The sequence below is a fragment of the Pyrus communis genome, chromosome 1 (genome assembly GCF_963583255.1).
Source record: "Pyrus communis chromosome 1, drPyrComm1.1, whole genome shotgun sequence".
In the NCBI taxonomy this organism is placed as follows: Eukaryota; Viridiplantae; Streptophyta; class Magnoliopsida; order Rosales; family Rosaceae; genus Pyrus; species Pyrus communis.
The window spans coordinates 38,786,018-38,844,009 of NC_084803.1; the positions used below are offsets into that span (position 1 = coordinate 38,786,018).

Here is a 57,992-nt window from a genome sequence, read left to right on the forward strand (position 1 = left end):
TTAAAGACATGTACAGGTGTTGCGTTTGTGTGCCTCTGCACGCACAAAGGTATGTGGACTGCTACATATCTGGCTGCTACAGTTATAAGCAGCGGCCATTGAACACCTACAGAATCTACCAAGATGAGTATGCTATCTACTGACATGTGTTGACCCCGACATAATAATAAGATAAGCGAACCATGTTTACTAGATGTCAAGCTCAGCCATCAGAGTATTTACGGAGATGTCTAAAATGCATACCTACTATAGTTTCTGAGAGTGAATCTCCCTTAGGTTGTTTTTGGTTTGCAGAATGTCTGGGATAAGAAAGGAAGTCTCAGGGAAATTGTATATCTGGCGTTTTTGCAACCATAATTTAATATAGGAAATGGCACACTTTCTACAGCAGGAAATGAAAGATGTGGGTTATGATAATTCCTTCGAAATATATAGAAACAACCTTTTTTTGTTGCGTCACCTGTTTACGTTTTCACTGGTAATATTTCTTCTTACAAGCTATTCCGAGAAAATTTAAATCAATCCACAACAAACTGAAAACTAGAAGCATAACAGTTAAACTAACAATTTATTCTGAGGAAGTATTTTCATTGATACAAACGTAGCCAATGGTTGGCTGGGATGAGGTTGAGAATTCATGTTATTTGACCTAAATCTGGAATGAAAAATATTTCACTTTTCTTCAATTGCCAAATAGAAGTGTTGGCTAATTAGATGGTTGATTTTGTTTACAGAACCTGGAGAAAACAATTGATGATTGCAAAGGAGGCTAGAAGAGTGGATGCACTGTGTCTACGAATTTCTCTATCTTACAAAATTCTTTTAGGAACGGAAAAATACCGAAACCTGCAGAACACTGTAGAAACTGCCATGAAAAAACTGAACAAAGAAGTAGGGCCACTGGAACAGGTATGTGCAAAGATGGCACGTGGAATTGTTAACAGGCTCTCTTGTGGTGCTGAAGTTCAGAAGTTGTGCAATTCTGCAGTGGAGTCGTTTGACTCAATGTTTTCTGATCCTTGCCCTGTCCCTGCAGAAAAGGAAGAGCACGCAAGTAAGTTATTGTTTCTTTGTTTTCAATAATTTGAAGTCCGCATTCACATATGCAGCATCTCAAATAAAAACAGCTCCTGAAATTTCATTTTATATGGGTTACATCTGACCCTCTGAATACGGTAGGAAATGAAAACTATTGGCTGGTACCATCACTCTAGTTAGCCAAGTTATAACCAATTAATATATATGTATTTGTTTCACTGATGTTGCTTAATAACTCTATTGTATCAGCTTGCCGCATCCAGTTTGAAGACTCGTCCCCGACTTCTGTTGTCATTGTGCTAGAATATGAGGACCAACTTTTTAACAACTTTTTGGGGTGCAGGCTGTGGTATCGTAAGTTTGATGCGAAGGATTACCCCGACCAACCCTCTTTCATTGTTTTGCGGCCTGAGAAGAAATTTACCATCACCAATCTCCATCCCTCATCTGAATATTTCTGCAAGGTTTCTCTGTTTAGCAACTCAGGAATATTGGGTGTTTGGGAAGCTAAATGGGTCACACCTGCATCGTATGATAGCTCTGTTGTGTCAGAGAAAAAGCGAAGGGAAGAGAATGTAGTAGTTGTTCAAAACCATTCCCAAGCTGAATCAACCAATTCTAGTGACATCAAATTAGCTTCTGGAGACCATCCCGCGAATCTTCAATTATCAGATGGCGTTGACAAGAACAAGAGCAAAAGTCTCTACTCACTGCCTCCTTTAACTGAAACTGTTGCTTTGATCAAAGATGCAGTTTCTCCATTGACACCTTGTAAATCTAACGGAATGCGCAAAGTACCAGTTTTCAGATGTGCAAAGCGAGCAGAGGAAAGTGATTACGACTACTCTGTGAGAGCAATCAAATGGTTAGAGCACGAGGGCCACGTAGATGAAGATTTTAGAGTAAAATTTCTGACTTGGTTCAGTCTGAAAGCAAATGTGCAAGAACGAAGGGTGGTCAAAGTATTCGTGGATACCTTCATTGACGATCCATCAAGCTTGGCCGGCCAGCTCATTCACAGCTTCGTGGATAAGATTTGCTGCCAGCAAAAGGAAGACCAATTTCTCAGCGTGGGTCTTCCACAAGGTTGTGCCATTAAATTTTGAACAAGGGGATCGGTTTTACTCGAAAAGTTTAGTAGTAGGTAGGACATGGTTTAGAATGTAGGTCTTATTTTTTCCTTCTTTTTTTATCTTTTGGTTGAAGAAATGTAGGATTTTCAGGGAGACAGGAAACATAAATAAAAATTATACAAAAGCATGAAGGTCCTTGTCCAAGAAGAAACTTGTTCGGTTTGGGTCGACTTCAACTAGTGTTAAATTTTCAGCTTCAGAAGGATCATATGCAATGTCGCCGTATTTCACACAAAATGGAGCGTTCTCTGCAGCATCATTCTGGAAACGAAACCGAGCTTTCTCATCATCTGCATCTTTCGAATAAGCCCAATTCTCCTCCTTATGAACTTGGTTGTGAAGAATAACGCCCCCCTTGCCAACACTAATGAAGCCTGCACATTCATCAACAACATAAATCCAAAACAAGATTACGAGTCTATTGTTGCAGCACAAGGATGTTGCGCGATGAAGATCAAACGGATTGGAGTGCATCAAAGTGCAGCTCGGATTCAAGTGCACAAGTTCTAAGTTTGAAGCTTTAAAGATTATGTGCTATTTGTAATAGACGGCTAGAATTATAACATTTAAACAATGGAGAGGGTGTCATTTGTCCTAATTTTTGTTAGTGTTTTAAGTTGTCCCGTGTAGAGCATGCACGTGAGCTCCTACCCGAGCTGAGGGTAACCGAAATAGGCGCCTGCATAGGGCTCCCAATTGTTTTAAAATATATATAGATATATAAATTTTTACTATTTAAATTCAATAAAAAAAAAAAGAAAAAAAAATATAGTATTAGGCAATAATATAATTTTTCATAAAAAGAATTTTACTGTTTTCTTTTTTATCCTCACCCACATGTAAGTTGTAACTATAGTTTATTCTTTCAAATCTAATTAGAATTTAAAAATCAAAATGTCAATCTTTTTTCTTGATACAGCCCAATCGCTTTCTCTCTTGACTTATTTCTAGAGTTAAGAATCTAGAGAGAAACTTTACCGAAGGAAATAAATCGGGCAATATAAGTGTTGAAATATCTGAGACAAATAGATGGTTGTTTCTTGAATGCATGGGTTGCTTATAGAATTTTGTTAACCATATCAGTTACAGTTGCCTCTACAGAAAGATGTTTTTCAAAATTAAAGTTGATCAAATCTTATTTTCGATCAATTATGTCACATGAAAGATTGAATGGATAAACTTTTTCATCAATTGAAAAAGAATTGGTTGAAAACTAGATTATGTAAACTTAATTAGGATATTTGCGTCTAAAAACGCAAGACGTATAATATTTTAATAATGTTTGTATATCTTTTTTCTTTTGATATTAATTTTTAATGATGTTTGATATAGAAATAGACTGTTTCATGTATTTAGCAAATTCTTTTTTTATACATATTAATGTGCAAAAGATCGAGGGTCAAAGAACTCTAGGACCTCACTTCGAAGGCTCATCCAAATTCTCAGGGCCGGCCCTGTTTGGATCACCACAATATACGTGTGTGTGTGAATCCATTTGAGGATGTAATCGAATCCAAGGGAGAATTCAAGACAACAACGTACTCTCCAAGCCTTCACCACCATTGCTGGTCCGAGTGTTCTTCATTTTTCGAGAAAACCAATTTCATAAATTCATAAAAACTCACTAAAACAACATCTATGACCTAAATTATGAGTCTGCAGATTTACTAATTACCCGGCTTGCGACTTGGCTGAGAGATTTCGTCATTGGTGTGTTTGGGAGGTCGTAGTTCCAGTAAAGTTGAGGTGGTGGTAAAGGTAAGGAAGCAGCATGGCTTCCCACCAGTGCGAGCTGCATGCAACAATTGAGCATGGTCAAATTAAGTGATGAACTTAGTAATTAAATATATGAGATCAAACTAAAATCACGAGTCCGGCTTTCGTGGTGAAATATGAAGTAAACATACAAGGGAGTATCCTCTTACCAATCCTATCACAAAATAACTCAAATTAATTATGAAATGTGTGATTTTTTACGCTAGTGAATCATACGATAGTGGCTAGAGAGAGACTAAAATGAATTTATGAGTCTTCCCAGCTAGTTCCCTTTAAAAAAAAAAAAAATTATGGAATGTGTATTGAAATAATAGAAGTATTAGTTACCGTGGATTGTTTTAAATGGTATACATAGTTAATTAGGAAAATTAATGAAAAATGCTTGAAAACTTTGAATTTTAATGATAAGGACAAAATAAAGGGTAAAGTGAATAGTACCAGTATTGACTTTTTAGTGTAAAAATGTGGTTTTTCGTTAAAGTAAATAGTATCGTGAGCTTTTCGTTGAAACTCTCTAGTTAATTAGGAGTATTTTTAGGAAGAAAACAAATAATATACATCGTACAATAACACACTTTTGCAAACTAGCAAATAATTGTTCAATCGTAGATATCGTGCATGCACTTTCCTTTAAACCTTTGGTCGTTTTAAACTTCCAAAAAATAAAAAGACAGAAGCTATTTTCTTATAGTTTTGTAAGTTTTTGTCACTTAATTTAAAATTGGCTTCTTACATTTCTTGTTAAAATGAATGCAAAGTCTACACAATAGGGTTAATGAGAATCAAGTTAACTGTTTTTGTCTTCAAGTAAAGTTACAAATAAGGCAAGGACGGAGGTAGAAATCCTTTACAAATGCACAAAATAAGGACGGAAATACGTGAAACAAACACTTGATTAATTAAGTAGCCATTATAATCAATTTACCCTTTTTTTTATGAAAGAATGTATTAGTTCACCTTCAGTCATAAGGGAAAGTCTCTTCCTGATATAAGGTGACTTTGTCCGTAAAACAGGATGTAATTTTCATTTGATCTAAGATTATGCGATATTTTGGACGGACACTCCTTTAGTTAGAAGTCATATCTAATTTTTGTTACTTCTTTCTTAGAAAATGATGAGAGGTACCATTATGGCACACAAGAGGAAGAATTTGTCATGAAATTTATGTTAATTCTTGTGCCAATAATCTTTGACCTTGTTGTACGGGTTTAAAATTAGAAAAGGAATTTAGAAACGTCACTTGCCTGCTGGTCGAATTGTCGATCCTCCTCACAATCTTACCCTTCCCCATCGATGACCTACCAAATCTGGGTTAATTAATTAATTAATTCACTACAAAATTAAAATCATCTAGCTCCAATAAATGTATATGCGCAAAGATGAAGAAGAACAATACGCTAGCCATATTAGACTAGGCAGTACTACATTTCTGACTACATTAGGCAGTACTAGAGGCTCGTTTTAAAACGTTTTTAAAATAATTGAAAGCGTATTTCAAGAAATTATTTTTTGCGTTTCGAAAGCACTTCAAGTGCTTATTGCAAGAAAGAATACTTAAGCACTTCAAGTGCTTTCCTATGATTCATTACATTTAGTTAAAGATTGACTTCAAAAACATTTTCATCAAAAACGCTTTTAACATTTTAAAAAGTACTTCAAACCATAAGACTGTAAACCTACAGAAGACGAACTCTTTGTTGTTGAAATTCAGTTTCCAAATAAATTATTTCCAAGTCATAAGGGATTGATGCCGAGTTAAAAAGGAATAAACTACACAATATGAGATGAAGGGAATTAAGAATATCCTTCATGAGCGTTACACAACGCAAGAAGAATTTTGTACATGAATCATTCCAAGTCAAACGAGGGCGACTAAACAGAAAGTTGGAGCACAAGGATTTTCAGTATAATTCATGAGATGAATTGCAACACTTAAACAGAAAGAACGTTGGAGCACAAGGAGATCTTCCTCGGGTGAACATAAACAAGCAAAATTAAATCTCCTTCAAATGGAACTTCTGTAATTGCAATCCAATTCATCAAACTTTAGATTCTTTTACAAATCCATCGATCCAGATGGTGCCTATCTAGCACCAGTTTGATTTTCCGTCTTTCCCACAAGTGCATCAGTATAGCGGAGTTCTTCCTGGAAATCAGAATGAGGCTGTCAGTACTCTGTCAAGCTTGGCTGCAGAATGCAGTTGTTTGAACCTTCAGAACACTTCGCTTCTGTGCTCCGGTTTGCCATCTTTTTTTATGGGCGTGGTGCATAGTGAGAGGCTCTCACTGGAACTCAGGAGCAAAGGTATGTACTTGGCGTATCATTGACAGCTTCATTAAATGAGGCATTAAATGAGGCGACTAAGAACTCTGCTAAGCTTGGCTCCGGTGTGGACTTGTTTGAACCTCCTGAAATGCTTGTGCTGCTAGATCTTCCAGTTGAGGGTTCTGAAGAGCCAGGGGTATCCAAACATTTCAAGGGAGTATCTACCCCATTCCAGATTACAAGTTCAAGAAACTTCCATGGATCTTCAACCATGGACTCATCGTAAAACTGCTCCAGCCCCGATTGTCCGTCTATTGCATGACCATGAGAACCACGCCACCCACCTCTTTCTGAACTTGAACTAGAACTAGGGCTGCCTCTATGTACTGATTGTGGTCTTCGACTATGGCTGAACCGGTGCCCCCAGCCTTGCCCAATATTGGAACCACGGCTTCCTGGTGGCCTAAATCCAGGGCTAGTCGGTGGCCTAAATCCAGGACTTGCCGGTGCTCTAAATCCAGGGCTTCCAGGTGGTCCAAATCCAGGGCTTCCTGGTGGTCTAAATCCCGGGCTTCCTTGTGGTACATATCCAGCGCTTACTGGTGGCCTGAATTCAGCTCCATTCCAGACTTCAGGTCGATTCCCATTATGCATAGGAAAAGGTCTTTTCATTCCTACGGGGCTTCTTTGAGGACTAAAATTTTGATAGGAACCTTGTAATTGTTGCATTCTCAATAATTTCTTTGAAACTGATGAGCAGGAGAAACAGTCGTTTGAGGGTTCCTGGGTCCTTCTAAATCATGATTAAAAGAACCAAAATCAAGAAGAAAGAACGAGATTAAAAAAATAAAATAAATAAGCATCCTAGCATGCATAATCTAGTAATAGATAACATTTTGTTCATAAGCATACGACACTGCAATAAAAAGAAATTAAACCAAAAACGACCAAATCCTTTTTCCATCACTCGTCAATGAGAAAGTGCTGGTCTAGTGACACAAGGAAGCATAGTGTTACTGAGTTTCCAACTCCATACCATAAGCTTGCAAAAAGTATCCAAAAACAAATTTTGTGCCATAGAAACAATTTATTAATTCTTAAGCTGCTATCTTATTCACGAAAATTAAAGAATACAAGTTATGCAATACATTGCGACATGACTAGAGTGTATCAAATTCGAAAATAAAGTCAAACTAGAACTCTATCTACGAGTATACGACAACGTCAAAGCAATCTTTGTTAAGACAATTACACTACCTGAAAGAGGCGACGGAAGCCTTGCCCTGGGAAAATTTTGAATGTTTGAAATTATTTGGTGCAATCTGATTGCCGACTTTAATCCTTTTAGTGCCCGAAGAGAAGGCTGCCATGGGGTCTGAGCACAGGACCGTTTCTTTCACTTCTTGGATTCGTTCATTAACCTGAATACACAGATTGAGCAAAACCCATTTGAATAAAGTAACATTCATCAATGAAAACACTAATTTTTTCAAATTAACATAAATTCAACGTTCAATTAAACCTTAAATCGGAAAATCTTCAATGCAAAAGCCTTGAAATAAAGACAAAATAAATGGTAAAAATGAATGATATCATGATTAACTTTTTAGTGTAAAAATGTGGTTTTTCATTAAAATAAACAGTAACGGAAGCTTTTCGTTAAAGTTCTCAATAATTTTGTGATAAGTAATACCAACTAAAGTATGCGTTATGTTATGTTTTAAGAAACAAAATACTATAAGGAAAAGTAAATGCTATAAGTGATTTTTGGACGAGCCCGTGAGAAATAAGATTTCCAATTTTTATTGGGAATTGTTATTAATATTTCAAAAATCTCATTCTACACTCCAAACTTTTTATATTTGGAAAGAAAAATACACTTGTGAGGAGTGTAGAATGAGATTTTTGGAGTGCTAATAACACTCCCCTTTTCATTTTACAATTTTCAAATTATGTCACAATGTTTAAATTTGAAATTTAGGAACGGAGTAAATTTTAAAATTTTAGAATAAAATTTAGACTTTGTTGCAGTTATATTTGAAATAGGAATGTGATTGTATAAATCCTAGTGTATCAAGGGATATCTTTTATATTTCCTTTAGTAATTTAATTCCTATTAGAGTTGTAATCCTAAAAGGGTAAGGATTTTACCTATCCTACTACTATAAATAAAGGCATAATGTGATGATACAACATACACCTCACAATTAAATCTCTCTCTTCTCTCTCTCACTACCGCCGACCTCCCCCTCTCTATTCCCTTAGAATAGCTCAGTTAAATAAGCTTACAACACGTTATCAACACGCTCTTGTTAGACGCTGAGGAATTGAAGGATAGAAGGCTCTCTTCTACCAAATTCAAAGGCTTTTATTTGTTTTCTGCCAATCAGGTACGCTTAAAATAAAGGAAGATATTTGAAACGTCCATGAAACATGAAAACATTCTCCATGATGCATGAACCTCTTTATGTTTATATTTTACTTCCGATATATATATATATATATATATATATATATATATTATGTTTCATATATCTGTCAACTCGTGCTCTTATGCTTCACATGCATATTCCAAAGAAATTTTGGTCATTAGCCATCCTTACTGCCACTTACCTCATTAACCGACTCCCAAGTCGTGTGCTAGGGTTTAAATCTCCCTATGAAGTACTCAGGGTAGAAAAATTGATTTGACACACCTTAAGGTATTTGGATGTGTTTGCTTTGTTCACGTTCAAGCCTTGAACCATGACAAATTAGATGCCATGGCAACTAAGTGTGTGTTTGTGGGGTATTCTTCCACCCCAAAAATGATAAAAACGCTACAATCCAACCACTAAGAAGTGTGTTGTGTCAATGGATGTGAAATTTGAAGAAGATTGCCCTTATTTTACTCACAAGGGGAATACTGCAGGTTAGGGGGAGGAACTGTTTGAAATTTTTCCACTTCCTCCAGTCATTAATAATCCAATGTTGGAAGAAAGCTCACTTGCTGTGACACCAGATATTGAAGAAATACAAACTGACTCAATCTTTGATCATCGTATCCTTGCCAATAAGGGAGACGAGGAATCTCATTCTGATCATTCACAATCTCGTACAGAGTCTCAAGGGCTTAGAAGAAATCATCCTCGAACCAGAAAACCTCTAACTAGGTTGCAAGACTATGTTAGTTATGCCTTACGGTATCTTATCAGTAAAAGTATCAGCTTTGGTGAGTTCTTAACATCTCATGCTACATTTCTCTATGAAATTGATAAACACAGTGAACCTAGAAGCTTTCAAGAGGCATCTCTCTTCCCACAATGGAATCAAGCCATGGCAGATGAGCTTCATGCTCTAGAAGAAAATAAAACTTGGAGCTTGGTTCAACTACCACCAGGAAAAAAGGATGTTAGAAGTCGTTGGATTTACAAGATTAAATTCAAGGTTGATGGTTTTATTGAGAGAAACAAGGCCAAGCTTGTTGCTCGAGGGTTCACTCAAACATTTGGGGTAGATTACAAGGAAACATTTGCACATGTGGCTAAGATGAATTCAGTGAGGGTTCTACTCTCAACTGTAATCAAATGTGGGTGGACTCTTCATCAAATAGATGTGAAGAATGCTTTCCTTCGCGGAAAGTTACAAGAAGAAGTGTACATGCAACCTTCTCCAGGTTATGATGGTATTAAAGGCAACATGGTTTGTAAGCTACATAAGGCAATCTATGGATTGAAACAATCCCTAAGAGCTTGGTATGCCAAGCTCAGCTCAGTTCTAGAGAAGGCTAGATTCTTACGAAGTAATGCTGACTCCTTATTGTTTGTAAGAACTGGCACTAGTGGGAAATTGGTGGTGCTTATCTATGTGGGTGATCTCATCATCACATGAGATAGTGCCGTTGAAATTAAGGCACTAAAACTCTCACTACACCAAACCTTTGCTATAAAAGACCTGGGAAAGTTGAAATATTTTTTGGGCATCAAAATGGCAACCTTTTCAAAGGGATTGTTTCTACATCAACGAAAATATGTATTAGATCTTCTTCAGGAAGCAAAAATGCTTGATTGCAAACCTATCATCACTCCCGTGGACTTTAAACTAAAGCTCAACACAAATGGAGAAGCCATGCATGATGTGAGCTATTATCAACGATTGGTGGGCAAACTTATATATCTTACCATCACACATCCTGATATCACATATGCAGTGAGCTTGGCAAGCCAATTTATGCATTCTCCTATGGTTGTTCATCTTAACATGGTTAAGAGAGTTCTGCGTTATCTCAAGGGTTCGATAGGACAAAGAATCATCATGCATGACAACAATTCCACTGCCATCAGTGGCTGCACGGATGCAGATTGGGCAGGGAATGCACTTGATAGGAATTCTACCACGGGCTATTGCACGATTGTTGGTGGAAACCTTGTCAGTTGGAAGAGTAAGAAGCAACATGTCATTGCTTGCTTCAGCGTAGAGGCTGAATATCAAGCCATGACAGCCACTGCATGTGAACTTATATGGCTTAAAGGGCTTCTTTCAGACTTAGGGTTTACTAGTACTACTTTCATGTCTCTTATGTGTGATAATCAAGTAGCCATGCACATTGCTGCTAACCGTGCGTTCCATGAAAGAATGAAACACACTGAAGTGGACTGTCATTTTGTTAGAGCGCAAGTGCAAACTCAAGTCATCCGGACCATCTTCACGCAAAGCCATGATCAACCAGCAGATCTCTTTCCAAGGTTTTGGCATCTGCTCCATTCCATCGTTTTCTAGGCAAGCTTAGCTTGATTAACCTCCTCAATCCAGCTTGAGGGGGAGTGTTGTGATGCTACATTTACTGATGTTGCATATGACTGATACAGTATCAGTATGACTAATGCTGCATATGGAGTCCACTACCAAGGTAACCCCTAGGGTAAATCTCTAGGGTAAGGCTCATTGTAATTTTTAGGGTAAGGGTATGTAAATCACCTTTTCCATTTATTTAAGGGAAGAGATTGATTGTGGTAATGTCTTTGTGTAAGGTTTAGATTAAGTAGTTAATATGCCTTATTCTTTCTTGTCGGCTGCTTGTCGTAGCCATCATTTCCATCTATTTTCCCTCTATCTTCTCATATATACCTGGACTCACTCTTGTACAAATATACATGAAATATACATTAAAACTTTAAAACCAGAAATTCTACACTGAGGAAGCCTAAGATTGTAGATGACTTCATCCCGTTGATTATTCTTATCCTGGAAAGCAATGACCACATCGATACTGTAAATATCAGCTCACATATTCATGAAGCAACATATTGTGCCCTTGAACGGCTACATTCTGAAAAAATGGATGTGTTCTTGTGTGTCGATGTCCATACATCCACCAAAGTCACCTGACCAATTCTTTTGTTTTGATAATATGCACTGAGTTTGACATCAATCAACGTGTGAAAGAGTTTCTTCTTAGGGTTGTGAAGGTGATGTTGAGGGCAAGGTTGTACGAGAAAGTACGATTGCTTTGGGTGTAATTGAATTGGCTTAGATAAGCACCGTTGATGGTGAAGTCAGGGCATTTTTACTCTGAAGTTCTTTTGGTGGACTAAAACTCGAGCCTAATCATAACTGGTAAAGGCATGAGTAAAAGAGCAATCACAAAGACAACTAAACAGATTTGGGCGCACTCTGGCTGAGAGCTTTTAGTTGCAAACATGCCTAAGGAGCCTGGATTCTCGCAGTCTTAGCTTGTAGTTACAGTCATGGTGACTAAGGCACGACAAATTATAGATCTTCAGAGCATTACTCAGCATTCCAGATGCTTTTAATGATCTAGCTAAGGTGATAGATCACATATACCTGCTGCAAACGCACTTATAACGATAGATGTACCCTACGTACGTCACAATCCCACCTGGGAAGGACGAACCATCCCCGAAGGTGGGAATGCCGTACCTTCCAAGTAGCCTGATACATTGGCGGCTAGCCAATCATCTGTTCTGACCCTGAAGCATGGCAGACCCCTTGGTTCAAAGGATTCACAACCCCAGAAGAGGAAATCGACGCCAACTAGTGACCCTAGTTTGAATCCGACCATCGCTCACTCATCTGTTCTAACACATAAGGTTATTCTCAATTACGGTGATGTCTTAGACAAAACAAACTGACCTTCCAAGAATCGAGAGATTTCGGTCCACTACGCAGTATTGGATGAGGTTTGGAATCAGAATGAGATGATCGTTGATGATGCATTTGTGTACACAGTAACTACTGACATCATGCTTAACGATGACATTGAACCACGTTCTGTTGATGAATGTCGACGTAGAATGGATTTTGAGATAAAAGATCTTAGGAAAACTTGATATTGCCTCGGCCTGGAGATTGAGCATTGTTCGGATGGAGTCCTAGTACATCAATCGAACTACACCCAAAAGGTGTTCTAACATTTTAATGAGGATAAATCGAAGCCTTCGAGTGCACCTGTGATTGTTCGGACTCTAAATGCTAAACGAAATCTTTTCCGTCCAAATGAGGATAAAGAAGAGATTTTGGAACCCGAAGTTCCATACCTAAGTGCAATTGGGGCTTTATGGCTCAATGCACTAGACCTAACATCTCCTTTGCTTTTAATCTTTTGGCTAGATACAAATGCGCCCACACGAAGGCACTCGTATGTGATGCGCATACGCTAATCTTCACGTGATTGTAGTATTAGTGCGTAAATCATTATTACACCCAATCCTGTCATGTCAGAATACCTCTGCATGAACTCGTGTGGCAGCATATGTCAATGAGTGACACACCCCGAACGAGATCAGGGCATGTTGGCCGTCATGTGGAAGTGACGTAACCATGTGCACAGTGCGGAAGCCAATAAATAATAATAAAAGTAAGTAACATACATGTGCAAGCGTAAGTGTGAAAACAAAGTTCAGAGCACGAAAGACCTAGTGCAGTCCGGGAGATACAACACTAAATAAACACACCCAAAGGTGGTCCTACACTGGTGATAATCTGTCAGATAAGCCGGGAAAATCCTCTGGGGAGCCACCAAAAGCGCTAGCCAAACTAGAACCTGGAGGGGCGCAAAACAGAAAGCGTGAGTGGGCAAAAACAAAGCTTTTCAAAAACCATTTCATAAACAAAGTTCTAACCCCTCGTCGTAAAACCTGTATACTTCCCAGAAAAATAGAATATACATACATATATATATATATAAGTCATGCTCAGAAATATGCCATGTTAAATGCCTCGAAGTAAAATGCAAGTACTCAGGTAATGCCAACCAATGTCATGTAATCTGTCAGCCGGAGTCACCTAACGTGACCTGTACGGCTGAATCTAGAGCTCAAATCTCCAACTCACTAACTATACCTGCACACGAGTCGGAACCACCTAAAGTGGTCTGTACGACAGGATTTGGTGTATAATAAGTACGCTCAAGTGCTACGATCACGTGAAGACTGGGCGAATAATTGTGGGTCACCTACGAGTCACAACCACCTAAAGTGGTATGTACGACATGACTATGCACCTAACTTGGATCCAAGATGAGCGTGTGGTGCAGGAGGTGAACATCACGTGAAGGACTGTGCCCAACTCTGGGCGGGAGCACTAACACCGAGGGTACAGGTTATGAGCTCTCTATGCATCTCAAATCACTATTGAACATAAACATAACCCATAACTTACCTGGCACTTACCTGTGCGTCCGCAACACCAAACATTTATATATATATATATATATATATATATATATATATATACAACTAATAATGCATAATTAAACGGCAAACATAATGCATGGCATATAAATGTATAAACATTTTATTTCACTTTCTGGGAAAAACATAAGTATATAGGTATATACGGAAAACCAAAAGCCCACTCACTGGTATGTAGAAGGGTCGTAACCCCCTTGCCTCGAGTGACCGCGCTCGTCCTCGGGATAGGTCTCACCTATATGCGAAACAACTATAAATACGTTAATTTTAAAGCACATAACCAACATTACGAAATAACTTCTCATACAATGCTCAAATGGGGTGTATGAATACACCAACGTGATCTACTCAACCTCACGAACATCTCCATATTTTTAAAATAATTTTCCGACACCGCACACGCCCCTACTCGTCGGCCAAGGCACGGCCACACGCGTCGCCCACGCGCAGGCACGTGCCTGGCACACTGACGGCGTCAGTTAACGCCGTCAGGAATATTCTGTTAAAACTAACTGATTCTGTTAACGCCGTTAGGAATATTTCGTCCAAACTGACGGAATATTCCGTCATCTTCTCCGGCTAACCTCTGGCGCTGTCGCCGACGTCGAAAAATCGGGAAAATTTCAAAGCTTGATATCTCACTCGTTTTTCAACCAAATTTCACAAAATTGGTACCAAAATGAAGCTTACAACAAGAAGAACAAATCCATACCACTTTCAAGCACTAAAACCCATGGAATCTCGCCGGGAAAACACCACCAACTCCGGCCAAACCTGCAACTCACGATGCCGACATCCAAAACCTTCAAACGAACCGCCCCAAGCCTCCTAAGAACCTCACCAAGCTTCCTACAAGCTTGAAATTCCCAAAAACACAAGAATTAACGTGTGCATGAACAGTAACCAAAATCGGGGATCCCGAGTTCGATGTGAAAACGAAGGTATCCTTACCTGAAATGGGTATGGTTGAACTCCTAAGGACCTCACGAGCACAAATATGTAGTTTGTTTCCACGATCCATGAAGTTTCCAAGGGTTATGGTGTTGTCCGTACAAGAAGATAGGAATGGGAGAGAGAGAGGGGGTCTCGAGACAGGTAGGGTGAACAGAAGAGGGGGATGAGGATGATGATGGATGTGTGGCTGGGATGCAACCAACCAAGAACCCAAAACAACCGCACAAACAACAATTATCCCTTAGGGGCAAAACCGTCATTTCACCCATACGGTACGAAAAGTCCGGGACGGGCTGTCACAATGAGCACTCGATATAATATGTTTGTTTATGAGGGATTATGTGATTACCAGACATTAGATGTTTATTTCTGAAATATTATGACGTATTGAATTCTTGTGATATTGCAGGATACATTATGTATTTTCATACTATATGTAGTTTGTATATTTTGAAAACTATATTTGTTTTACGGCGAGGGGTTATTATGTTTTCAAAAAAGGTTTTTTTTACATAGCTTTATTTTTAGGCGCACTCACCTTTGTTTTTCGCCCCTCCAGGTTTTAGTGTCAGAACTTCTGTGTCGACAAGAATTCTTGGCAAATCTTGGTATTGGTGATTACCTTAGATGGTATAATTCTTATCCTACCTTTACTATACTTTACTTATACTCTGACATCACGTGCGAAATGGATTCATTCCCACTCACATGCGCACTCTTGCATTTAGGCACTTTAGGTTTAAATTTATTCACATTTTCCACATTACTACACTTTATAACTTCGTCATCCTCCTGGTGTCGGCCATCATAACTTGATTCGAAGTCTACGTGGATATTCTGGGTCAGAGTGTCACTAAGTAGCATCGTAAAATATTGCCCAATGCTAAATTTTTTTCAATTACGAATTTTCCTTTTTATGTTTGCATCGTATATATATTTTTTTATGTTTAATCGGAGAAGTTGCATTATGTAAGGTTTGGATGCGTGTTACTCATGACCCGCTAATAGGAAACCAAGGGAACGGATAAAGATATGTGACATTATGTGAATGGTCGATAATCTTACAAAAAAAAAAAAAATATGAAAGAATATTACCAATAAACAATGACACGGCATGACGAGAGTGGTTGAAAATTTCATCAAAAATCTAAAGCAATAATGAGCCGTGTATGATAAAACCAACGATGCATAAAAAACTAAAAAACAATAAGCAGAAATCAATTTTCAGGAAAGGAGTTGTACACGGATATAATAAAGCATTCACCTTTCGTCTTTTAAATATTAATTGCTCTTGTCCTTAGTTAACAGGTGAAGTTGTATAAAAAGAATTACTTTTCAGAATAAATAACATATAAATAAAGAGATTCTTTTGAAAATAATACTGATCATAAACTATTTGCCACACAGCTTGCAGTTTAACGGTACTTCTCGTAACAACATTGTAAAAATTCCCAACGAGTGGAAATATGTTGTGAAGTACCAAAGGCCACTGCTGCCAACAACTCCCAAAAGCTGCAAACACAGTTGGTCGGTTATTCTGCAACTCATCTTTTTCTCTTTGCCCATCAAACAAAAGTTATTCCGGCAAAAAAGAAAACAAAATTCAGGTACTCTCTCTCTCTTCTCTCTCCTCTTTCTCCCTCTTCCTGTTCTTGCTCTGCTACTGCTAGGGTTTAATTCGAGACTCATATCACGTTTTCATATATTAATTTTTTGAAATTTTAGAACAAATGTCTCATGAGCTGCTGCTCTTCTCTCCCTTTAAGGAACCCAATTTTCGTTTATATTTTTTTTTTATGAGTTTGGATGAAAATTGAAAACTTTTTTTAAATTTAATTTATAATTTCTAGCTTCTACATTTTTAGTTTATAATTTTTTTGTTAAACCCAGACCTATCTCTCCTCTTCGCGATCCCGAACCCAGCCACTACCACCGCTTCGTCTTTGTTTATCTCCTTCAAAGTAAGTCTAACTACGAATTTGAAATTGTGAATTTAAGGATTTTGATTTCGAATTGGGGAAGAACTTTAGAATTTAGGGTTTTAATTTGGGATGAATTTCAGGGTTTAAGAATTTGCGAATGTGAATTTGGGTTTAAATTTCAAAATGGGGTTTGAATTTCAGAATTTAGGGTTTTAATTTCTGTCAGGATCAAAGTGTTGGGTTTTGATTCTGCTGTCAACAAGCCGCGTGAGAGCTATGTCCACAAACGAAGGCTTTCAAGGTATCCAAAACATTACCCCATTTTTTACTGTTAAGTCTAATATAATTCCTTGGGAAATATTATATTGTTCTTTTCTCTTTTTTGCTTTGATAAGAAACTATTTAGTAGTTACATACGATGACTTGATTTTTATTTTATTTGTTATTTCTATGCCTTTTGAACATTGGATGACCTTGTTAATAAGGGTTGTGCCCAGATAATTTCATCCTTAAATTCGCGGGTTTTATCGCATCTACAGCATGTGGAAATTGTGCGAGAGAGGTTAAGATCATAATTTGATATATTTATGAAAAGTAGCTGAATTCATAAGTTTAAATCTTATTTGATTTAAAGCTGTTATTATCTTTTTTTGGAGACTTTACTGGTGAATGTGGTGGAACTGAACTCTGAAGTGCTTGCCATATTAATTGCGACTGCCAAACTGGTTTTGTAATGTGTCGGTGGTTAACATTGGTTACTCCGAAGGGAAGTAATAGGTGTCTTCTGTTCGGGCCTTTTAGTTTTATGCGTACTCAGGGTTACTTAGTTAACAAAAGGAACATTGAGAGTTCTTGATCAATTAATCAATGAGTGTACATTGTGTGGTAAAACATATCCTTGCAAGTAGTAATACAGGAACAGTTGACGAAATATCATTCTTCTAAACAGAATTATGTCCCACAAAACAGGTTCTCCTAGCAAATTCTACTTATATTTGTGGGGCGTGGTTGGAAAAGTAATTGTATATCAACTGGCCAGGAAATTAAGTGTCTTTCCCCTCGAAAGAAGACTCATGTAGTTTCATGTTGCATATATGTATATTTCTCATGGATTTATGATAAAGGACATAATCGGTGTTTACAGATTACTTTTTGTTTTCTTGTATTTAATAAGCATTGATTTTTGTATCTTCTTTCGTATACTTTCTGTCCGCTACAAGGTGTTTCAAATTGCTATGTATTCAAGAGCCAGTTACAAGAATATGCACAAAAAGTGGGAATGCCTACACCAGTATATGAAACTACAAAAGAGGGTCCTTCCCATGCGCCTTCTTTCAAGTCTACAGTAATAGTAAATGAAGTCAGATACGATTCTTTGCCTGGATTTTCCAATCGTAAGATAGCAGAGCAGTCAGCTGCTGAAGTGGCTCTTGTGGAGTTAGCTAAATCTGCTGATGTTGATCGATCAATCTCTCAACCTATTGTAAGTTGTTTATCCTTAACTGAGTTACAAGTACAAGCTAAATATGCTATTAGTTCTGAGTTGTCTGATCTTTTAATTGCCCTTCAAATCCCACTGTTTTGTTCTCTTTTCTCTCTCCCCTCCTCCACACTGTTACACAGATGTCAGTATGTACATAGCTAGTTGAGAAAATTGTAAACCTCATGGAGTGGTTACTTTCATATGAAACTGCTTTGAGCATGTTCATATAACAGGAAGGAATAAATGGCTCCTGGCTGAAGATTCATGTGAGGCAAATGTTATTTCGTTTCCCTCCCCTTGCTTGTGTGTAAGACAACCATTTACAAAAAGAGGCTATATGACCTAGAAGAGTTGGATTGTATGTGTTTTTACTGCATTAATGGTCTAGTTGCTGACCTGTAGTTGTGTTTGAAAGAAGCTTACAATTGAACGTTTTGGGGCCTTGGTTGTATTCTGCTTTATGTCAAACTACCTTTCAACTAATGGCATAGATAATATTTTCCATTCTTGATCTTATTAGATATGCAGTTGTGGTTTATGCTTGACTAACTTTTTTTTATTTTTTTTATTTTTTTTTATTTTTAAACAAAGAATTTGATTTAGAACAACAAAAGTGAAACCGCAAGAAAAACAAATAATTAAGAATGAAAGTCTAAACAGGCACTAAAGTTATTGATAGAGGATAAGACGTAACAGTTTGCTACCTAAAGCAGTGTGTAGTATCCTTCTTTTTGTTCTCATGAGCTCAAAAGTTTTCTTCCTAAACAACAAATTGTCAGCTGAACCTGACTTCTTGTGCCCTGAACACATGTAAATGTAATTACAGACGTCCATATGTATGTTTCTATTTTGATCCGTATGAATCCTCTGATTGATTTATAATGTCCATTGCCTTTTTAATATTTGAATTGTTTTATTTTTATCTTCAGAAAAATGCATTGGCAGTGCAAATATGCATACCATTTTAATCACGGCTGACCTTGATTTTGCTGTTTGTTCTAGCATGAAACTGGCTTGTGCAAAAATCTGCTTCAAGAGTATGCACAAAAGATGAATTACGCTATTCCTCTATATGAGTGCCAAAAGGAAGAAACCACTGATAAAACACCGCTATTTTCATGTACTGTAGAGATTGGGGGAATTCGTTATGTTGGAGCTGTGGCAAAAACGAAAAAAGAAGCTGAGATAAAGGTAGCTAGAACTGCTCTTTTAGCTATCCGGTCAAGCAATTCTGAGTCATCTAAGGAATCAGTTGGGAACACTCAGTTAACTGTGGTTCCATGTAAAAAAAGGCAGGCAGCACCAATTACTAATTCTGAAGAGACTGCTGATGTTCCTAAACCAAAGAAACCTCGACCTCAGAAGAGGAAGTTTAAGAAGAAACCCACAGGAGACAAGGCTGGCCAGACTCAAGTACAAAATGAAGGCAACTCTGAAGTAAACATGGGTGGTAGCGAAATATCAGGATGTGGAGCCAACACACATGTTCAACCAATGGCTGCAGAAGCAGCACCAAACACTCATGAATGGATGTCTCATTCCCACTCTGAATGGGAACCTGGTTTGATTCCCTGCGATAATGATGTTAATGCTACAAATGGGCAGTCAACAGCTTCGTATTTCAATCACGGTGACAGTCAAACTCATGATCTGGTAGCAGTTCCACTGTCATATCATGATGCGGGAGCAGTTCTTTTGCCACATCATGATTCTGGAGAAGTTCCATTGTCATATGGAAATACGACGCCCTGGGCCACGGAAGCGAATATGGCGTCTGGAGCAGGGCAGGCGGTTTCACATGCAAGCAACTCCGGGGTGCCTTATTTCGAGGCTTCAACTGTCACGGTTGGTATGAAACAATCAGAAGATGAATCCAAGCAAGGTGACAGCCAAACTCATGATGCGGTAGCAGCTCCGCCGTCATGTCATGATGTGGGAGCTGTTCTATTGCCATATCATGATGCTGGAGCAGTTCCATTTGGAAATACGATGCCCTGGGCTTCAGAAGCGAATATGGTGCCTGGAGCAGGAGCAGGAGCAGGGTGCGCGGTTTCACATGTAAGCAACTCCGGGGTGCCCTATTTCGAGACTTCAACTGTCACGGCTGGTGTGAACCAATCAGAAAATGAAGCCAAGCAGGTGCAACATATGTGCTGAGAGCATTCCCTTCTAATCAAAGAAAAGAAATATATATGGTCGGAGAGGACTTATTACTATCTGAGAGAAATGCAGTGCAGTTGTTTGCAGCAAGTTTTTTTTTTTTTTTGGTAAGTTAGAAAGTAAGAATTTGAGGCTTTAGTAGGCTTCGTTTAGATTACGAACTATTTACCGCCGCTGTGTTGGACACAATTGATTGGAATAGTGATTTATGGACCTGATTAACTATTAATCTCTTCTTTCTATTGGGGTCATGGACATGACACAATCTGATAATTGTAAAAAGCGGCCTCTCAAATATGAGAGAAAATTGGTTAGGGTTGTTTGAGCACATGAACTGAAGATTTATGAATGCTTCGGTTAGAAGATGCAACTATAAGGCGGAGACTCAAGGCAAAAGGGATAAAGAAAGGCCTAGGAAGGTTCGGAACAGAGATTGTAAGAAAAGATATTGAGTACCTGGGGCTAGCGGAAGACTTGGTGTAAGACCGAGGGCATTGGCGCTATGACTTGGTATAAGACCAAGTGTAGTGGCGTTTTAGAATTCATACAATCGACCTTAATTAGTGAAATAACACCTAGTTATTGTTTGTTGGTCCCTCAAATGTCCGTAATCGACATGTTGGAGGCTTATTGACAATTATTGTTATGCAGGGGCATGTTTCCAGGATGAGATTTAAAAAATGGGTGAAGTGTTGATTTAGCTCATGAGCTATCAACTCAATAAAAATTAGATCCCTAAATGGGTGAAGTGTTGATTAAGTCACTTGACACACTTAGTTTAATATCGTCATTTTCTCGCATATAAACTCCTAACATTTTGTATAGATTGCGAATCTAACGTCTAATTTACCCTCCTAAATTAACTTACACTATTTTTTATGTAAAACTACCAATTTACCCTTCAAAGTTAACTCCATACACTATTTCTATTTGAAAAACTACCAATTTACTTGCAAGTAACGTGATTTAAATTGACGGAAAGTTGAATATAAAAGCTTTGATTATAATATTAGGGATGTAATTAGAAAATTTTTATATTCAAGGATTGATTTTTTTGAAAAAAAATAGTTAAGAATCTACTTTTCAATAAGATAATAATTCAAAGACTAAATTGACAATTCACCTTTAAAAAATTATAACTTAGTATAATGTGGAGGTTATTATTACTTATAATTGGACTAATTTTGGAATGAAATTTTTTATAATTATTATTTTTTTGATACACACTATTGACAAAAAGAAGGGCAAAATAGTAATTTTATACTTTTTGACAAAATGACGATCATATCCCTATTTTTCCTATTTTTTTAGATAATGACAATCATATTTTTTCAATTTTACCCTCACTTTTGATACACAATATTTACATAAAGAGGACAAAATAGTAATTATGTAATATTAAAAAAATATGCACTTATTAAAAGAAATTGTTCATACACACACAAAGTGTATACTCTTTGCTAGCGATATATTTATACTAAGAGAATATATTTACTCTAAATATGTTTTTGTTGAAATTGTGTGACTATAAATCTAAAACTATTCTCTCCCTCTCTCCTTTCCATTTTTCTAAAAACAAAAATGTGTAGACAAATGCTAGCTTTAAATAAAGATAATTTAGAAATCCTTCACATCTAGAATATTTTTTATTAGACACTAGAAATGGGACCTAACTTCTCTGTCCTCCCACTTCTCATACACATGGAGGATATGTCGACTTCCTCACGCCCTTTTCTTCTATCTTTGTCAATTTTTCTCTCTTCTCTCTCGCTAAAGTTTTTTTTTGGTCACAACAGTTTTATTGTTATACTAATTAGAGATCTAAACAAACCAATTCGAATCATGATAATTTAATTTGATGTGTCGTTTGAAGAATAAATCAAATTAAACCAAACCATTTTCAAATTGAAACCAAATCAATTATTTTTTTTAACAAACGATATTATATACGGTAAAAGATTAAAAAAATGGATTAACTTTCACAATGAACTAGTAATAATGTAGTTCAAATTTGTAAATGACAAGAATCAAACTTAAAATCGTTCACTTACAAAAAAAAAAAAAAAAAAAACACCACTAAATGGTAATAGTCCGTGGCAACCAAATCAAATTCATCACAGCAGTTTTGCAACATTAGTCGTCGTCTAAGTAAACGGTACCATACGAAAAGTCTCAATTCCCATAGGATCTGATCTCACAGCCCCGCAAATTTAAATCCCAAAAGCTAACCGATCCTTCGAGTCGAAGCAAAATGCACGGACAACCTCGCAAACCCGCGAAGCCGGAAGACGAAGCCGCTTCCGCCGCCAGAGCCGAAGCGCTCCGGGCTCTCCAGTCGCACTTCTTCTCCAACCACCACAACAAGGTTTATACCGACGAAGCCCTACAGTTGAGCGGCAAACTCCTCGAGCAAAACCCCGAGTTCTACACCGCTTGGAACTACCGAAAACTCGTCGTCCAGCAAAACCTCGATCGGTGCTCCGAGTCCGATCCCGACTCGCTCAAGTCCGTCATCGACCGAGAACTCAAACTCGTACGCACGCATTTACTTATTCGATTTTCTAAAACTGTCGAAGTCGTGCTTTATTTTGTTGAGATGAAGTTCGAATTCATTGAAATGTTGAATTGATTGGGGTTTTTTGTGTGTGTGTTTTAGGTAGAAAGTGCTCTGAGACAAAATTTTAAGTCCTACGGAGCTTGGCATCATCGAAAATGGGTGCTAAGCAAAGGGCATTCGGTTTTAGACCGCGAAATGAAGCTTCTCAAACAGTTTCAGCAGCTGGATCCCCGGAATTTTCATGCTTGGAACTACCGCAGGTACGAGTTAGTTACAACTCTCCCGCTCGGGGAATGAAGAGTCTGCGATTTCATATTTGCGTTGGATGATATCGGTTTCCTTTATTTTGTTTATTTTGATGCCTTTACAGGTTTGTTGCTGCATTGTTGAACCGATCGGACGAGGAAGAGTTGGAGTATACTAGGGAAATGATAGAAAACAATTTCAGCAATTACTCAGCCTGGCATAATCGTAGGTACATTATAATGGGGTTTACTTTTAGTTTTGAGCTTTCTGATACTCTTTTGTTAACTAAAAGTTTTGTATGGATTGAAAACATTGCAAAACATGTGCTTTATATTGCATATGCATTTTTGGATATTGTGAATGCTACTTGTTTTAATTGGTTAGTATATTTTAAACATGTCAATGCATGTTGCATTGCCACAAACAGTCATGCAGATGTTAGATGAGCAAGTCTTAAGCCCCGTTGCAGAAACTAGAAAGAATAAACGCTGTAATTGGTTACCAATTATTGCAAGACAAAATATAGCAGGAAAAGGAAAAGGAAATGTGGACGGAAGCTATTTTATTGGTTATCCATGTTTCAGTTTTTAAAAACCGTGGACTGAAGATTGAAACAAATAATCAAATTTTGGGAAGTATCTCTTCATTACAGCTAACTTCTTTTCAGATTCACTTAGGGCATTTTAGTTAACAGAAATAGGAGCAGGAAGGATTGGGAGAAGTTAAAAATAGGGGAAATAAGGAAACCGAATCGGATCAACTAGTCCCCCCTAGTTGATCTAATTTTTTAGGTATTTGATTGTGGATTTCAAGGGAAAGCTCACACTTTTCCGATTCCACATGTGTTAGTAAACACATGAAATTTAAGAAGTGAAAGGATTCCCTTACCTGTATGTTAGTAACTGCAGTCTGCAGGGAACTAAAGAATAAAAATGACTTCAATTCCTATTCCTCCCCTTAGTCGAAGAGAATTATAGTCATTTAGTTATATTTCTCAACAATGTTTAGAAAAATGTTTTGTTCCTCTCTCCTTTGTTATTTCCAAGAATGTGGAGAGAATGTATAGAGAAAAAAAAGTTTTCATACCTTTGTCACTAATTGCTTTCTGCATATGTTACATATGTAAATGAAAACGACTTTCTTTCCTCTGCTTATTTACAAGCCAAATGAAGGCAGTCTTTTCAAATGTTGAACTGAGTATGTTGCCTGTTATATTATTGTAATTTACTTTGTTTCCTAGTGTGCTGATCACACGACTTTTACTAGTAATCTTCAGGCTACGTCAAATTGAAAGATAATTATGTAATTGCATCAAATAATTTTATCTTCCTAAGGATTCCTTTAGTTGCACTATATCTACTCGTTGGTTGTCTTACAAAAAAATTGCAACAGTGAGAAAAGCTAAATTTTTTATTGTAAGTTTTATCTCATGAAACATGTGTATTAACTAATTGAATATATTGGGGAAATTGCGGAAATTGCAGTGTACTCCTGTCTAATTTGATGAAGAAAAAGGCTCAAGGGTTTTTCCCAAAAGAGAAGGTTCTGAACGATGAGTATGAGCATGTACACGGTGCTATTTTTACGGATCCGGATGATCAAAGCGGTTGGTTTTATTATATTTGGCTTCTTGATCAAACGATGAAAACAGATGCTCCTCTTCTTGTTTCTTCGTGGCCGGCGCATGGTTCTAATGTAATTTTGTCGAGAAATAGGCATGCAAGTGACTATTCTTCGTCTCCATTTGGTAGTTTCCATTCTGATTCAGGAACAGTACCACTGATTATTTATTTCAATCAAGCTGTTGAAGGTGTAAACTCATCCAGTATAACCATTGAATCTTCATTTTCCACAAAAGATCTTGTTTGGAAACCAGTCTTACAAAATAACTCCCAGCTCTCCCAAGTTTGGATTACACATATTAAATTTCCGGATGCAAAGCCCCAGTCTTCAGAAGCTTATCAGCTGAAAGTTAGTGTTGGGCAGACTCAGGGTCTCATTTCTGCAAGTGGCTTTCATTATAGCCATCCTACCCAGTTTGCATTCAAAGTGTGTGTATGCCCTATTGAAACTGAACCAGCAGAAAAGCAGGGCGAGGACATAGTTTTGTGGACAGATGAAAATTTTCATGCGTACCAAACACAATCTCAGGAGCCACATGAGGTAGTTCCTATTGGTCAACTAAGTATTAATGATGTCCATGAGCCAACGGCTTCAAATTGGCGTGCAGAGAGTATTGCTAATGAAATAGCACTCTTCCGAGAATTGGTGTCAGAGATAAATTGGTAGACCTCCAACATTTTATGAGAAGCTTTAATGTTTGAAATTTCAACAGTGTTAATAATCCATTTTTGATATAATTTTTGCAGTAAAATTGGAAAGCTTACACTAGCAAGGCTATTAACAGCTCATGATGTTATCCTGTCTCCGTGTACAAACAAAATGGTCCACTCTGACGAAGTTCTTCAACTATATACTGACTTAATAAAGTTGGACCCATCACATTCTCAGTATTACAAAGACGAGCACAGCTTAGTTTTCCTGCGGAAGGTAATTATCTCTTCTCCACCTCTTGTAGTAGGTTATGATCCTCTATTCTTTCAGGGTGATGCTGTTGCATGTGCATCTGGATTTATATTCTTCTTCTGTGACTGTATCAGTGGGTGAAGGTCCTGACCTATTTGTGGATTACACCGACTCATAGATTGTAATTAAATAATCTAATTTCTTCAGCGGTAAAGCGTATACATATGGTGATGCTGCTTATGTCCTGTCTTTTGACTGAGTACGACCAAATTGGGTAACATGGGATCCTGGCTGATAGAATGGATGCTATACTTATGCTTGATTATTTAATTTATGAAGTGAAAAATATCTATTTTTGTTAGATTAGACCATGTTTATGACTGTTATAAGTGGTCTTTTGCTGAGACTGGTCCAATATAATGTTGGTATTTGTTTATAGAAGCCCCATTTGAATTTTGATAGACAACTATTTTTGTGTTCTGTGACAATTAAGATTTATTTGGATGTCATTAAACAAGAACTTATTAAAACTTCCATTTACTTTAGGTTTCCCATTTTTTGAAGTTCCGCCGTTTGTTACATGTTTATAACTATTGCAGGTAACTTCCAATAGGGATTCTCTGCTGAGATATTGCTTTAGCCCAAAAAACTTGGTTTCTTCGAGCATTGGTAATGATATATGCCTACGACTAAGCAACTTATCATTATCGCGGATGGGGTCTGTTGAGAAATTACTGTGGGTCCGAATGCTGGACCTCAGCCATAATGAACTTCATTCACTTGAAGGTATACTTCTTTTGCTCATGTTGTGCATCTTATATGCCTATGTGATCTCCACATTTTTATCCAAGTGTTTTCCTCAGATTTATGGAAAAGTGGTGATTTTATAGATATAGTGTTCGTTAGTAGTTTTCTTTGGGCATTCAGTTCATGTGGGGCTGATATAGTTGGGAACAAATTCAATATTTAAGGGGTTGCCTTACCAGAAGTATCTAGGAAGCGTGTTGGAGAAAATCACCATGATTAGAATTTTGATTTTTCAAGCATTCTTTTTCTTGCTAGCTGCTGGACTGTAGAAAATTCTTAAACAGAGAAAAATGGGTGGTTGCACCTGTGGGACAATGTGAGGAATTTGAACAGTCCTAAACATATATAGAGGGGTTGTCTTTGGTTTTCACCTGATCTGAAGGCACTAAAGCCCTAAGTTGCACGGTTATCTCTAATTTAACAAGGCTTTGACTGTACATTATGCATCCTAGTACTCAATAAGCTTTGCGGTTGATTGTTTTTCGTTTAAGAGGAAAAAATGTCTTATACTTGGACCTTTGGACAGGGTTGGAGGCCATGCAGCTTCTATCTTGCTTAAATCTGAGTAACAACAAGCTCGGCAGTTTCACTGCTCTGGGGCCTTTGAAACTGTTGAAGTCACTGCAGGTTTTGGATATCTCGTACAATGAGATAGGTTCGCACACTATCGACACGACAAGGTATCAATGTTCTACTCCTCTTTCTCATACAGAAGAAGCTAGTTGGAACAATGAAGAAATTGTAACTGGGGGAGCCGATGTGAAAAGTTATTGGGAAGCTTTTCTGATATTTAAAAGCATGAGCTTGACGCAGTTAGTCACTGTGGGAAACGCAATTTCTGGTGAAAACTTCAAGTCGTTTGTGGTCAAGTGTGTTCCTACACTCGAGTGGCTGGATGGCGATAGGTTGCATTGACCTTTAATTCCGTCTATTTTTACAGTGAAGAGTACCATGTACTGATAGTTAAACAAAGAGAACACATGATACATTGCTAGTTTTGACCCAAATTATTAACTCGTCGGTAGGAGCATAGACTGCAGGTTTTCAATTGTCTTATGTTCTGGTGAAAATGTGTTTTTGTGTGTTTCACGAATATGCGTTATATGGAATGCGTTTACTTTGCAGTCACGGTGCATTGGTTTTGCCTAGTTTTGATTGAAATTGTTAGGTAATTACAGGGTAGCGACCAAATTTTCTGGAACGATTATACTATTACAAAGGGAGGTCGTCGGACATGGAAGAAACCGATCGAGTAAATGCTACCCAGAATAGCATTGAAGTAGAAAAGGGCGGTGGCTGCAGCGCGGACAAATGACGGAACTGTAGAGACCTTGAAAGGAAGAAATGGAGGAATTTAACTGGCAGGGCGATCAAGCCATCTTGCATTCTTCTTGCTGCGGTGGCTTGTATTTGAACTGCACGGCAGATTGCAGAAAAATATCAGAACGCCAAATAGTGAAACCAACAATAAACGTTTTTGCTAAAGCACAACCGGGGGAGGATATAATATTACTATTTCAAAACTCTTTCAACGATGAGAACAGATGTATTACTGGACTAAGAATTAGTTGGTAACAAACACGTGTTTCAGCTAGAAATCAAATTGTGCAATGTATGAGATAGCCTACGAGATATTTTGAACTCACCAAAACCTTGTGCAAGACTGTCGCTGTTAAGTTGTTCCTCCAAATTCATTGGAATCCCATGAAAGCAGGAGCTGAGAATAACACCTGCAAACAGCCCTAATAGGGCATGAAGATAAATAGCCTTGTTCATTTTGTTTGACTTTGATACCATACTCTCTCTCTCTCTCTCTCTCTCTCTCTCTCTCTCTCTCTCTCGATTTGTGTGGGTGGTTTTAAATTAGCTCAGAGGTACTCCTTTTATATAACACCGAGATATTTGAAGCTCTTGCTCCCAACATACTCTTTGATTCTTTCAGTTAGTCAAGTTTTTGGTTTAATAATGATGGGAAGCTTCATTGGTCAAAACCATTTGGCCCCTCCTTGATTAAGGGCGCGCGCGCGCGCGCACACACACACACATACACATACACATACACATATACATATATATATTTATATGTGTGTGTACTCGCGTAGATTTGAGCGTAACCAAGTTAGTTAAAACTGTATAATATTTCATATATTAACTTACTGTTAAATTAGTCCATCAACAATACTAAATTGGCCTTGATAATCAATCATAGGCGGTGATTAAAATTTAAAAAAAAAATGTTAGAGAAATTATGTTTTAAGAACATATTTTATATACAGCGTGATGTGGTGATAGATAGTTGAATTGTTTTGTAATGATTGTAAGAAAGAGTTACAACCATCGTCACATCATGTGTGATTTACAAAATATGATTCAAGCAGATAATCTCTCTAACACCATCCTTACAAAATATGAGTAATAAGGGAGTTGTTGTGGACTCTTGAGGAGCACGGCGTGAAGGTGTCCACTCAGATATGTTTGGAGACATAAAACAATGAGAAACCTCTTTCTTGGAGAGGAAGCATGACAAAGTCAACACCCCCAATATTGTGTGTTTTTTATGATCCAATATTTGATTTGTTGGGCCTAAGTTCGATTTTGGTCCTTACGAGGGTGCAAGATTGGCAATGGGAGGGCTAATTACATTTTACATACTAGATTTTAATTTTTTTCACATCACACTTTGGAGTTTTGAAATTATTTCAATTTACACATTCTATTCCTCATACATTAAATTGAATAGGCTTTTTGTCAATATAGTGCAAAATGTGGCTTGTACGTTAGTTCATATAAGGATCTCAAGCTGATTATGTCATCAGCTTAATGAATTATCATACATTCAATCCCATCAAATGCAGAAATTGATGCAATTTCAATACTTTATAATGGAATAGAAGAAAAGTAGAACTTCGTGACCTATTTTGAAAATCATCTTAAATTTGAAGAGTGTATAATGTAATTAACCTTTGGCAATATAAGACATAGTGGACCGACCACTTTGGTGCCATAACATATAATTATTCGTGATTACACACATAATAGGATTTGATAGAAAGTAGGATATCGACATTATATATAGAGTAAAATCTTTGTATAGTCATAATGCTAGGATTAAATCAATTTTATAACTATAGGGAGGTTATTACTTAATAGAGGTTTTTTAATTAAAATTTTTATTATTATTAAGGGGAGGGGAATTAGAGGAGTGATTGGGAGTTTGGAACCTAAGACCCATGGGTAAAACTCAATATTATATCCACTAAAGTATTGGATCACGTGCAAATAAAGGTGTTTTTTACGTAGTTATTTATCCTTAATGAATGTGTCATGGATACAAACAATCACATTAGTAGTTGAGCATTCTAATTCCAAGCTGTGACTTTGGAAAAAAGACAACCCAATTTGTAAATATTTTATTTCTCATTCCAGAAAAAATGTTTATTTCATCTTAAATTTTTATTTGTAACAATATCGCATATGGTTTTAGTTATTGACAACTATTATTATGTGGGCGAGTTTCTTAAGACAGCACCTAGAGAATTTATAACTTATAATGTGGAGTTTATTCTTGTATATAACTGGCTCAAATTGGGACCACAATTGTTTAAGACTACTTGAAGGTTATTTTTCTTATGAATATGTTTGGCTACTTCAGGATGAGTAAGAATTCATATTCAAAATTATCATTTTTTATTTACAGAACTTTGTGCTTATAATTTAAACCATTCATATTCTAAATCATTATGTAAAGATCATCTCTACAAAAAAAAAAAAAAAGAATTAGAACTAAGGTTATTAAGTTAATCAATTGTGGCAAATAGATAGACGATTCGTAACACTTTTTCCATTTCAGTTTATTTGTTCTTATATAATTGGATGACTAAACAACCTTAGTTTTAATGGATTTTTTCCAGATATGATTTGTATAAAGTGAGTTATAATATAAACAGTATGAATCATAAACATGAACGTTTATAAACCAGAAACCAACAATTTTGAGTAAGAACTCCTTATCATTTTTTGAGTAGCCAAGTATTATTCTTTATTTATAGAAAGTCATGGTTCTATTATAATAAAGATTGTATTTGCATATGTACACATCTCTTAATGAATAAAGAATTTTCACCGTATAAATATTGTAATTGAAAACGGTTTAATTTCTTAATTTTCATTTGAAGATAATTTCTACAAACAATCATTCGAATAAGAGATCATTTATGTAATAAGTCGATGATATCAAATAATATTGAAGAATACAAATATAATATAGTAATATTAGAATTAAAAGTTGAAACGATCATTTGATGTGATCTACTTTTATTACATAGAAAAAAAAAAAAACGAAGAGTGAACAACACACTGCTTTCATGCCTCACAATTGAAACCCTTACTGTGGTTTGAGGCTGAATTATAAAAACAGTAATACAGAAGCAAATTAAGGGTAAAAGGAATTATTAGACCAAATAGCATTAATCTGGCTGTGGTCCGCCGGAAATGGCAGCATATGCATCTCATCTCCACCACCAAGCCCTGCCATATGCTGCTGCTGATGATCTTGTGGGACGTTCATCATGTCCATGAACCACGGCTGCTGCTGCCTCTGCATTGCGGTGTCCATGTTATTGTTCAGCGCAAAACCCTGCTGCCTCTCCCCTCCACACTCCGCCGCAGTTGCAGCAGCTGCAGGCAGCGCCGTTGGTTGTAGTTGCACTTGGCTTTTAGATTCCTGATCATTTAGAATCTTCATCCGGTTGTGGATCTCCTTCAAATTTTGTTCAACCAGCCACCCCAAATCATTCAAATCAACCATGCTCAAACCCTGGAGGGACTTCCCAGTCAGACTCTGGAACATCACTCTCGTCATCTCCTTCTCGCGGTTCTCCTTCCTTTGCTTCTTCAATTGCTCGTTGGCCTTGGCGATCCGCTGCCGCAGAAAACTCTCTTGGTTCACCATCTTCTTGCTCTGCTCCATCTCCGGCATGGTCTTGAACTGGGCAAGAACCCGCTGGACTCCCAACGGCGATGGCCAGACCTCCGGTTGAGAGTCATACGGGCTGTAAATAATCGCGCACGCCTGAACATCACAAAGGGTGCTGAGTTCACTCACCTTCTTCATCAAACCCTTCTTTCTCTTCTTGTACGTCGCCTTTCGCGCTGAGTCGTTGCTGATGTAGGTCAGTTTTACTTTCTTTCTAGTCATGGCTCGTCAGAGAAGAGAAGAGAGAACAATCTAGAGAAGAAGGAAGCTTTTGAGGGTTTGCTATGATATACCAGAAACTGCCGATGCTCTATATATATATATAGCAAGAAAAGGGCTACCTTACTCACCTGGGAGATATGGTTTTGAATGAGAATTAATTCAGGAGATTTTGTGTCGTATGGTACATTGGATGGACAATCATCAAGCTACTATATTAGAGAATTTTTTGTCTTTTATCATGCAATATTCGCTGAATTCATTCATACACTGAATTTCTTATATTCCATATTTGTTAAGGAAATGGAATTTTCACATAAATGGAAATTTATTGGTGAGTTACATTTGTAGGATAATATCAAATCTCTGGCAGATTCTATTAGCAAAAGAAATTTTGTAATTTGCAATTTTTGTTGATATTCATGGGACTTGTTTATCCAACCTTGTTCTTTATCTGGATTAATCTTGTCTGTTAACTTTCATACATGCATGCATGCACACCAGAGATGGTCATTTCTCTGTATTTGGTAGTCACTTATAAGGTAGTCAAAGCTCATTCGTGTTACGAGTTTTTCTATTTTTTAATTTTTTTGGTTTCTTTTTGTGTTTAAGAGGTTAAGATACTTGTCCTAATTATTCATATACTATTTCTTCACAAATTTCATACTATACACACATTCAATAATAATTTTCAGGCGAAGTAATACTATGTCTTCACAAACCTTCAGGCGGCATTATTGACGGTTGTGGCTGTGGTGATAGTGGTTGCAGCTGTTGTTATGGTGGTGATAGTGGTTGTAATTGTTGTTATGGTGGTGATGGTGGCAGTGGTGGTGGCAATGGCAGTAGTGGCGATTTTGATGGCAGTGGTGGCGGTTATGGCGGTGGTGGTGGCAACAACAATGATGGTGTAAAGTTAGTGTTTGTAGTGTTAAGTGGTGGCGGTGACTTTGTTCTCCAAGAGAAAAAATGAGTGTAGAAGGTTAAAAAAATGTCATTTTTAAAAACTAATGAGGGTTTTACTGGAATTGAGATACTCATTAAAGGCTTAACTCCGATTTTTATTAAAAACCAACTTTTAAAAGCAACCTACATGTTGCTTTTAAAAGTTGTTGTTTGACGGCCTTTGCATTTAAAATAAACGTGATATTTTATTTTTTCCACACCACTCTATTATTGCTTAATTTTAAAGTGAAACAGTTTTTCTGTAAAAAAAAAAATACCAAAGGGGACTTAAAAGAAAGAAAAAAAAGTCCGAATTTTAAATTTATATGCGCCAATTCCCTTGGATTCATTATCACTTATGTTAGAAGAAGAAGTTTGGGGGGGGGGGGGGGGGGGGGGGACCTTTGAATTTGAAGGTAACAATTCTCGACTTTAAATTCGATATAAATAGTTGTCATTTCTAAGGCATCGTTTTGTATTGTATTTTTCACTAAAATCTACTTCACTTTAAATTTAAGAGAAATTAGAATCCCCACCTCCAATCTTGCAATTTTTTAACTAAACATCTATAGGATTTTGACTTTTTGTTAAACTTTTGAACTATATGATTAAGAGCATCTTTAAAGAAGATGTCAAAATGTCCATAATAGCAATAACGGTAAAAAAAGGGGCGTGATATCCACACTCTCCATTTTACTTATAACACACCTTTTTAATTTTCGGCTGTCGGATCTGATAAATTGAAGAAAATCAACAGATATAAATTATCAAGGGGTGTGTGAGAAGTAAAATGGGGTGTGTGGATAGCACACCCCTAAAAAAAAAGACAAGGACTAGTGTTTTCCAACTGAAATGCCAATTTCTATGTGGCATGACATGAAATAGCAGCTAAGGAGTTGCTATCAAACTTAACAGGAGCTTCAAATCTATTTCTAGTGGATAATAATTTTTTATTTTTATATAATTTTTGTTTTATCATTTGTTTTAAAAATACTAATTGCAATTATGAAAAGTAAATAATGCAATCAATAATAGTTTAAATTTGACATATCAGTTGGAGAACAAAATTTACAAAAAGATTAAAGATCAATATGTCACATAAGCCTTCAAATTTAAATTTTGTGTTTAAAATTTGACATCTATTTTGGAGATGGTCTAAGATGCTTTAGCTTGACTCCATTCCAACATAATTAGAGCATCTCTAGTGGAGTCCCTAAATATGGACAACCACTGTATAAAATGGGTATAAAACAAATATAAGGACAAAATGAATCTCCAATGGATCGGAAAGTTGAGAATACTAATACCTAAGTAATCTGGTGGAGCCAGTAACTCTGACAACAACACAACTGCTTTGACGAGCATAGTAGAATCCAACAAGGATAGAAATTTATTGGGGGCAAGTCACGTAGAAAAAGCACAAGCACCAATTCCAAAACAGAACAACGATCATACTTCCAAGCTAATGAGCAAAGCGGGTTTGGTTCTATGCGGACCAACACCTCATTGCAAGTTCGACTCATAGATTACTCATCTAAAGTCTACAATAAGCTTTTCATGCAACTCAATCGATGTTCACTAACACTTCGACTGAAGCTAGTGTTCGCAAAGCTCTGGGGACAATGTAGTCGTGCCTTAAACCCATTATGTGCACTTGGATGACTGATAACGAAAGTCGACTTTTCAGATGAACTTCATTCAACACAAGGAAAAATGGAGATGAACGATAAGACCCTGAAGATTGTTGTGTCCAAATTTCAAAATTTTCTACATAGCCAATCCTTCAGTTTTTCAAACAAAGACAATTGAAGCTATGTTCCTATCATAACTGCATGGCTGTGGGAAAACGAAGATCTCAAAGCCTTCCTGATTTTTTCAAGTGGAGTTTCATATACACCTAGACAGTTGAGAAGTAGAGCTGCAATGTTACTATTTTTCGAATTTTCCAGAAAACAGAACGGTTTCAAATATGGTACAAAAAGCAGCTTAATAGCAAGCCAGCCTAACCAGCACATCGCAACAGCACTGACAAATCCAAGCTACATGGAGTTTGTGTCATGCTCCATCATGAAGATACGAATGTCAGATTTCTATAGAATTTTGCGCAATTCAATTCCGAGCTACGTGGACACAGTTATCATCGTTTTACCGCTCATAGTGCAGGCTATAATTCTCTGCTGAATTCCTCAAGTCCTTCCTCTTAACTCCAATCAAACGATACAAAATGGCATCAATTTCACTCTTACATGCCCACGTTACCACCACTACCACCATCGCCCCCTCTCTCACCTACCACCTCACCACGAGCACCGCCTCCACCACCCATCATCATTACTCCCCGCCACCAACTCCCAAATGTCATATATTGATTGAAACATTAAATTTGGTTTTAAACTTCATTTTACTTTTAGGTTAGTAAAACAAAAGAATTTCACATTGTTCAAAAAAAAAAAAACAAAAACAAAAGAATTTCACAAACTCTAATGAAATGAAAATTTGGGTTGAGAGTTATGATAAGAAAAATGATTTTTACACTCTTATTTTCAAAATTGAGTTTCAAGATTGTAGTTAAAATAAGCTCAAAAATTAACACGGGTGTGTTGAAATAATTTCCTAAAAAAATACATGTAAATCAAAGTCATTTACACTCATAATTTATAATCCTTCATTTGCACCACCGTGTTAGTAAATAGTAGCTACAAAATCCCCTGATAATCATAAACCAAACGCCACAAATTTGAAACTACAAAACAAAAATATAAAAACCGGAATCCGAACTCAACCCGAGCCCAGCTTCGCCTAAGCCGAACCGAGTCGGTCCAGAGCGTCCATGGCGGCTTTCAATCTGGGCTGGACCTTCAGCGCCGCCTCGTAAGCCTTCCTGGCCTCCTCCGCCATCTTCTTCCCCTCATAGCACTCTCCCAACGTACAAAACGCCTTCACATTTTCCGGACTCAGCTCCACAGCCCGAGTCAAATCCTCGATCACCGAGTCAACCCGGGCTTTCCGGTTCATCGACAGCTTGATCTCCGCCCTCTTGACAAGCGCATCCCCGCGATCCTCTTCGGTCAGGCTCTTCCGGCAGAGAGGGGATAGAGCGACGTCGATGGCGTCGAGGGCTGAGGTCTTGTATCCCTGGGCGTCGAGGGTGAGGGCTTTGAGGATGTGGGCGGCGGCGTCCTTGGGGTCGAGGGCGATAGCCTTCTCGGCCTCGTCGAGGGCCTGCTGGGAGAGGGAGGCGGAGGAGGAGCGGGAGTTGGCGGATCGGGACTGACCGAGGAGCTGGGCGCCAAGGACGAAGTGACGCTTGGCTTGGGCTGCGGGTTTGTTGCGGAAGCGGTAGCGGAGGTTGGCGATGAGTTTTTGGGGGATGTTGTGGATGGAGAGGAAGGCGACGACGACGACGAGGATTAGGCCGGCCTGGAGGAGAATGTCCTTGGCGATTCGGGACCGGTCGATCGGTGCGGATTCATCTGTTTGGGAATTGATGTATCGGAGTTGGGATTGAAGGAAATCCATGAGTGGATGTTTGGGAATCGGGTTGAGGGAGGATTGGGAGAGAGATGGGAAAATTGGGAAGGGGAAGACTAAGGAGGGAGGGTCGACTATTTTGACTGACTGGACGCTGTGACTGGCTTTTGGGATATTTAATGAAGCCTCCTCTTCTCCTCTTCTCTTCTCATGGGGTTTGCCTCGCTTGCCTCAACTTTCCCACGTACGGATGACTGTTCATCAAATGAATTTGATTAGCATGCGACTAAAGACTTATACGTAGCTCCTTGCAGTGACAGATTCAAGATTTGAACTTTAAGAGGGTCTCAGTGTTAAGTACAAGTTTACATAAGAATAGAGCGCCAAGCACATAGAAAAAAAAAATCAATTTACGCATTTGGTGAGCTTGTTGAACACGTGTATATGCTAAAAGTGGTATAAAAAACTTGTCGAATGTTGTCAACGTAGTACGTCAAAATATGCCTAGCATGCACTACATCAAACATTTAGTAAGCATAAAAGAAATTCGTACCAAATATTCGGAATAACATCCAAAAACCTTCGCATGTATATTTCCAAACTCGGGTGGTTCTTATTTCCATCTGCCCTTGGCTCTGCGAACTGATAATTTCTTTGATTTAATCACTAGTTATATATTTAAAAAGTTTATTTTTAATTGTGAAAAAAAAACTTCCGATTTTAAAATCTATAGAGTCCATGTTAAAAGAGAAAATCAAACGTTCATCGATCTGAAAAGACCAAAAATATTTGAATAGCACGGTTTGATCCTCTTCGATATTTTGGGTACATTGCTAAACCATACGTATTACGCGACGGTCATTGGGTTAGGCCAGAAACGCGTCTACAAACCAAAGAAGCTTAGTCAGTTGCAGAAATTCGACTACCAAAGTACAACCGTCAACTCTTTAACTCAGGTCCGGGCAGAAGGCGATGTTCCAGCCACCGGAACCAATTGCAGAGGAGACTTTAGCAACCTCTTTAGTGACTCAACTATGCTACCAAAACAAGGGCGCTGGGCTGGATCACTGCAAACAAAATAAACAAACGTCACGAACTAAACATATAGACATATAAACAAACACGACTCCACAGGTGCTACTAATTGGTCGTCCCAAAGATCGGTTTTGCATGTTTACACAAGTACACAAGGAGATCTAAGTTGCCCGTAAGTCGCAGTTTATCTTCCACGCTACATGTGGAAGATAGATTAGTCTCTTGGCACTCGGTATACACGTTATAGTAAAGTTGTATTGATCTACTTCGATCACAACTGGGAAGATCTCGGGTAGACTTACTCAGCCCAGCAGGATTCCACAAGCGAAGCCAACATTGGGGGAGTATTAACAGGGATAGCAAGCCTTCTGTTCTGGAAAGCAACTGCTCCGACTACCTGAGAGATTGAACGACATCATTTACCATAGTTAATAAAAGGGAAAACAAAGAAAATAGAGAATGAAGTCATAACGTGTAGCGTGCAGGACAAGACTGAAGGAAAGTAGATGCTGATCACGACATGTACCTGGGCGGGGCTAAGACCTTTCCAGGGTTGTTCCATGGTTACAAGTTCCCATAGGATCACTCCGAAACTGTAAACATCGGACTTCTCATTTGAGGGCTCTCCGCGAAGGAATTCTGGAGCCATCCACTCAGGCTGAAAATTAAATTTAGTGAGTTACATCATGATTGATGCACTGCAAAGTAATACTTCAACCTGCGAAAGTATTGATGGAAATGCCCGACTTTACATAGCGGACTAAAGAGTTCATGGTAACTCAGCTTGCACACAGCATTCATAGCATATGTATACACTAATGCAGCAGAAACAACTAAAACTAATTTGTGAGACAAAAACACCAAACAAACATTGACCTAGGCTTTCATCTCAATCCTATTTCTCAGAAACAATGAATTCGACAGCCGCGGTAATACAGATTAAGTCCACAAACAATGAATTTGTGCACGCTCACAGACTCCTGTATATGTGCGCACAGAGAGAGAGAGAGAGACTTACTGTTCCGGCGACGGACTTGGATGATATGAAAGTGTTCGCCTTAAATCTGGACAACCCAAAATCGCATACCTAGGAATAAATGAAACAAATCAAGTCCACAAGCACCCAACCGGAGAACTCAAAGCACCATGCAAATCTCTTTCTTTATCTAAATATACCTTTGCTGTCCAATTTTTATCAACCAACAAATTTGGAGACTTAAGATCCCAATGGACAATAGGAGGGTTAAGACAATGGAGGTAATTGATCCCCTTGGCCTGCAGGGAAGATAACTTTTAGAGTTAACTAACAGAAAACATAGTTAGCATGTGAGAAGGGAAATGATGATGCTAAATTGCACAAACCACATCCAATGCCAATCGCAACCGCCTCCTCTGATCCAGAAGTTCCCCAGAAGCTGGCCTGTGAATGAGGCGATAAAGACTACCCCTGTGTAGCCAATACCATGATAGCAACGGGTTTAGACATAATAATGACTCCGGTATTTATACACATGAGAATTAACTGTCAATAAAAAAAGTTGGTACTTATACACATAAGAATTAACTGTCAATAAAAAAAGTTGGAAAGAAATTACCTTGGCAGATATTCAGTCACTATAGACAGATGAGGACGCTTTGTAACCGCACCCATGAAAAGAACTACGTTTGGATGACGAACACGTTTCATAATTGCAACCTGAATACAATGTGAAAATCAACTTCAGCTGAAGGGCTTCAATCTAACGATATACAAGTTTGTGATGCACATACAAAGGAAACCTACCTCACGTAAAAACTCTTTCAATTGATCATCATGGAAATCCTGAACAGTTAGAACCTTGACGGCAACATCCTGGATTGCACCAAAATTAAATTTTAGTAGAAAACAAAAACAAAGGAAGAAAGAATTAGGTACAACAGCAAACTACGTTGATATATTACAAGACAGATGTTCAACGTCCAACTGAAGACATGAGAAGAAGGAACAAATTAAGCAAAAAGTTAAATTGCCCTTGATCATCTAATTGAATTGGCCAATGGAATAAGTTCTTTTTCGGAAACACAAGTAGTTACTAGACCTATCCCGAAGATGGGAATGAGTAAAAGAACTGGCACACAGGCCAAACTCTGCAGCTCTATATATTAAGCACCACTCATCAAGTTTGTTCTCGTGATCAGACCAAACAGATACAGCATATCAAAAGTATTCACATCATAACTGAACCACTCTTCCTCCCGTAAACAAATAATTGCGGCCCAATCACAATAAACAAAATACTTACCGATCTATTCCATTCTGCACGATGCACTGTCCCAAATGAGCCTGGAAAGGAGCAGAATATGAATTCATGTAGAAGCGAAGAGTAGTGATTGAGCAAATAAAAAGAAATAAACATGCATCTAGTTCAATAAAGGGGAGGATAGATACCAGCACCAACACGCTCTTTGATATTCAACTCGTCCCATGCGATCTCAAGCCAGTCCATTGCAAGAGACGGTTCAAGATTCAAGTACCTTGGGATAGTCGCAGCAGAAATTCTACCTTGTTTCACAAGTTCACTATGAACCCCCTCTAGATCTGATTGGTTGTACAAAGTTACTTTAGGTTGGTCAACACTGTTACTTATAAACTGACTTCTTGATACAACAATCTCCTTTCTGTAAGCTTGTTGTATAACAGCATTTTCTTCACGAAGTCTAGCACATTCCTCTAATGATGCCACAGCAGCGGTTGCAGTAATATCAAGAGCTTCCGAAGAATCGCCCTCAAGGCAATGTGGAGCGTTTCCCTTCAACCCCAAAGGCATTAGAGAAGATTCCCACCCAAATCTAGTTTGATCAACTGGAAGCAAATTGGTTTCCTTGATGACGTGACCTCCCTCCCCACCGACTGTAAGAGATTGATCTTTAAGGATTGAAGAACCTATCAAGAAAGGATAAAAATGGTACCACATGCGTTATGTAAATCATCAAATGTACAATTAGGCAGCATAACAAACGTTTTCTTCTCCGTATCAATGCACAAAACAAAAGAAAAACAAAAATCTAACAGTTGTCAGTTTTAAAATTAGACAAAATAATCATTGTAACTACAATGATGCCTCCATCCTATAGTTCATTCAGACTGCCTTCAATTTCAAGTACTCCGAAATAATGGAACATGCATCTTCAAGGTTTACCTGCATAAAAGGGATCTTCGGGAGGAGCCCATGAGTGCTTTGAGTTTGTGAATTGGCAAAATAATCCACTATCCTTGTAAGGTTGTTGGGATTCTTTTAGGTGAGAATTTTGAAATGGTGAAGGTATAGAAGAAAGAGTTCCTCCATTTATCGAAGAGTCTGGACCGTGAAGGTTTCCTGGTTCCCCAACTAGATCAACCACATATTCCCTATTAAGAAACATATATAACCATCAAATAGAGAAGAAAAATATACGTAAAATTCTGAATTAAACGAACAGTTGAAACGAAAACGTTCTTTTTTGACCATGCATGACATGGTACTCAGAATCAAATGCATATTTCCACCATAAGAACAACGGGGTATGACAGGGGAGAAAGGGAACTTATCTGACAACAGTCAAGTTAGTTATGAGCCAAGGCTAAAGTCTTCAACACCAAAAGTTAAGAAAACAGTGAGACTGAGAAACAACAGAGAATTGACCAATAATTCAGCAAAGATTTAATGCTGCAGAGTGTATAGATGAAAGAAAAAGATTGACGCGCTTGGATCAAATGAACAAAAACTCCAGAAATAACGTTATGGTTAAATATCATTCGGGAAACAAATGCTACCAAAACATAAAAAATGAACTAATAGTCAATATCTACATTTCAGATTGAATTTATATGCTGAACCATGTTATAAAAAATGTTAAAAAAATTAAAAAAAAAAATCTGCCAGCAACAATTCTTCACGCTCACTTAAAACTTTCTAACCTCAAAAGCTTCCTGTCATCTTCAATTTTGACAAGACAAGAGGACCGATGATCTGCTACACAATACTTACAACCACGAGCTATGCGACAAGGCAAACCTATGTGGTCTGCCAATTTCTGCACGTTGGAAATATAGAATTGAGTTATTAAGAATGAGTGACCAGTCCACAACACACAAGCACAAATGAAAACACATATGTGAGTTTTCTTTCTGTATCCATTCATTCCGCTTGAAACGAGATAAGCAACCCTGCAGGTTCCGAGATAACATTACCAAAAGATCGAATATTATGATTTGTAATTGTACACTATATGCTCAAAGAGTAGATAATGAATCAAGAGATAATGAAATTCTCAATTGTGTTTATTTGCAAAGCATTTAAGTAGGTGTATCCACAAAAGGATAGGAATATGCATGGTCTTTCCCCACAAACCCAATAACAATTACATCGGCAAGAATTGTGTCAGTACACCACAAAAAGCTACATATACGTATACCTCACTGAATGATCACATGTCGAAAACTCATAGCTCTATATAACTGTGTGTCCCTTGATGCTTCTAATTCAGTTGCATTCTCATGTGAAACCCTGTTCACAGATTCATATATGTTGAAACATTTGTTGTACAATCAAAGATTACGAGTCCTAAATTTTACTACTAAGAGCGTGTCTTCAGTATGACCAAAAAAAAGTGTGCCTTCAGAAACCTTAATACGTAAGATATAAACTAATCGGCACAATATATATAGATGCAACTAATCGGCACTAGCTTTCAGATAACACTCGTAATTCCTTTTACGGCCATTAGAACGACTAAGGTGCGGACTATAAACAGAAATAGGCAAAACTATGAGGTACAAGTTGTCACCTTGAAAAGAATGGCACGATGCCGGCAAAGCCCCATTGATAGGATGCCAATGGGGAGCACAATACACTTATGAAAATCCCTCGATCTCTTGCTAACCACTTTCCAACGCGTGTGTAGATCTCCTTGCTCCGCGGGATAATTACCCCTTCAAGTTTAAGCGACTCAGAAACATTATAATTAATGAAACAAACATGTTTCAAGTTAAAAGGGGGGAAAACTGAAACCCACCCCATATAGACTGCAACAAGCTTGCCAAGTTTCTCCACCAATATTAAAGTATTCTCTGAAGAGCACGATAGTTGATGTGCTTTATCTTGAAGCTCCTTCAGGCGAGAGTCACCATTTTTATCGACAAGAAGCACCTCCATTGATGTCTCACCAGGTTTAACTTCTTTAAGTGACATCAAGGACGGTATACGTTTACCCTCCTCCACATCATTGCATAGCACCCAAAGATATGGATTCATCCCCAAAATGTTGTAGAAACCATCTGATATCTTGTCATTGTAAGACAAGCAGCCACTGACCTGGAAAATTTGCACGGAATTCATTACTCATTAACGATGAGCTACAATGTTAGAAATGTATAAAATTCCTTACAGACGATTGAAATTTAGAAAATATTTTCAATCGAACTTCTGACCTTTAGCTTTAAGTTCAAACAACTAGATGCGTACCAATTCACCAAGATCTTACTGGCATAACTAATGCTTTATTGTCTAACTGTGAATTTGGATCATTGATCATGCTATATGGTTCTCGAACAATGAGTTTAGCAACATAAGTAAATAAGTTTTTACGCTTTGACAACAAAAGTCTGGCAAGTGATGCATTAATTTCTCTACATATACACAAGTATACGTGCGAATTTTATAAGCGCAACAAATTGGTACATATACCTAATTAAATTTTGTGGTGATAGTGATACAAACATGTAGTCTCTATCACTGGAGGTTACAAAGGCTGATGTTGGAATGGACCACAAAAATCTTGGACCTATTAGTAACAGAACCATTTTATCCAAGAACTAAAATATACAAATAGGATATCAATACTGACATTTCATACAAAATTAACACACATTATTCGTAAGGAAAAAATGACAAATAGAGAAAGAGAGAAGGAGAAAGGGGGGGGGGGAGAGAGAGAGAGAGAGAGAGAGAGAGAGAGAGAGAGAGAGAGTAAACATGCCAAAAAGAAAAAAAGAAAAAAAAAGAGAGAGAATAATTAAACTTACCCAGAGCCGGTACGACACCGTCTCAGCATCCGTAACCTCAAGTTCAGTACGAGTCTCGTGCAAGAGCAATGTTTCAGCACCCAGAGTAGCCTGAGAACTAAGCCTCTTGGCCAAAAGAAGCTGCAAATAATAACTCTCCTTAGACCTCTGCGACAAGCTCACTTTAGCACTCTCCTCCCCCACCTCCTCCTCTTCCTCCACTTCCAAATGCCTCGTTGTCACGGACGAGTCCTTAACATCCCCAGAGAAGTTCCCATCCAACGTCGTCGTTCCTGAAAACAAGCTCCCCGCATAGCTACTCCCGCTCGAAACCCTCGGCAGCGACACCTGCCGGTCAAAGCTCCGGTCAACACTCCGGTGCTTGAGCATAGCCATCGTGGTGGACTCCGGCGCCATCTGCGGTGGGCCAGCCTCGGCCACATGATGATCGTGATAGTGATCACCATGATAATGACGAGGCAGACGCGGGAGCAACAGCTCGCGATCCTCATCAACAAGGTGGCATGAGGATGATGAGGAGGATGACAACCTCCTTGGGCCCCTCACGTGACCAGGAGTATTCGATGGCTTGGGTCGAGTACTAGTCCCCTTCTTGTCATGACGGAACCAGTCGCAAAAGGTGGCCAACTGCGGTGGCTTCCTTTCGAGGACGTGGCCCGTGAAGTACTGAACTTCGGAAGACAGAGAAGAAGTGGTAGTGGCTGAGGATTTGTACAAGTTGCTGGTGGCGGTTTTGAGCACCTTTTGTTGGTGATCATCTCTATCTCTAGTCGCGGTTGTGGTGGTGGTGGAGGTGGTGGCAGTGTCGCTGTCTTTGCTTCCTTTCTCGTGATCGTCATGATCTTCTTGCAACAGCTGTTTGGACGACGAATCGAACCTTCGATCCGGGAATTGCCTCGGGAAGAAGTAAGTCGTTTTGTGAGGCATTCTTCACCAACCTCCCGACACCCCAACCAAACCAAATAATAATTAAAACTAACACCCAAAAGTCCAACTGGTCACATCCGCAACGCTGACTTCCTCCTCCGTACACTGTGTCAGGCCGGCGTCGTTTCTCAATCTCTCAGAATACACCCAGAATAAGAAGAAGACTGATCACAATATATATATATATAAACAAAAACAACAACCCTACTGACCATACAATTTCTACAAATCGCTTTGGTTTTCTTCAAACCAAAGCGCATTCAGCTGATGAAGAGATGAGTTTTTCCAAAGCTGTGTTTTTTGAATTTTGATGAGAAAGATTTGGAAGACGAATAGCGATGGTGATTTTTTAGAGAGAGAGAGAGATGGTGTTGGGGAGTTGGGTGAGTATTTTCAGCAAATGAGACAGCTAAGTAGTGGGGAAATTGAACAAATAATAACCATGACTTATTCGCTGAGGAGCGAGGCTAAAAAGCGCACAGGGGTTGCATGCGCACCCTGTCTAATATTTCTCCACGTCAAATTAAAAGCCAAGGCCATCGCGACACGCCGGCCTATACGCCAGCGCGCTCGCTGCCTACCAAGCGTAAGTTAGCGTGGGTCCGCATGGTGGGTGTAATGTGTGTTACGTGATTAAATAGGTAAATTAATGAAATGATTTGAAAATTTTAAGTTTTAACGATAAGGGTAAAATAAAGAGTAAAGTGAATAATACTATGATTGATTTTTTAGTATAAAAATATGATTTTTTTGTTAAAATAAACAGTACTAAAAGCTTTTCGTTAGAGCTCCTGATTGAATATGTTTGTAGCGTCCACTATCCAAAAAGAGTAGGGGATATCAACTTGCAAACCTGCATGGTTAAGTAAATGGACGAAATAGCCCTTGTTTTATTATATTTTGAGTTAATTTCATAATTTACTGGAGTTAAATCTCTTAAATGATATTAATGATTTCAATTAAATTATTTAAACAAACAAGGTTTCATTCTAACAATTAAGTTGACAAGAACTCGAAACCAAAATGATCCATTAATTTACATCTTCTATCAATTTAACTATTTAATTCTTCATTAAATTAATGATATGGCAGATGTGAGACCATTTATGGGTTGTATAGAAGTCACATTAATACCATTATATAGAATCAAAATGTGATGGATTGTTGGTTTGGAATACGAAGCATTAGTAGAGGAGATATCAAAGCTCCACCCTGATGACTAGTTTATGTCTAATGTGGTGCAAGAAATCATCAACTGCAACTTATAATGTTTTTAATTTAATAACTACACGGTTAAAATTAACGATGAAAGACATAAATTGATAAGATCTCAAAACATAGAAGCAATTTGAAAAAGTTAAATCTTATCGTCCTTATATTTTTGTTTGGGGATTTTGGGATATGAAAGCATGTGAGGGGTAGTTGGGGGCTTGACAACTTGATGCCGTTTGGGGTGGTTGTTTTTGGAAGTTAATGAATTTAGGGTTGGTAATCTTTTGATCCTCTTCGTCACTTGGCATGCGTGATGCCCTTTCACTTTATCATCAACTTTCTTTTGTATTTTTCCCTAAACTAACGTTTGCTTCGATTAGGGTTTTGAAATTATGGTTTCCTAGAGTGTACATTAGTTTGTTTTTCTTCTTACCTTACAGCTTAGGGCAGCCATATGAGTGGTCGGAGTTATGGATAAGATTGGTCCTAAACCAACCACTTTGTATTTTATTATGTATAATGCATGAAGATCTGAGTCCTGTTAATTGAGTGAGTTTCTTATTTATTTGTTGTATTAATTAATGAAGTTTACAGTGCTTCATTTGAGCTGGCAATGTGTTTGATATATGGGTTTCGAGACAACGCATGATATGTGATCCTATGCATTACTATATAAACATCATATAAGTGGGGTGATCAACAAAAAAAAAAAAAAAAAGATATAACTAACTCACAATGCCTTTTTTTTTTCATTAGTTTATTTTTATCTTTTAATAAAGTGGGAGAGGATATTTGAACTTAAGATTTTTTTATATTAGGAAGAGAAATCTCACCATATCAATACTTCATGCATATCTCATTCTTGATATAAACTTGTTCGTTTACTTAACAGTTTTATAATTAAAGACATACTTACTGGTTAACTGGTCCATCTACTATATGTTAGAACTTTTATGTGAGAAGTGAATCAAATCATTTGATAAAGATATGGAATAGCATACATAAAGGGAGATATGAATATAATGTGCCTTATATATAAAAATTACATGTATAATACAAATTGAAAAAACTATAATTACTTGTACAATTAGTATAGGAGACGGTTACAAATGATTAAAAACTGATGGCATCTGCCACCATGATAGGTGGAGCAGCTGCATTCCTATAATTAGGGTTTTGATCCCCTCTCTCGGGTAAGTTATAAGGATCTCGTTCTGTCGAGAGCAAGAGTTCCAATTCGTTTCCAAGAAGGAAGGTCCGAATCCCATCTCAATCATCATGGCTTCATCTTCAAGTAAGCGTATCCTTACTGCAACAACGATATGGTTTAGTAGCAACCAGGGTTAGTATGCATGCATTTATTACAGTTTGTAGTTCATGTTGCAGTGATGATTTCGATCTCGTATTTAATCAAGTGTATCATGTGGTATCAGAGCCCACAACTTCTGCAATGAACTCTATTATGATAACTGCATAGTTTGCGAATGATATTATTGTATTTGTTATACTTCTACTAATTGCTTCCTCTGTTACAAATATCATTTTATGTATTTCAAGTAAAAATGCAACGGTTTTGCGGTGCTTAACATTTCATAAGCTATATTGCACTTAGTCCATAATTGTAACTTTTGGTTACTTGTAAAATTCATCTATGTGTTAATACATATACCACTGCACTTGCTGTACTACACTACTATATATATATATATATATATATATATATGTATGTATGTATTTACCGATGTTTACTGCAATTTTTGCATCTTACTTAATATGATTGTACAAAATTAGGCGAATATATCACCAAAGTGATTTTACATTCTTTAATGCTGGTATTGTCACACAAATATTAAGATTAAGGGTTTCTGCACATAAAACGATAAGATCAGGTTCCCTATAGAACCATAGTAATGTCCTGTGTCCGTTACGAAAAATGATAGTTCATGTGAAATTCTTGCCCAAGGGCACTCAATTTACATTGATTATTGTAGTTTGTAAATACTTATGCAAATTTGTGATTCATAGCTTTCGAGTATATACAGTTTCTTGCCTAAAAGTGTTACCGATTCTATTAGTATGACTTTTTGTCATTTAATACGAGTTCACAAATCATTATCTCTATATTATGCAGATTTCAATATGTTGAGTTTAATCAATATTGAGAACTGAATGGAACTAACTTAAAAGCTTGGAAACAAAAGATTGAAATGTACTTGGCAATGCAGGAGGTTGCTATTGCCTTTAAGTTGCCTCAGTCATCAGCATTGACAAATGAAAGTACACCACTATAAAGAGACAATTTCGCAAAATGGGAAATGGCTAATCAAATGTCCATTCTCATCATGCAAAATGCCATGGAAGATTATATAAGGGGAGGCATTCTATATGTGATCTTGCAAAGAATACATGACAAAGATTGAAGAGAAGTCCAAGAGGTTTGACAAAGCTAAAACTGGAGCCTACATTTCTGATTTAATTAATCCAGACATGATGGAGTTGGAAGTGTAAGGAGCATTTGTTTAATGTTGTTAATCTTTCAAACAAGCTTAATGCCATGAACATTGGTATCATTAATCAGTTCTTAGTTCATATGACATTAGTTCCACTGTCAAGTGACTACGAACAAATCAAAGTGAACTATAACACACAGAAGGAAACTTGAACCTGTTGGAATGAGTGTGAGATAGAGAACTTTTAGGGACCAGCTATAGGTATTCAGTTAGGTAGAAAAGTCTTATTAACAAGAGGACTGCTAATCCTTGACTATAAAGGATTTTGTATAGCATTAAGATCAGTTCTTATACGACAGGGAAACAAGTATTTGTTTCATATTAGGATTTTAATAGGGAATCCTATCTAATCATGGAAAGAACTATTTGTATATATAGGGTGGCCTCTCTTCGCACAGAACATACACTCATACCAGGACTTAAGCCTATTTGTAAGTCGAGTTCTTAGTCGTCTGCTAGAGAAAAGAAGGTTCACTGGAAAGCTTGGTGTAATGGCCTCAAGTTCTGGAACTGGTGCAGGTACGCTTTTCTTCTTGGTTCTTTTATGTTCGAAATCTGGTTTGTTCTCTTTAAGTTTGATTCATGTTTTGGTCTTGATTGGTTGTTTAGTAATTCACTGCTAACATGTGGTATCAGAGCCACAAGATACATAAACATGAGTTCAATCTGTAGAGATAAAATGTTTGTGTTTTCATTCTAATAATATAAATAAATAAATAAAACAAACTTTTGCTCTCATGGAGAATTGAAGTCTGGTCCTGGAGACTGCAAAAGAAGCAGTGGTGGAAAATGACAAAATAACGACTCTATTAGATTAAAGGGTAAATATCAGTTTACTACCCTCAAGTTTCGTAGTTTTCAACATTTGGTACATAAAGTTTTTTTCGTCCCAGAGTAATACCTAAAGTGTTAATTTTGGGACAATCTCATACATGTGTTAGTCTGGCTGTTAAGTCTTCCGTTAACTAATGACATCGCGGCCATGTAGACAATGATTGGGCGCCACGTGTCAATAAGGGTCCCATGTGGATATTAAAAAAAAAATTTAAAAAAAAAAGAAAAAGAAAAGTTGTTCTTCCTCAAACCCCGACCGTCCATCCCTTCTCCCTCCTTTCTCGGCCTCTACCCATATGTGCAAATCCAACCTCTCCCTCCCTCAACCCCCAACCCTCTCCCTCCTTCAACCCCCGACCCACTCAATAATAAAAAAAACAAAATGGTTTCTGGGCACCCTACCTCAACCCCCGACCCTCTCCCTCCCTTCTCTCCTCCGCACACCGACCCTCAATTCCCAGATCTGGGTTGACCATGGAAGATAAGCTGAGATCAGCCATCGGAATCCCAAAAGACGTGCTCGTGAATAAAAAGCTGGGTCTTGGGCCCTCTATCAAACTCGTCCTCAATGGCGGAGCTATCGGCGTTCTTGTGGGCTCTTGGGCATCCCTTTACTACTCCAAGAGCTGTATGTATGCTTAGTGTCGCTAGATTCCGATGCTCCACGGTTATACCAAGGTTCCAACTTTTTATCCTTTTCTGTTCGCTTCCTCAGAAAGTTGGAAGCTTTTTTTGGGTTTTCTTCTGCAATTTATCTTTATTTGGCAAAAAAAATTAAATCTCCCGAGTTGGGATTTCTAATGTGATGTTGAAATTGAAATGGGTTAGCAGATATTTATGATTTATGAGCATTAAAATCATTTTTGTTAACATACATTTTTAGGAATGTTGTTATATTTCATTGTTGTTTGCAGATTCTTCCCGATGCGATTTACATTCATACGTTGACGGTGAGCCAGCAACTGGGATTATATGAATAAGTTTTCAACATCTCCACCAACCTTTTTGCCACCGGCAGGTGAAGAGGCGAAGAGCCGCGGGAGTACAGCTCGGCGGCGAGTTCGGAGTTCTGACTCAGTATCTCTTTGGCAAAGCAGAGTGGCCCAGAAGCTGTGAAGTGGAGATGGTGTGCGGAGAGGATGTGCAGAGGAAGAGAGAAAAGAGGGTTAAAGAGAGAGTAGAGATTGCATGCAGAGAGGGTGTGCAGAGGAGGAAAGAGATGAGGGTTAGAGAAATGAGGGAGAAGAAGAAGATGTTCGAAGGTGGAAGTTGGGTGGGTGGATTGAGCAGATAGCTGGGTGCATGGGGTACGGCGAGGGGTGGAGACGGGCTGGGCGACATCGACTGATATTTTGAATGTGCACATATGGGTGGAGGCTGAGAAGGGAGGGATGGTCGGGGTTGAGGAAGAACATCTTCTATTTTTTTGTAATTTTTTTAATTTTTTTTAATTTTTAATATCCACGTGGGACCCTTATTAACACGTGGTGCCCAATCATTGTCCACGTGGATGCCACGTCATTAGTTAACAGAAGACTTAACAGCCAGACTAACGGATGTATGAGACTGTCCCAAAATTAATATTTTAGGTATGACTCTGGGACGAAAAAAACTTCATGTACCAAATGTTGAAAACCACGAAACTTGAGGGTAGTAAACTGATATTTACCGTAGATTAAAAAAGAAAACTTGATCATTGGAAACCCCTAACCATTGTCGAATGAGGGTTTTCCCAGATTTGAATTAGTTACAATTCTTTCTATGGATAACGATTTGGGTTTTCTCAACTAAGTGCTAAAAAAAAAATTCTATTTTCAAATTCTAAATTGCTTCTGCTATTCCTAATATGAATTTGAAATAAGAGATTAAAAGGTATATTGTCAATTGCTTTTGATTTCCTCAAATACATGCGTGAGATTTAGTGAATATGAATGTGTTTTGCTACTGAAGAAAGAAACATATTAGAGATATCAGTTTTAAATGCAAGGTTTGAATTTTGATTTAACTTTGATAACCTTTGAAACTGTTTATTATATTACATGTATGAGGCACCATTAATTTATTCGAGGTCAAGGATACATGATTGGTGCAGTGTATTGACTGAGTTCTTGTTATATCATTTATTCTATGTATGCTTATCAACAAATTGTTAAGACTATATATATGAGTTTGTGATTATAGTCATGATGTGCGAATGGTTGTTGGAATGAAATCTGGAACTAATAAGTTCATATTGGTGATTTCATGACTGGTGCAGCATCTGCAATATCATTAAGGACTATGAACTTAGCTAATATCCTCATTCTCACTAGAGGTGGTAACTACAAGAAGTGGAAAAAAGAGATTAGACTCTTGTTGGCACTTAATGAATTCGACATAGCTCTTGACACTCCTAAGCCAGTTTTGACTAATCAAAGCACTCGAGTAGAGAAAGCTGATGCAGAGAGATGGGTTAGAGCTAACAAAATGGCATTTTCCATACTTGAAAGTGCCATGATAGATACTGTTCGAGGTGGGATCAAGAAGTATGACTTGGCCATTGACTATTTGAATGCGATTGAGAGAAAGTTCAAAGAATCTCAAAAGGCAGAAATCAATTATACATGACAATGCTTACCACATACAAGATTGGGGGCACAAGTTCCATTTGATATCACATTATGAAAATAATCGATGCAGCCGAGAAGTTGAATTCTCTGGATGTCAACATTGGAGAAAAACAACTAGTATTCATGATTCTTCAAGCTCTACCAAGCAAATATAGTCAATTAAAGGTATCTTATAGTACTCAAGACAAGAGCTGGGATGTTGATGAGTTAATAGCACATTGTGTTCAAGAAGAGAATAAACAAAAGCAAGAAAAAGGAAATGATGCTAAAATAGTGAATTTCTTGCAACCAAACAAGGGGAAAAAGGCATTCAATTCATTCTCTGGACACTCTGGTAAAAATTCTCATACCAAAGGGATCTAACAATCTTAAAGTCAAAACCAAAAATATTGCTAAACTTAGATGTTTTTTTTTGCAAAACTGAAGGACACTTAAGGAAAGACTGTCAAGTTTTTCAGGACTATCTTAAGAGTAAGGGTGTAGAACAAGCTAATGTCTGTGTTGAGTCGAATTTGATTGAAATCCCTATGAATTCTTGATGGTTCGATGCTGGATGCTCAGTCCACATTACAAATTCTTTGGAGGGTTTTATGACATCAAAACAAACTGGTTTTAAAAACTACAACGTTTTTGTGGGTGAATGAACTAAGGTTGCAGTAGAGGCTATTGGAATTGTTTGCTTGAAATTGTCATCTGGTTTTGTGTTAAAATTGAATGATGTGCTTTATGTGCCAAAGATGAGGAGAAGTTCGATCTCTGCTTCTAAAATAGTCAAAGATGGTTTTGCCTTTTTAAGAGATGATGAATGCTTAAAAAAAATAAAAAAAATTCAAAAGAACTGTCTAGATTGTGTTTTAGGAACTACATACTTGAGTGACAACTTATGGTGATGAATTGTACTGTGGAGTCAATTAACCAACATGTTTTAAACACAAGCACCAAGAAAATGTCCTGCAGTGATGATTCTTTAATTCTTTGGCACAAAAGATTAGGACACATCTAAAAATAGGGTTTTAAAGTTGTCCAAGGCTAAGTTGATTCCTGAATTGAATTTTACTATTGTAACTTAATGTCTTGATTGTGTCAAAGGAAAAATGACTAATTTTAGGAAATTGGATGCTAAGAGAAGTCATGATTTGCTGGAAATTATACACACTAATATCTATGGTCCTTTTTCCAACTAAAACCATCTGTGGAAACTCTTATTTTGTAAACTTTATTAATGACTTCTCAAGATTTTGTTACACTTATTTACTTAGTGAGAAGTCAGTTGTTCTTGATTGTTTAAAAATTTATAAAACTGAGGTAGAAAAACAATTAGGAAAGACCATTAAGATTGTTAGATCAGATAGAGAAGGAGACTACTTTGACTGGTACAGTGAAGCTGGACAACACAAGGGTCCATTTGCTATTTATCTTGAGTAACAGGGCATTATGGCTTAATACACCACACCTAGAATGCCAAAACAAAATGGAGTCTCAGATAGGAGAAATAGAACCTTGATTGGAATAGTAAGAAGTATGATGACAAGGTCAAAGTTACCAGGATTTCTATGGGGAAAGGCATTGAAAACAACAACTTATATACTGAATAGAGTCCCTTGCATAACAGTTTCATCCACACCTTTCGAAATTTGGAATAGGAGAATGCCTAGTTTTGATCACTTCCATGTTTAGGGATGTAAAGCTGAGGCTCGAATTTACAATCCAAATAAGAAGAAACTGGATTTAAGGACTGAATCGTGCTACTTCATTAGCTACTTAGAGAAATCTAAAGTCTTTGAATTTTATTGTCCCCAAGCTTGTACTAGAATTCAAGAAACTCACAATGTCAAGTTCTTTGAAGATCAAGATGTTGCAAAATTATCACAAGGAAGGTTCATTTTTGAAGAACCTGATTATGAAAAGAAGTCTTCGTGTAGCGATGCTTACAAGGAAATTTTGATAACTCCTTCATTTGCAATTGAGTTGGAAAAAGATCAATTGGAAGTTTAATCTAATGTAGACATAATGGAAGTTGATTTTGGGACTTGAATTCAGATGCAAGGGGATTAGAATTCAAACTTTGAAGTACAAATGGATTTGAGTACTGAAGTTCTTTATGAACCAATATTGCCATTAAGACAATCATCAAGGATTAGGAAAACCACAATGTCGAATGACTTATGTTTATTTGCAGGATAGTGAGTTTGATTTTAGTGATGTGGATAATCCTCTTACTTATTCTCAGGCCATGAATAGTCCTTAGCAATCATTATGGCATATTGCAATGAATAAGGAATTGGAGTTAATGTCAAAGAACAAAGTATGGACATTGGTGGATTACAATCATCAATTCAAGGATATCGGATGCAAATGGGTTTATGAGACTAAGAGAGATGTTCAAGGACATATTGAAAGGTACAAGGCTAAGTTGGTTGCTAAGGGATTCACTCAGAGAGAGCGAGTGAACTACAATTACACTTTTTCTCCCGTTTCTTCCAAGGATTCTATTAAGGGTTATCATGTTACTTGTTGCTTATTTCAATCTGGAACTACATCAAATGGATGTAAAGATTGCTTTTCTAAATGGTGAACTGGAAGAAAACATCTACATCAAACATCCTCTTGGATTTGTTGAAAGGGGAAAAGAAGATATGGTTTGTAAACTTAACAAGTCAATCTACGATCTTAAACAAGTATCAAGACAGTGGTTCTTAAAGTTTGATCAAGTAGTTACAAGACAAATTTTCATGGAAAACAAATTAGATGTTTGTATTTATGTTAAGTTTGCAGGATCAAGCTTTATATTTCTAGTGTTATATGTCGATGACATCCTATTTGCGAGTTCTGATATGAAGCTGCTCAAAGACACAAAGACCATGCTTAGCAAGAATTTTGAAATGAAGGACCTTGGGGAAGCACACTATGTGCTTGGTATTCAAATTGTTCATGACAGATCAAAATCTTTACTTGGTTTATCACAAAAAAGGATATATAGAAATGGTACTAATGAGATTTAACATAGCAAGTTGCAACAATGGTGAAGTGCCAGTAAACAAATGAGACAAATTCTCTAAGGCTCAGTGTACCAGGACAAAATTAGAGCTGGATAAAATGGAAAATAAGTCTTACGCTTCATTGGGGGGAAGTTTGACATATATAACTATTTGCACAACACCTGGCATTTCTTTTATAGTGGGAATGTTGGGTAGGTTTCAAGCAAATCTAGGAAAGTCACATTGGGTAACAGTGAAGAAGGTTTTAAGGTACCTGCAAAAAACCAATAATTACATGTTGGTTTATGGCAAAGATGAGCTTTTGGAGTTAGTTGGCTACACTAATTCTGATTTGGCCGGTGATGTAGATGATAGAAAATCCACTGGAAGTTATATATTTATGCTTGGTGGTTGTGTAGTTTCTTGGAAAAGTGCAAAACAGACTCATAGCTACATCCACAATGGAGGCAGAGTTTATAGCTTGCTTTGAATGAATGAAACATGTTGTATGGTTAAAAAAAATTCTGATATATTTGAAGGTTGTTAATTTTGTGCAAATGCCTATTAAAATGTATTGTGATGACAATTTTGCAGTGTTCTTTGCCAAGAACAATAGAACTTCAGTCTTGTGATGGATGTAAAGTTTCTTAAGGTTTGAGAAAAGGTTAGGGAATGAGCAATTCAGGTGGAGCATTTAAGTACTGATGCGATGATTGCAAATCCTTTGACCAAACCACTACCAATTAGAGCGTTTAAAGCTCATGCTTCTCGAATGGGGATTCTGGAATCGTTTGATCAATGGGAGTAATTTGTCATAATAAACAATTGTTGGTAGCTACTGTGAAGTTCAGAGAGCTGGTGTGACTATATAGACAAGTTTTATGCTAGTATAAGATTATTTTGAATTGAGATCAGGTTTTTGGTCTGTTGTTTTGAGAAATAAAGTTTGAGATAATTCATTTGATGCTTTTTACAACAATTAGTCTATTTAAGCAATTGTTATTGAATTATTGATTCATACATTGTTTGGAGCAATTGATTATCTTAGAATCTTGCTGTCAATGCTATGAAATAGTGGGAGCAAATTGTTATATGTTTTGTTGCTGATGATCAGGTTCGCAATGATGAAAAGTACAAATTAAATATATGTAATTCTGGAGAACTGTTTTGCATTATGGTTGCAATTTGAGTTACAGAGTTTTATGTTTTAAAATGTATATAAATGGTTTGTGATTGAGTGCTCTTGGTATAAGACTTAGTGATCACTTCTATCTGAAATTGAATAAGTTGAGTACTTGAAACTGTTCTCATACTCAAGTGTGAGAATGTTGGAATGAGTATGAGATAAGAAGTTTTAGATACTTAACTTATTCAATTTTAGATAGAAGTGAGACCTTAAGAAAGGATTTTGTATAGCATACTCAAGAAATGTCATCACTAATCTCATACTCAAGAAATGTCATCACTGTCAATCCACTAAGCACTTAAGAAAGGATTGTCTCGGGTTTAAAATTTAGCTTTTAAAGAAAGGTAACAAAATCATCAATGTTTTTGTCATTGTAGAGCTCAATATGGTATTTGTTTCTCACAACTCTTGGTGGTTTGATACTGGATGTTTTGTTCATATTACAAACTCTTTGGAGGGATTTCAAAGCTTGAAGGAGACAAATAAGAACATTACAGCGTTTATGCTGGCAATGGCAGTAAAGTGGTTGTTGAATCTATTGGCACTGTCATGTTAAAGTTATCTACTGGTTATATTTTAGTTTTAAATATTATACAATGAGAAATAACTTATTTTCAGTAACTCAATTTGCGAATTAGGGTTTTTCTTATATTGGTAAGTAAAGACCAAATTTATTTTTTCTTTCAAAACTAGTTTGACAACTTGCTTGGTTATGCTTTTCTCAATGGTGAATTATGGCAAATTTGGTGCTCCTACTTTCAAGAATGTCTAAATGTTGATCATACTTCTTCAAAGAGATTGCCTACTAATGAAAACTCTTAAATTTTTTGGCATAGAAGACTTGGGCACATCTCAAAAGACAGGATGTTGAGATTAATGAAAGATGGTGTGTTGCCACAAATGGAACTAAATGGATTTGAGAACTACATTGACTGTTATAAAGGTAACTAGGTAATGAATCTAAATGATTTATTACGAAAATTCAAACTTTGTAACTGGGTAACGAATCTAAAATTAAAGAAAATAAAATGAATTCACGTAAATACAAAATACGTAAAATCTGGAGACGAGATTTCACACCTTTAATATTAATATTTATCTTTTAATAAATTAAATATTAGAGTTTAAGCAAAGTCATAAAATTCAAGACTATTTCACAAGCAACCTTTTTACTGAAGAAATCCTAGAAGTTCAGTTTACAACAGTAAATGAGTCACAAGTTTTGGACAAATATATACATAAGCAAAAGAGGCTACACATGCCATTTTTCACTGAAAGCAGAAAATCAATATTTACATTTCAAAAGCTGATTTTGTAACTTGAAAGTTTAAGGTTGACAATGACAAGCTAACAACTGCACACCTTAGTTCAACTCTTCAATTAAACCTCGCACATCACCTGAAAAATGTAGGGATGAGCATCACATCAATCATCCGCACCTCCTCAAGAGGCACCCCACCTAGGTTTGAAATTAGATATACCTTTGTACCACGTATAAGGAAAACAATTTACACAACAAAATCATTTGGCTTGAGTTAAAAAAAAATCCATGCTCATTTAACTTAACTATATCGGGATCCCTAAATTCTTCTTGTCCTGGCAATCGAACACACGACCAACTACCCATACCTGAAAAAAAAAAATCTTGAATAATACTAACAGAAGGTAGGGTAGCCAGAGTGTCCACTTACAACTTATAGCACATAGACACAAATACCCCCCCCCTTTTTTCGGTTAATGGTACGAGTTTGTTTGTATAGGATCCTCCGAAGATTTAGGTAATCGAAGCCCAAGGTAGTCACTCATGCCTCTCACTCTCAGATCGTTGGTACAACATAGAAATTGCATGCTAGAAAAATCAAAACTCTTTTTCCTAACTTGCAATTCTAACAAACAAAATCCAATCCAGAGGTTGCATGCATTAGTATTTACATATATAATAAATACAAACCGAAAACCACTAACCAGGGTATGAGTCCCCCTACCTGGTATTCCAGTTTCGCGTAACAACTCTTTCCACAAGTGTTCATTTTCACAATTTGAATTCGCTTAAGCAATGGAAGTGCCTAATCTGAAATAAAACAGGCACACATACTAATATCAATTCCAATTAACACAGTGCACGTATGTCCCATGTAACCAAATCCAATACGTATTCATAGCTTTAGCTTTCCAAAACAGTCAATTCAACCATGCAACACTTCAACATGATTTTCAAACTTAATAATATGAAATTCCCAAATAATAAAAATTTTCGAATCAGCATATAAGCTCTGAAATCTTACCTTCATTTGTAGAGCTCGACATTGTGATCATAGTGGTGAAAACCGATTGTAAATCGGATATCTAGAGCTCAACTTATGAATTTTTTTCTTTTTGATAGCCAAAGAAGAGCCATGAATTTTTTTTCCTTCTTTTTGGTCTTTTGGGAGCTGTACAGCGAAACCAAGAAGATCAAAGAATCTTCTTGAGTGATTGTAACTTGCAT

The 57,992-nt window shown here is 37.3% G+C and overlaps 6 protein-coding genes and 1 pseudogene across 7 annotated transcripts in view; 3 read left to right on the forward strand and 4 right to left on the reverse strand.

The window, feature by feature from the left end:
• LOC137729241 (VIN3-like protein 2) overlaps positions 1–2,297 on the forward strand; it is a 4,454-nt gene extending 2,157 nt beyond the window's left edge. Inside the window, exons 3-4 of the mRNA XM_068468108.1 lie at positions 735–1,054; positions 1,288–2,297. Of these exons, the coding sequence (XP_068324209.1) occupies positions 735–1,054; positions 1,288–2,144 (1,177 nt within the window). The 3' untranslated portion in view covers positions 2,145–2,297. The remainder of the gene's footprint in view (positions 1–734; positions 1,055–1,287) is intronic.
• Positions 2,298–5,703: 3,406 nt separating this feature from the next.
• LOC137727433 (protein SICKLE-like) lies at positions 5,704–7,089 on the reverse strand (annotated as a pseudogene).
• Positions 7,090–16,287: 9,198 nt separating this feature from the next.
• LOC137739153 (uncharacterized) lies at positions 16,288–20,664 on the forward strand. 2 transcript variants are annotated; one of them, XM_068478666.1, is made up of 4 exons: positions 16,288–16,466; positions 17,008–17,082; positions 18,002–18,264; positions 19,267–20,664. In XM_068478666.1, the coding sequence occupies exons 2-4, from the start codon at positions 17,058–17,060 to the stop codon at positions 20,419–20,421; spliced, it is 1,443 nt and encodes a 480-aa protein (XP_068334767.1). In that variant the 5' UTR covers positions 16,288–16,466; positions 17,008–17,057; the 3' UTR covers positions 20,422–20,664. The 2 variants fall into 2 exon arrangements, with proteins under 2 accessions (XP_068334767.1, XP_068334776.1); XM_068478675.1 differs by lacking the exon at positions 16,288–16,466 and adding an exon at positions 16,477–16,820.
• Positions 20,665–22,563: 1,899 nt separating this feature from the next.
• On the forward strand, positions 22,564–27,646 carry LOC137743024 (geranylgeranyl transferase type-2 subunit alpha 1). Its single transcript, XM_068482947.1, has 7 exons — positions 22,564–22,957; positions 23,081–23,241; positions 23,352–23,456; positions 24,712–25,512; positions 25,597–25,777; positions 26,353–26,539; positions 27,087–27,646. The coding sequence occupies exons 1-7, from the start codon at positions 22,676–22,678 to the stop codon at positions 27,473–27,475; spliced, it is 2,106 nt and encodes a 701-aa protein (XP_068339048.1). The 5' UTR covers positions 22,564–22,675; the 3' UTR covers positions 27,476–27,646.
• A 3,346-nt stretch (positions 27,647–30,992) lies between these two features.
• LOC137729102 (agamous-like MADS-box protein AGL80) lies at positions 30,993–31,757 on the reverse strand. The gene has a single exon (XM_068467934.1). The coding sequence runs from the start codon at positions 31,755–31,757 to the stop codon at positions 30,993–30,995; it is 765 nt and encodes a 254-aa protein (XP_068324035.1).
• A 3,512-nt stretch (positions 31,758–35,269) lies between these two features.
• Positions 35,270–37,231, reverse strand: LOC137708553 (uncharacterized). Its single transcript, XM_068447657.1, has 2 exons — positions 37,097–37,231; positions 35,270–36,424 (listed from the first exon to the last, which is right to left on the reverse strand). Exon 2 carries the CDS (start codon positions 36,216–36,218, stop codon positions 35,499–35,501), a length of 720 nt encoding a protein of 239 aa, XP_068303758.1. The 5' UTR covers positions 36,219–36,424; positions 37,097–37,231; the 3' UTR covers positions 35,270–35,498.
• LOC137708543 (serine/threonine-protein kinase CTR1-like) lies at positions 36,942–44,563 on the reverse strand. The gene is made up of 15 exons (XM_068447647.1): positions 43,249–44,563; positions 42,240–42,538; positions 42,012–42,156; positions 41,143–41,258; positions 40,385–40,593; positions 39,634–40,128; positions 39,488–39,528; positions 38,989–39,057; positions 38,801–38,901; positions 38,568–38,652; positions 38,382–38,480; positions 38,224–38,292; positions 37,732–37,863; positions 37,508–37,602; positions 36,942–37,237 (listed from the first exon to the last, which is right to left on the reverse strand). The coding sequence occupies exons 1-15, from the start codon at positions 44,173–44,175 to the stop codon at positions 37,123–37,125; spliced, it is 2,997 nt and encodes a 998-aa protein (XP_068303748.1). The 5' UTR covers positions 44,176–44,563; the 3' UTR covers positions 36,942–37,122.
• Positions 44,564–57,992: the final 13,429 nt, after the last annotated feature.

Excerpts from the sequence above, each read along its gene's own strand:
- LOC137729102 (XM_068467934.1), bottom strand. The coding sequence starts at position 31,757 with ATGACTAGAAAGAAAGTAAAACTGACCTACATCAGCAACGACTCAGCG.
- LOC137708553 (XM_068447657.1), bottom strand. The coding sequence starts at position 36,218 with ATGGATTTCCTTCAATCCCAACTCCGATACATCAATTCCCAAACAGAT.
- LOC137708543 (XM_068447647.1), bottom strand. The coding sequence starts at position 44,175 with ATGCCTCACAAAACGACTTACTTCTTCCCGAGGCAATTCCCGGATCGA. Across the intron at positions 41,259-42,011 it reads ATCGTGCCATTCTTTTCAAG|AAATTGGCAGACCACATAGG; the intron begins GTGACAACTTGT and ends TCCAACGTGCAG. Across the intron at positions 37,603-37,731 it reads AAGGTCTTAGCCCCGCCCAG|GTAGTCGGAGCAGTTGCTTT; the intron begins GTACATGTCGTG and ends TCAATCTCTCAG.
- LOC137739153 (XM_068478666.1), top strand. The coding sequence starts at position 17,058 with ATGTCCACAAACGAAGGCTTTCAAG. Across the intron at positions 17,083-18,001 it reads CACAAACGAAGGCTTTCAAG|GTGTTTCAAATTGCTATGTA; the intron begins GTATCCAAAACA and ends GTCCGCTACAAG. Across the intron at positions 18,265-19,266 it reads GATCAATCTCTCAACCTATT|CATGAAACTGGCTTGTGCAA; the intron begins GTAAGTTGTTTA and ends TGTTTGTTCTAG.
- LOC137743024 (XM_068482947.1), top strand. The coding sequence starts at position 22,676 with ATGCACGGACAACCTCGCAAACCCGCGAAGCCGGAAGACGAAGCCGCT. Across the intron at positions 23,457-24,711 it reads TCAGCCTGGCATAATCGTAG|TGTACTCCTGTCTAATTTGA; the intron begins GTACATTATAAT and ends CGGAAATTGCAG. Across the intron at positions 26,540-27,086 it reads TGAACTTCATTCACTTGAAG|GGTTGGAGGCCATGCAGCTT; the intron begins GTATACTTCTTT and ends ACCTTTGGACAG.